The sequence below is a fragment of the Silurus aristotelis genome (assembly GCF_946808225.1).
Source record: "Silurus aristotelis genome assembly, chromosome: 5".
Classification (NCBI taxonomy): Eukaryota; Metazoa; Chordata; class Actinopteri; order Siluriformes; family Siluridae; genus Silurus; species Silurus aristotelis.
Window position 1 is genome coordinate 27957174 of NC_139578.1, and position 72089 is coordinate 28029262.

The 72089-nt window shown below is 37.2% G+C and overlaps 2 protein-coding genes across 3 annotated transcripts in view; both read right to left on the reverse strand.

Moving 5' to 3' along the window:
• Positions 1-20646: 20646 nt before the first annotated feature.
• Positions 20647-42434, reverse strand: LOC310726885 (BTB/POZ domain-containing protein KCTD1). The gene is made up of 6 exons (XM_083542939.1): positions 42116-42434; positions 41405-41924; positions 30955-31133; positions 27472-27616; positions 25729-26034; positions 20647-21618 (listed from the first exon to the last, which is right to left on the reverse strand). The coding sequence occupies exons 2-6, from the start codon at positions 41411-41413 to the stop codon at positions 21460-21462; spliced, it is 798 nt and encodes a 265-aa protein (XP_083399065.1). The 5' UTR covers positions 41414-41924; positions 42116-42434; the 3' UTR covers positions 20647-21459.
• A 28305-nt stretch (positions 42435-70739) lies between these two features.
• LOC310726871 (aquaporin-4-like) overlaps positions 70740-72089 on the reverse strand; it is a 6783-nt gene continuing 5433 nt past the window's right edge. For both annotated transcript variants that reach the window (XM_083542914.1, XM_083542915.1), the window contains one exon: positions 70740-71436. In XM_083542914.1, the coding sequence (XP_083399040.1) occupies positions 71164-71436 (273 nt within the window). In that variant the 3' untranslated portion in view covers positions 70740-71163. The remainder of the gene's footprint in view (positions 71437-72089) is intronic.

Consider the following 72089-nt stretch of genomic DNA (forward strand, 5'->3'; position numbering starts at 1 on the left):
ACAAATCCAATCTCAATTGCACACACACACACACACACACACACACACATACACTGTTTGTGAGAGAGGCCTGCAGGACCTGTTACTTGCTGCTTTACTGAAGTGGAATTAAAACAATATGAATTAAATTTTTTCCTTTACAGCAATCCAGCATAGAAACGTGCGGTGGTCTGGGAAATCCCATCAGAGGATGTTTCTGTGGCTGAATACTAAAAATATTGTTTTTAGGAAATCTCCTAAAGATTTCCTAAAAGACCCCCTTCACTTTTTTTCAATTTTCTACTACAATTGTTTAAACTGATCCCCCCCCTACCCCTCATTAATCTACACTCAGTCCGTCATAACGACAAAGTGAAAACAGAATTCTAGTACGTTATTTCAAACAGAAATTTGGCTCAGGTACCTCCTATTTCTATCTACTATATTTAAGATGTTTCTACACCTTGATTGGAGTCCACCTGTGGAAAAGTGTATTGCTTGGCCATGTTTTGGAATTGCACCTGATAATCTCATAAATAATAGTGTACTGTGAATCACAAGTGATCGTGTGGTTGTCTCTTTTGTTTTCTCTCAAGGTCCGGACCCACTTTTAACAGCACATCCAAATGATTATATGAGCAGATCTTCATCTTCTTTCGGCTTCTCCCATTAGGGGTCGCCACTGCGGATCATCCGTCTCCATACCTCCCTGTCCTGTACATCTGCCTCTTTCAAACCATCCATAAACCTTCTCCCTGGTCTTCCTCTTTTTCTCCTTCCTGGTGGCTCCATCCTCAGCATTCTCCTACGGATAGACCCCATGTCCCTCCTCTGCACATGTCCAAACCATCTCAATCTCACCTCCCTCACCTTGTCTCCAAAACGTCCTACATGCGCTGTCCCTCTAATAAACTCGTTTCTAATCCTGTCCATCCTCATCACTCCCAACGAAAACCTCAACATCTTCAGCTCTGCTACCTCCAGCTCCACCTCCTGTTACAGTACGGTACTGTAAATTGCTCTGATTTGCTAAATAAAATGAGATTCAAGTCAAGTCAATTCAAGAAGCTTTTATTGTCATTTCAACCATATATACTGTAGCTGACGCAGTACACAAATGAGACAGCGTTTCTCCAGAACCCCTTGTGCTACACAAAACAACAAAGGAGCTACATCACAACATAGAGCTACATAACAGCACACAGAGCTAAGGACTGAAGTAAGTTGTTCCTCGCCACATAAAGTGCATCGTTTTATCATCAGTGCATCACCAGTTAGCACCATTAGTCATGTATATATATATATATATATATATATATATATACATTTTGAAAAAAAATACCAATCTGCTTAGTCTTAGTATTTTTTTAATCCCCCAATTTTTTGAGTTTTAAAGGCAAGTGTTTACATTCACTATAGTGGTGGTTCACGTTCTGTCTCAGCTACTAAAAAAAAAAAAACCCAGTAGGTTACCTTCAGGTGTTTTGAACAGTAAGAACAGTGCACCCAGAAAATATTGTCCATTGTCCTTTCAACACACATAATACATGTTTTGACAAAACTCTATTTTTTCCCCACTATGCATCACTTCCTATATTGATCCCTCACTCATTCTCAAAGGCCAGCATTTTGCTTCCTGCTCAGGTTTAGTCATTACTTATCCATTTGCACACATGTTAATGACCTACTCCCAAATGACCAGCCGAGACTTATTTGCTTAGGGGAAAAATGTGGGTTGCCATGGATATCAGTGACTAATCCGCCTTAGGGCTCTTTTTTTTTTCTATAGGTCTGACCTGATTTACTTAAGCACACAGAGATATATAGTGTGTGAGAGAAAGAGAGAGAGGAAGAAAGCACGTGCATTTAATGGTGAACATTTTATCGAGGGGCATTAAACTGATCTCCGAACCTCCACCTCTTTTCTTTGTTTATCAAGAATTTTCCAGAAACAAAGCAACCACTCAAAAATCTATTTAAAATGGCCGCCGTTTATTATCAGACTCGCTTTTCATCATGGCTCCGTCCATAAAAACCCTTTCCATCATGAATTATCAACATGGGTAAACATTTCTGAATGATTTATTCATGACGAAGGCCACGTTTTTCCTGGCTCGGCCCCCTCTCTCTGTTATAAATAGTCTCTAAATGGTTTATTTTTAGTTGCCTTGAGGTACGGTAACGGAGTGATCTACTCGCCGCGGTTGATTATGTGAAGCAGCCATTAATCTCGCGTACACGGCTGTTTGCTTAAGGTGTCTGGCGCCCGAGGTGCTTTGAAATATGAAATTAAAATCGATAAATCTTAATGAACACATCAAACATGACTCGTGGCTAACATTCATAATGGCCCAGAGATCCTTCTTGATTCTGATTGGTGGCTGCACGTGAAAAGGATTCGGACATCTGGATTCAATCGCCATCTCTGGAATTATAAAGGCTTATATATATTTTTTTGGACTTGGCGCATTTGTGAACAGTGACTGTGTGTGTGTGTGTGTGTGTGTGTGTGTGTGTGTGTGTGTGTGTGTGTGTGTGTGTGTGTGTGTGTGTGTGTGTGTGTGTGTTAACCACAGGAGAAAAGACAGCGGGCAGCAGAGCCTGACCTGCGAGCGCCTTCACATCAGTTCTGTCAGGACACATTGTAGCTCACGTGCCCTGATGGAGGAAATTCCTGAGGCGTGTAAGACAACCTAGTGACAGCACAAAACACACACACACACACACACACACACACACACACACACACACACACACACACACACACACACACACACACAAACACACATGTGCACATGAACACACACATCAAACACAGCAGCAACATGATAAGACACTCCCACACAAACATCTCACAGTCAAAGACATCCCAAGGCAAAAAGAAAGAAAGAAAGAAAAAAAGAAAGAAAGAAAGAAAGAAAGAAAGAAAGAAAGAAAGAAAGAAAGAAAGAAAGAAAGAAAGAAAACCAGAAAAAAATTAAGACAGAAAAAAGGAAGCAAAAATGAAAGAGCGAAAGAGCGAAAGAAAGAAAAAACGAACGAACGAACGAACGAACGAACGAACGAACGAACGAACGAACGAAATATAGAACGAACAAAAGAAAGAAGAAAAAGGATACAACAGGATTCACGTGGCAGCCATCTTTCATAAGCCATCATAAGTCATTTCTACAGAAAGGGGGCAGAGCCAGTTGATGAAAAAGCGCACCCAGCAGAGCGGCGCCAAATGTCCGCAACATATCCACATGTTACAAACATGGCACACATGGTCGTGTGAAAAAAAAAGATTTAGAGCACACACACACACACACACACACACACACACACACACACACACACACACACACACACACACACACAAAAGATGACTGCAGGGGCTCACCAGGAAGTGCTCACTCCTCCCCCCAGGCTGCTGCATAATTGGAACATTAAGTGTTTATATGTCCATGTTCGCTTCATGTCAGAAATGATCTTATAATGCATTAGTGATGCAACGTGTCAGTCTATAAGAAATATTGTGCATAAAAATAAAAACTAAAAATACCATGAAACATTATTAGTACAGTTTATTTCTGATTTAAATGTAAGAACAAACAGACAGACAGACAGACAGACAGATAGATAGATAGATAGATAGATAGATAGATAGATAGATAGATAGATAGATAGATAGATAGATAGATAGATAGATAGATAGATAGATAGATAGATAGATAGATCCCTATAGAATCCGCATGATCCCTGAGAATGAAAAGCTTTTTTCTGTGTGGTCTGGTTCCAAATGATACAGGGTCCAGTACCAGTCTGTGGCCCTGTGATTGGGGACCCTCTACTATAGACAATACCACAGTACCACAGTTCAACTCTAGACATTGTTCAAAAGTTTTATTTCTAAGAATTTGTTAGTGTTTGTCCCCAAATCACTCTTGTATATAAAAGCCATTCCTTAGGCATCCCATCTGAAACTTCAAGCCTGCTGATTCTAACAAGTCATTTTTTAACTAGAAATGGAGTTATGTTATTGATATTAGGTTGCTGCCACTGCTGGGCCCTTGAGCAAGGCCCTTAACCCTCCCTTCTGCTCAGTTGTAAGTCGCTTTGGATAAGGGAATCTGCCAAATGTAAATGTAAGAGAGCTTGATGATTCCCGCAATGAGACAGAAAACCCTGCAAAGGTATCAATGTTTGTTTGTCTGTGAACATATGAATATATGATCAATATTTTATTTAAGTATTTGTTCTATTTCCTGCATAAAATTATGAAAAAAACCCCGGTGAACAGGCATTTCTATAAATCTATTTAGATCTATTTATTTAGATCTATGTTTTCATTATGAAACAGTAAAAAAGGTCCAATTCTACAAAAAAGACGTGCTTGGAACTACTTTCGCTGTGCATTGGCTAAAAAAATGACTTAATGTCTGCCAACCAATCAGAATCAAGTAATTAACAGCGCTGTGGCTTAAAAATAAATGAATAAATTGACACGCAGCTGGAACTACTTTTAGAGCTGCTCAACACCCTCTGACCAATCAGAATCAAGAATTCAACATCCCTTTCCCAAAATCCAATTCCTCATTTAGTCCTCATCGGAAGGTTATAATAAGCTCCACTCTTCTGGGAAGATGTTCCACTAGATTTTGGGAAGATTCTTGTTCATTCAGCCAGAAGGTTGGTATTAAAGTCAGGTACTGATGTACGTGGTCAACTCTTAAATGTTGATCAACACAGTCTCTTTGGTGCTAGAGGAACATGTGTGTGTGTGAGAGAGAGAGAGAGAGAGAGAGAGAGAGAGAGAGAGAGAGAGAGAGAGAGAGAGAGAGAGAGAGAGAGAGGGAGAGAGAGAGAGAGAGAGAGAGAGAAAGAGAGCAGCTTAGAACACCTTCAGGTTTCAACCAAAATACCACTACCTCTTTTTTCCTTGTCCAGATCTCGTGTTCAGCACAGCTGTCCCCTCGCAGTCTCGCCCTGAACCTCCAGGAGGCCTTGCCACTGTTTGCTCACCTCCAGCCATTGCAGGAAAAAGAAGAAAGGAGGGGAAAAGGAAGGAGCGTGCACTGAGAAGACAGGAAAAATAAAACTTCAGGCACATAACGCTAGGCCATCTGGGTAATCTTGTTCAAAAGGCTCCAGGTGATTGCTGCAAAAAGGGGGGGTGAAAAAAAAAAAAAGGAAAAAAAAAAAGAAAAAAAAAAAAAAAAAGGTCTTATTACCATAATTAGCAGCCTTGAGGAGCTGAAATTGAATAAACCAAGAATTAGAAAAGAATTACATTAAACCAATCCCGAATATTTAACACGAGCGCCGTTTGATTTGCTAATCGCTCATACCAACAAGGGAAAGACGACTTTCTGGTGTTCGTGTGCATTTTCGTGCCTAAATAAAGTACTTAAAAACGGTCTGGAAACAATGAATCCACATAAGGAATGCATATGCATGGAGACATGCCCCTGCCATCTTAATGCCACTCCAAATTAAACTGCACCCTTCTTGACCTGTTATTCGTGCCTTCACACAAATGTGCAGTAACCTGAAAAAGTTCTAATGCGCTTTGCTCATTTCCAGCCATTGCAGTCCCTCAGCTCGGCTTTGAAGACGTTTATTTCACCATTTCCGATTGAAGAGAGAAAAGAAAGGTGCTTTATACTTGTCACATGTACTTTACAGCACAATGAAATTCTTTCTTTGCATTTCCCAGTGATGGGAAGCTGAGGTCACATCCCTTTTCCATACATTTGACATTTATATCAACGTGATTCTTCTAATGCATTGTTGTTTCTATAACAACTAGTAATACTTGTAGGTCCTGTAAGTCCTTCTGACACCAAGGTCCGCTTGGTCTGCTTGAACATTTCCAGTGTTTAGACCGTACGCCGCACACTGCAATCGAGCCAATCGAGCCTCCATCACCTTGTCTCTAAAACGTCCTACATGTGCTGTCCCTCTAATAAACTCACTTCTAATCCTGTCCATCCTCATCACTCCCAAAGAAAATCTCAACATCTTCAGCTCTGCTACCTCCAACTCCACCTCCCATCTTTTACTCAATGCCACTGTCTCTAATCCATACAACATCGCAGGTCTCACCACAGACCTATAAACTTTCCCTTTTACTCCCACAGATACTTTTCTATCACAAATCACTCTGACCTCGTCCATCAACCTGTCCATCACCACTGCAAACAGGAAAGGGCTCAGGGCCGATCCTTGATGCAGTCCAACCTTCACCTTGAACCAGTCTGTCGTTCTCAAAGCAAATAATGCGTCTGTGGTGCTCTTCCTCGACATAAAACCATACTGTTGCTCACAGATGGTCACCTCTTCTCTCAGCCTGGCTTCCACTACTCTTTCCCATAACTTCATGGTGTGACTGATCAACTTAATTCCCCTGTAGTTACTGCAGGTCTGCACATCTCCCTTTTTCTTAAAGATTGGTACCAGCACACTGCTTCTCCATTCCTCAGGCATCCTCTCACTTTTCAAACTCCTGTTGAACAATCTGGTTAAAAACTGCCATCTCTCCTAAACATCTCCATGCTTCTATCGGTATGTCATCTGGTCCTACCAACTTTCCATTCTTCATCCTCTTAATCGCTGCTCTTACGTCCTCCTTACTAATCCTATCTACATCCTGCTTCACCAACTCCACATCATCCAACCTTCTCTCTCTCTCTCATTTTCCTTGTTCATCAGCTGTTTAAAATACTCCCTCTATCTTCTTAACACACTCTCCTCACTAGTCAACACATTTCCATTTCCATCCTTTATTGCTCTAACTTGCAGCATATCCTTCCGAGCTCAGTCCCTCTGCCTGGCCAAACGGTACAAATCCTTATCTCCTTCCTTAGTGTCCAACTTCTCATACAGCTCCTCATACGCCTTTTCCTTGGCTTTCGCCACATCCCTCTTCACCTGCTGCCGCATCTCCTTTTACTCCTGCCTACTTTTCTCATCACTTTGTCGATCCCAATTCTGTTCTGCCAACCTGTTTCTCCTTATGCTTTCCTGCACTTCTTTATTCCACCACCACGTCTCTTTGTCTTCCTTCATATTTTCCACATATACATTACAGCACAGTGAAATTCGTTCTTCACATATTCCAGTTTGCTCGGAAGCTGGGTTCAGAGTGCAGGGTCGGCCATGGTACAGCGCTCCTGGAGCACCGAGGGTTAAGGGCCTTGCTCAAGGGTACAAGAGTGGTAGCTTGGTGATACCGGGGCTTGAACCCCTGACTTTCTAATCAACTGAGCTACTACTCCCCCTTTATAACATTTCAAATAAATATCACATGTAATATTATGTGTAATATGTTCTTAGTTTACTAGCACCTTTGTTTGTACTTTTAAATATATTTAAATATGGAATATTTAATTTATTATTTAATTTATATTTCAATTATACTTATTTTTGTGGTAATTTGAAGCAATCTCTGGCAAAATAGTTCCCAGGATTAATAAGGTTCTATTTTATGTTATGTTATGTTATGTTATCCCCTAGATGTCCGAACAGCGGAGTCCCTGGCTATCTTTAAGTGACGATTGAAGACCTACCTCTGCCTGAACCTCTTAAATTAGCACTTTCCAAGTTTGCTTTGTAAAAACGAGTTGTAGTCTGATTTATATTAAGTTTTAATCTATTGTACCAGTGTAGATTTATTCATTGCTGGTGAGTCAAAGCACTTTTGTATGTTGCTCTGGACAAGGGCATCTGCTAAACACAGCAAATGTAAATGTAAATGTTATGCTATCTTACTTTTTTTAATTTTAATTGTAAATAAATGTGATTCTGATTCTCGTTTCTAAAGGTTGTTTTAAAACATTCTGGTAACTTATCAGAATGTCCCAGTATCACCACGCTGCCACTCTTGGGGCCCTTGAGTAAGGCCCCTAACCCTTTGTGCTCCATTATGACAGAGGACTCATTTTATATATATTTTATGAAATATTTAATATATTTTTATTATTTTATTATTATTTATAGTTCTATTATCATTTCAATGTTTTCTATTTTTATCTTAAATTTTTTTATTTTCACAAAGTACACCTGGTTATTCGCTATGAGTTTTTCCACCCCTATACAATATTACCATTATTTGCAATACTGTTGTTAACGTATAAATCAGCCCGTTATTCAAATACAGTGGTACCTTAACCTATGAGTTTAATTCGTTCCGTGGCCGAGCTTTTTTTTTCCCCATTGAAAATACTTAAAATGGCATTAATCCGTTCCAACCCTCAAAATGCTCCGGCGCTGGCAGAGGTGTAGAGTAGAGGCGATAGGCGGAGGAGACGGGAAAACTAGTTTTTTACTTCTGTACACTTCGTATCCCTAAACTTTACATTTTTTACTTTTTCTTCTTTGCTTATCTTAATTTTTGTCACAGTCTTCGCTTTCTGGCTTCGCTTCGCCATCTAGCAGCGGCGTCTCGAGCTCGTACCTCAACTTTTTGCTCACGTAACAAAGCAAAGTGACCGCTCGTTCCTCGGAAAACTCGTACATGAATTCACCTGTAAGTCATGGTACCACTGTACGAACTTCTGGTTTTATTCGTTTTTTAGTTATTTGATGAATACGATTATCTCTGCATGCTAACCTATTGCTTAATTGGGCTTCATGTTGCTGTGATTTTGTTTTCCGCGAAAAAAAATAAGAAATGTCTGAAAAAACCCCAAAGAAAACTCCATGATGGTGATATTGAATAACAAATCTAGACTGTGATTATGGATCATATTTAACTTCCATTTATTCCCATTTCGAAGGCGCTTCAGCTTTCTGGGTGATTCGGTAATAATCCAGATTGATGTAATGCACTTATTGCTTCATGGCTGTCAGAGATTATTTATGAAATTCTCCTCATCTTGTCATCGTCGGCACGCCGCTGCATTCCCGCGGGGCGTTCTGTCGGTCAACGCCACTCGCCTGTAATTGGGTTGCTTGCTTACGGTTTCGCGTTCAATCATAATGAATAACCTTCTCTTTTCTCTTTCAGTCTCGCTTCCTGTGTTCTTTTTTTTGCAGTTAGATTTTTCTTTAGTCAGCTGAATGACTGGGTGAGAAGAAAGAAAAGAAAGAGAAAGAGAGAGGCCTTGCTGCGGTTCGATGAGAGTTTTGAAATTAGAACTCAGAATTCGCCATGGCCCCGAGCGTGTGAATATCTTAACATAAGTGATGGGTGGCCCGAGGTGTGAACGCAAGCTGAGCTGAGCACGGCCCGTGGCAACTCCGAGCTGACAGATCATGTATTTATAGGTGTGTTGAAAGACCTTCATTGTGTCCCACATAGCCGCAGACCATGTCTGTCCTCTGTGTTGGAAGAAGCCTTGGGGCCCGGAGCTGCGATGTGATGGATGGATTGTCCCTCCAACGTCCAAGCGAAAGAATCATCCAAGCACATCTGTAATAACACACACATCTTTGGCTGATATCGGACAGGAGTAGGGCTGCTGCTATCGAATTATATTAATAATCGAGTATTCAAATGAGCAATACTAAATAAGAGAGAAAATAAGACGTGTCTCAAAAAAGATACAAGAAAAAAAAAGAATAATTTGGTTTTCTTTATAAAAAGATTACAAATTTTATTGCTGAAACTGCAATACAAGAATTTCAGTGAAAACTAAACCCATTTAGTGGTTTTCTTGTCTCCAGAAAAGCTGCTTGAAATTTTTCACGTACTGAATCCGCTAAGTGCTCTGCACGCCCACTGCGGAGGGACTTTTTAAATGCGTTGTATATAAATAAAAATAAAAGAATCCGTTTCAAATAAATTTAAAAGCGGTAACCGCACTCTACGGTGTTTTCTTCGTGTTTTGGTTTGAATGATTCCAAACTTTGGTAACTTTCTGGTGTTTTCTTTGAATCCTCTCCTCGCCCTTTGCTGATTTCTCGCCGTCCCTCCATTTTTCATTATGCAGCATCTCCTGTGTGACCTGTCCAGAGCGCTCTAGAGTTTAGCAGGCGGTGCATCAGTAATAGTGGTCCGTGGGGAACACGGTGCTCCGTGTTTAGTTAAATGAACCTGAACTAAATTAATTTTTGTAACCCAATTACTCAAGGAATCGTAACAGGGGTAGACTAGACCATCCAGCCCACTTCCACTTTTAGACCAGGTACAGTATGTGTGTGATGCATGTAAGACTGCATATGGTTGTGTTTTGGATTTCTTGCAAGACTTTGCCAAGGTAAGGACGTAAGAAAAAAAAACGCAGCACATCCGAGTGAGGTACGGTTTTGCGCTACTCTGATGTCCTCCCTGCGATGAGACTTGCTCTTCCTGGTATGAGGATGTGCCAGGCTTTGGAATCTGTAATAAATAACTATTTTAAAATTCTCTATAACATACCGACTCTGAAGCGCCTGCGGCCGCCTCGAAGTGCAGCTCCGACTGTCTCCGCAATCTCATGTTCCTCTCTAACCTCAAGAGCGGAATATAAATGATTCTGTGGAGGGAAAAAATGCCAAAGAGCCCCCAGCCAACGCACTCCAGCCGCAAAAAAAAAAACAACAAAAAAAACGCTCAGTGAGATGGCAACGTAACCCGAGGCAACGCTGATACATAAACAATGCAAAACCCCTGCAAAGTCAGCCATTTCTCCATTTCTCCATCTCTACCCCCAACCCTGCATTTGGAACACAGCCATGCATGTTAGAGTTGCGGGTCACCTCGGGGGTGGCTTCGCCCCCGGGTCCTGTCATGCCACAACCAAATGGTGTGGAGTATTTCCTGGGTTTCAGAGCTTTTACAAGCTGATTGGCACAAACCTTCACACGTTGTTTGTGCTCCTGGGTAACTACTGGCCCCAAGATTGCAGCAAGCTGCTTGTGTAGACACAGATCCTTGTCTAGTTTGCTGGGGGACCAAAGTGTGCCTTAGAACACACAAATATAAGATGACATTTCTAGGATTTTAAGAAATAGAGCCCCAACATTTCAACCCTTAGTACAGTCAAATAACGAAACGTTCATGATTGTTACGCAACGGTAATATACGCATTTGTTTGGTGCTACAAATTTAGGTTTTTACTTCCAGATTTAAAGCGGAACCCGATGTGTCTATAGATATGGTGTGGCCTTGAAGGCTCATTTTACAAGATAGAGATTTATTCTACCCCTGAGACAGACACCCCGTGGCACTTTCTATCTTGTGCGACAATTTGAAGTAATTCAGCAATTTTGGACTTGTATTTGTGGGTCTCATTTCAAATCTTTTTGGACTTTTTTTGGCCTTTCTGTGTTATTTTGAAGTGCAAGTGCTTTGGGGCTTGTTTTAATATTAGGGCAAATTTTAGGTCTTTTTGGGCAAGTTTTAAATTGTTCGGTTTTTTTTGCTAGTGTAAAGCAATTTACTTTGCAGGGCTACTGTTTAGTCTTTCAGGGGTTATAATAATGAATACGTTTCAATTTTTGTTTGTTATTTTAGACTACGGTCTAGTGGTTAAGATGCAGCGCTCCCACCGCTGCGACCCGGGTTCGATTCCCGGTCAGGGAACCATCCCCAGCCACTCTTAGTGCCGGTCCCAAGCCCGGATAAATTGGGGAGGGTTGCGTTAGGAAGGGCATCCAGCGTAAAACATGTGCCAAATCAATCGTGCGGAGGATCCGCTGTGGCGACCTCTAATGGGAGAAGCCGAAAAGAAAGTTTTTATTTTAGACTACTTTCGAAATTTCTCGTTTCAAATAACCCAAGTTTTAGGTCTTTTTGGGTCGCATTTTAAGTCTTTTTTGGCCTTTCTATGTTATTTTCAAGTACAAGTGCTTTGGGGCTTTAATTCTTGGGTAAAATTTAGGTTCAAGTTATACTGTGCTAGTTTAAAGCTATATTTACTCAGCAGGGAGGGTTTTTGGACTTTTTGGACAAATTTCTAATTGTTTTTTGTGATGGTTTAAAGCAATTTTTGGGGTTGAATAATCTCTTTGTGAATGAGTTTTAAGTCTTTTGTGGGATAGTTTATTTTAAAATACTTTCAAGTATTTGAGTGAGAAATCTGAACTGTTTTAAGTAATTTTTTTATTCATTTGGTTTGGGCAACTTTTGAGTTTTTTTTAGGTCTAATTTTAAGTACTTTAGGACATTTATGGCTGTATTTTAAAGTGCTTTAAAGAAGCTTGTTTTCATTCTTAGGTAAAATGTAGGTCTTTGGGCAAATTTCAAATTATCCTGTGCTAGTTTAATGCAATGCAGGGCTAGTTTCTAGACATTTTGAATGAAATGAAGTTTCAAGCTTTTTGGGGGTAAAAATTAACTCTTTGTTAATGACGTTCAAGTATTGTGTGGGTTAGTCTTTTTGACCTTTCTGTTTTTAATTTTTTTGTGGGGTTAAAATGATCTCTTTGTGAATGAGTTGTTGTTGTTTTTTTTTTTTTCTTTTCTTTTCTTTTGTTTTTTTTTTGGGGGGGGGGGTATTTTTGGATTAATTTGAAATAGTTTGGGCTAGTTTTGGATTTATGTATTTTATCAAATATTTTTAAGTTGTTTTGTGCTCGTTTGATGTCTGATTAGACTACTTTCAATTCTTTTGGGCTCATTTAAAATCCATTTGGGCGAATGGTAAATAATTTTTTTGCTAGTTTAAGTCTTTTCAGAATAATTTCAAGTAATTCTTGTGTCAGTTTCAAGTATTTTGGGTTGGTTTACTGTATTTTTGCACTTGTTCGTCTAGAATAACTGGTTTGAGAGAAACAAGCGATTGTTAGGAATGTATTTTTACAGTTTTTTAGATTAGTTAGTGCACCCTCAGTACATATCTGTGTGCGTTTTTGTTTTTATAATTGATTCACTCATTCCTATTCAGTGACTGGTATAAAAGCTGGTCTATGACAGGAGTTGAGGAAGACTTGGGAGGCAGGAGGACCTTTCACTGATCTCCTGGTTACACTTATTCAGTCTGTGCCTTTTAATGAACATTCCTTACAAAAGAACAAAAAATGGACACCCACGTTTACATGTGTATCAGTCATGTGTGTGTGCGTGTTCCTTTTATCCGCCTCCTCTTCTTCCACATCAGATACTCGACCATGCTGTGATGCCACAACAGGTTCATCCAGGTCAGGGTCATGATGTGTTCTGCACACTCTCATTTAGTAGAGGCAGGTTAGCATAACAAATGTATGCATCAACATTAACAAGCTTTTGGGGAATCTGGAAATTCTAAAATCCACCTGATTATCCAATAAAATTCCAATGTCTTGATTTATCTGCAGAAATGTTTTGAACCGTCAAGTTGTACAGCAGTGTACTGTTGAATCCTCATAGTATTAATTCATGTAGATTTCAGATTGCTGGTGGTCCAGACGTTAATCAGAGACATTAATGTTTCATCAAAATGGCCCTGAAATCATGGTGCAATCATGGGGTCATTAGGAAATGCTGTACAATAAAGTATTTGTCGCTCTCAAGTCACGACCCTTGAGCATTATTAATAACCGAATCCAGAATTTCGAAGGACACCTTGTCTTTTAGTGTCCCTCCGAGAAGTTTAAGAAATAGACACACAACTGCCACTCCAGCAGGATTGATTCTGACTTTGCACACATCTAAAGGAAAAACAGCAGGATCTTAATGCATCAGCTGGGACTTTCCAGTGCTGTCCAGCACTATATTCATCTTCGCGGCAATTAATGTTTGAGACATGATCTGTTAATCTAATTTGCAGAGTTAAAAATGAGTTATTGTCCCGATAACAGCCAGATTTGGTTAAACAGTTCAACAAATCATAGTCTCACTCTGCAGTGCTTGGGGGCATTTGATGAGCCAGTGATGTATTTATCAAACAAATGAACGGGATGCCCTTGCCTCTGATGCGCCCACTAATGAGCGGATACGTTGCGTTTTCATAAGTAAGGAATAAAACAATGCTAAGTATTCATGATAGAACATTGTATAGTGTTTTATTTCCCTTAAATCAAAGGCCAGCACAATCTGGAGTGTTTATATTCACATTTATGGCAATTGGATGATGCCCTAATAAAGATTACAGTACATTTATACAGCTGAGCAGTTGCACACTGATGGTCTTGATCAAGGGGCTCAGCAGAGTCAGCAGAGTCACCACCACTCCTTCCCATTCAACACTACCACAGGGTGGTCTACTACACTACCCCATTATTATGCTTTCACCACTGGCATTCTGTAGCTGCCTACAAAGCAGAGGTGGGAAGTACAAATACTTTGTTTTTACTACCAGAAAGTAGATTTTTCTGGTATCAGTTCTTTTATTCACTATTTATTTTTCAGACAAATCCAATTTTTACTTTCAATCATTAAATTTTTTACACACTTTCTACTTCTCACATTTTCAAAACAGACTCGTTACTTTAGTTTTAATGTATTTGGTGATATGATCAATATTTTTTCTTCTTATTCTCACACCGTTTTCTGCCCATCAACCTTTTCTTGTCATTGCACAGCTTTTTTAATCTACCACTGGTGTATCGTTTCCTGGCGCTTACACACCACAGATGTAGACTAGTTTACAAAGATAACAACGAGCAAGGAAAAATGAACAAGAAGTCTGGGGGTAACGTGGATGAGACAGAGGGAGTCAGGGATGTAAACATGACTGAGAACAGAGACATTCCTGATCACCTGATCATCATCATCTTTTCTCTGCTTGTGTTCTATATGTTGAATGTTCAACCTGGATACATTCATTAGGTAACAAAATTTAAATGTATTTTAAATTAATATATTAATATGATGACTTCCTGTGGGCTCACCACCTGCAGGAGGGACCGTAAGGGACGGTGCTGTGAGGATTGGGCAGCAGTCGAAGGCGGGGGCCTGCTTAGACTGCTGCCCCCGCGACCCGAATTACGGATAAGCGGGAGAAAATGAATGAATGAATATGATGTGAGGTCCAGTTACCAATGTGACACTAAAACAGGTAGTAGCAATGGTGACTTTTTTACTTAAGTACATGTCAGAGCCCAAACTTCTTTACTTTAACTTGAGTGAAAAAGTATAATCAGTAGTTCAACTTTTACCAGGCTTTAAAAAAATGAGTATTTGTAGGATGTCTGTACTTTTGCCATCTCTGCTAAAAAGGCAGAAACAGATCATCACCCATCTACCTTATAGCACTTATTTCATACAAAAGACTTTATTGTGGTTGAAAATTCGAAGTAAAAAACTGGAGACTCTTTCCATAAATGTAACAATTCTGCAGTTTTGTTATTTGGTTATTATTGGTTATTATGTTGCCATCACTAACGTGACTAATGTCATCACTAAACAACACCTGGCCAATCAGAATGAAGAATTCACTAGCGATTTAAAAAAGTATATTTTTTTCCCAGAATATGTAATAAATTTTTTCCAATAGTCCATAATCTTTATTTTATAGCTTTTGTCTCAAGACCACTGCTTCAAGGAGCAGGGCACCCAAATGTAAGTTTAGGTTAGAATTTTAGATCAGATTTCAGCCGTCACGTTATGTGTTGCAGGGGTCAAAACGATCTGCACATGCAGGCTCTATTAGCGTAAAATCCATGTTGCTTTAAGATGTTGCTTTAACCAATCAGATTTCGATTTGGCCACTCTTAGGTAGTCTAGCAGGTATCCAATCTCATCAGCATTTTAACGTCCTTTGATCGGATAATCAGAGAGCGCACTAGTCAGAGCTCGCAAGCCACATCTGTAGCAAACTGCACTATCTTAAATCTATTTATGTGGATTTAATAACAGTTTTTTTCATTCCACAAAGGCTGACAGAGGAAAAGAAATGGATTTGGTCGCAATTATACTGACAAGGACGTTTACAAGATGAATTTTGCGAGAAAAGTTGGATATTGTTAAGGAAAGGTCAGGCAAAACAGTTCAAACCAGTTGTGAAGCTTTTTCATTAACCATTTATACTTTTGCATTTTCTTTCCTGTAGAATTTGCACAAAAACACACAATTCGGCTTTACTTCAAATCTCCAGGAAAACCGTAATGATAGGAATAAGTGCAGGGAAAACCCCAGGTCATTTTATGAAATTAATATCGATGCTTCTGATAGAGTTGACGTATGCAGGTGGTGCACCTGCGGCTGCTGTGAAAGGAGACGTGTTAAATTGTGTTTATTATGTTTCTTGCTTTAGTAATGACATTCATTCTCACTGTATAAGATTCCTGTATGTGATGCAGTGCTCTGTTATACTGTGTATCTTGATGGATTCTATAGCTGTGTGTCCTAATAATGGTATTAAGAGGTGGACTGATTCAGGTGAAGGCCTTGGTGTGAAATGCATGGCCTGATACTGTATAACTTCACTTTCTACTTCCTTAATGTGAGGCTGTGTCTAACAGCGAGTTCCTGAGGTACAATCGTCAGAAAAGAGAAATTAAGTCGGTGGATTTTCAAATATTATATAGTTTTTGAGGATGTGTAAATAAGAATGATCGGAAAAGTCATGGTGTGATAATTGGAACAGATATTAGATGAAAATTAGGAAAGTTGTTTGCTAATTATCTGTTGGCACAGGCCACCTCCTGGGGATTTCACATTTTACGAAATGACAGTGCTTAGCTTAGAAATGTCCAATTAGCCATGTTCTGCCTGTTCTCTCTTTCTCACACACACACACACACACACACACACACACACACACACACACACACACACACACACATTTTTATTCACAGAAATGTTAACGCTATGGTACAAGAACTTGGTATTAATAAACATTTTGTCAGCTACATACAGTATGTATCTCCAACACAAGCACAATGTGTAATACCAACACATTGTATAGCACATTTGGGGACCTTATATACTAGGTTATAGTTTGCTGACTGGGGAGTGTTTATTTATTTGATTTAGTTCTACTTACAATGAAATAAAAAATTTCATTTTTTATTTCATTTCATTTACAAAAGTCATTTTTTTAAACCTGTATTAGTTTGCATGCATGTGACATGTGCGGCTTATGACCAATGCAAATGTTTATATTTATGTTTGATATTGTTTATATTAATTTTCCCTAATTCATTTTCATAAATTCCAATAAATTCTTGGTAAGTTTCCAACATGGAATACTTTCAGAATTCCTCAGCTGAAGTTCCCATGGAAAATTTCAACCCAATTCAATATCAATGTGTATCACCAAGAGAGTGTGTATCAGGGAGGGGGTAGCTCAGTGGTTAAGGCAATGGGTTACTGATTGGAAGGTTGGGTGTTTAAGCCCCAATGTATATAACACCAACATGATACACAATACTGAAACTGAACATCCCAGTGGTCCTGCTTTTTTGAATGTAGTCCAAATCCCCCATCCCAACAGAAAAAAAAAAACATGCATGAAGTGTGTCCCAGCTCATCTGCAGCAGCTCCTGTTCGCTTCTCATTGAAGTCAAGTGTGGAGCTGAAACAGAGACAAATTGGAGCTAACATCAAGTAGGTGTGAGACAGAGGCGATTCTGCCAGACGTCAAGCCTCCAGGCACTGTTTTGCTTTGGATCGCCATCCTGCAGTTAGACATCTGAAAGCATCTGACAGGGCTTGTGTGTATCAGTCCTCCTCATTCATCACTGTTTTCAGAAACATCATGTTCTTCGATCAGTCTGCTATTATATATGAGCAGAAAAAAAAACCCTTACCAACCAAAAATCAGCAAAAGCAGAAAAGTTTGCTTAGTGTACAACCAAATAATATTTGCATTAATACTTTATTAGAGTATAGATTTTACATTTTATTTCTTTAACATGACTATGTTGGTTTTTTATACTTTTTTTTAAACACCTGACGGTTCGAGTACAGTAGCTTTAATATGGCAAAAGATTTACAGAAAATATGCTGCTACAGCCATTTAGTAGTTATTTGCTTTTTGAATTGAATCTCTTTAAAAACTTATGCTAGTTCTTTAGCGAGTGTGAAAAATAGCTTACTTGTTAACCAGGAAGAAGGATCAAGGACATAATTTAGAAACCATACTTTGTAAATTTGTTCCTAAGACAAATTCTCAGCTTTTTCTTCGAGATAAAATACAGTTCAGATATACTGAATGCATGCAACTTTGTAGATCGAGAATTGACCACAAAATAAATTTAATTCGTTACTGTACTTAAGTAAGTTGTTTTGTGTGTCTGTACTTACCTGAAGTATTTTTTATTTGGGGAGACTTTTGCTTTAACTTCACTACATTTGAAAGTCAAATTTCATACTTTTAACTCAACTACATTTGCAAAATCAACATGCAGCAATCCACCAATCAGTGTAGAGCGGCGCTCTGTTGTGAACTTGTTTTGATTAGCGCTTGGTGGAATCTACTGATCACCAACATACATTTCAGCATTGGTTCAACAGCAAGCAGAACATTTAGAGGGGAATAAAGGATTAAAGAAACTCCACACTCGAACTCGCCACAACAACCGTGGACTTATTTGCACAGGGTTTTTTTTTTTAAATAAGGTTTTGGGCTCATGATAATTCTAATAGATATCAATCAGTGTTTGACTCATTAATATCATTCTATTAAAAGATTGGTGTGCTGAGAGTAACAGAGTCTTTTCACATAAATTGTGTTGATTAAGCAAAGAGTCTTGTGATAAAAATGATAATAGGAACATTATAGCATAATAAATCCTTAAGTACATTTACTAATACTGTATATTGCTAATACTTTAAATTTGAAGGTAAAAACTATTGTACATTTACTCAAGTGAAAGTTTAAAGGGAGCTCTTTTACTTTACTTTGTTAAAATGTAAGATGTCATCCAAACCGTAGTTTACATCGGGAAAAACTGAAACCGTGCGCCGTCATACTGACAACATGACTTAACTTTATGAAGATCTTGTTTGTGATCAATGACAAAAGGACTTAATATAGCAATTAGATGTTTACTGACAAAAATACTTAGTTATGAGATAAGGATTTCGAGAAAAGTACAGGCTTTCGCCAAAAAATCCAATGTGTTTACTAACTTTCTTTCGGCTTCTCCCATTAGGGGTCACCACAGCGGATCATCCGTATTCATGATCGCGCAACCCTCCCTATTAATCCGGGCTTGGGACCGGCACTAAGAGTGGCTTGTGCAACCCTAATGGCTGGGCTGGGTTCCCTGACCGGGGATCGAACCCGGGCTAACTAGTTTGTACTAATTGTTTGGAGAAATGCACTCACTGGTTTGCAAATATTAAGAATGATTTGAGAAATGCTCCAAAGCACCTGAGAAAAACTGTAAGCCACAATGGCTTTTGTGTAATTTCTACTAAGATATACATTTCGTATTAGCAATAGCTTGTTTGTTAACTAGCTAGCCAGATTTAGCTAACTGAAGTCCAGGTTGTATGTTTTCCAAATCTATAGAGTTCACATGTCCTGCTTCTACTGACATTTTTTGTTATATCTGACCTTGACATTCTGGGTGAGATCTGCTACAGTCAACAATCATATTGACGTGATCCCCCTGACTTCGAAAGGATGAGAAATTTCACTTGAGCTAATAAACTACTGAAATGGCTGCTTAGATGAAGACAGGTTTTCTCCTGAGGGAAATGTCGAAAAGGGGAGGTCAATTAGACTGTATTACTATTTTGCAGCATTCTAAGGGATTTACAAAGCCCTTTTTTTGGAACACTTTACTATTTTTTAACACAGTCTTGTAAATAATAGATGGCTTGTTGTTTATGTGAAATGAACCAGAATAATCCCTTACCCCATGTGTCTTCCGTCGTTTTGGGACACGCTCGTCCCACCTCTCTCTACAGACCAGCTCCAGAAATAAAAGTTCTGCTAATGGACCAGCACGACTCCATCGGCTGAGCCTGAAGCTTGTGCAGAAATGGCTGCTGTGAGAAGTCAGTGCTCGGGGCAAGGGCACTTTGAAATAGAGCTTAATACCTCACTGGCTCACCAGGACATGCTGGTAGAGGTGATGGAAGGGAAAAATGTCTGAAGGTCAATGAACAGTTTGGAGCTGTTTGTATTTAATGTTTTATCAAGAAGCAATGCATTTTGTTCAAATGATCTTTTTATACTGACTCATATTTCGTTTTATTAGCCCATTATCCTGGTTCAGGGTCACTTTTTATATTTGATCTGGAGCCTGTATTTGGGTGAATACGTCCTGGATAGGACACCAGTATGATGTTGCAAGTCACCTAGGGACAATTTAATATAGGCGCTTCACCTGAGGAAGCTTTTCTGGGGTTGTAGTATGAAATTAAAGAACCCAGAGGAAACTTTTAGATGATTTGGCATATGGCCACATTTAGACAACTGAGGGTTAAGGGAATTGCTCAATGGTCCAGCTCGGGATTTGAAATCATGACCTTCCAAAAGCAGTCTAATGTCTTAACTACTTATCCACCAAAGAGAATGTAAGAAAACCATAGTCTGCACAGCTATATGAGGTCCGCTTCAAACACGAGGCTGGTTTGCAGAAATAAATCGGTTATTAAAGATAAATGAATGGTGAGAAATTGACAATATACAAAGCTTATATAAAATGTATGTTGCTGTTATGAATAATAAACTGTACAGTCTTTAAACACTTAAGATTACAACTACAGATTATTTCTCTATTTTACAGGGATATTATACCTATAGTACTTAACTAGGAGGGTAAAACCATTAAATAAATCTATTTAACTCATTTAAATGTTTTATATAAACAATACTACGACTTCTCCATTTTCCCAGTTTTGACATTTAACTATATATAATACAATAAGTGCCAGACCGATGCTTTATTACAATTTTGGATAATTTATTTGAACTTCCTTGCCACATTCTCAGTGATTTGGTAAGTGGGATGTGGCGTGGCCCAAATGACTTGCTCGGTTTTTGACAGCTTTCAGAAGGAACCTGTATTTAATGTCATTACAAATTCAGTCAAAAAGAGGTTTGAGGACAAAGAGAAAAAAAACATGATTACAAATGAAAAATCATAGATAAACATCATATCTGATCATAAATTAAAAGAAAATAATTAGCGCTGGATCGCTGTTAAAATTGTGTTTTCTTTCGATAGATATTATGTTAATCTTATAATCATATTGAATAAAAGTAAATATATCACACGATCTTCAGATAAGGATCTGGACGTTTCGATGAACGAAAGTACACAATCTTTGCTTGTATGTTATATAATATGAAACAACAACTGCAAAAAAAAAGAATAATAATAATAATAATAATAATAATTAAAAAACACATCCTGATGTGTTGAGATTTGTAATAAACCCTAACGACATGATTGAGAAACAAACATCCATGGGTCAATTATGTGAAATAGCAAAATAGATGCATATTTATATATATATACTGTATATAGTACTGCAAACAGAACGTGATGTCTTAATGTTTGCTTTGAAATTGAATGGATGGAAAGGGACAACGTTTTCAATTTCCTCATTTGGACAGTCCCGATCTTCCTGAAGGTCAGCAAGGTCAACCATCTTCAAAAAAAAAAAAAAAAAAAAAAAAGGTTTCCTTAGGTTCCCTTAAAAAAAAACTCATTCCAAGTGGAAAGTCTGTGAGGCAGTTTTTAGGGTGTGGTCTAGTCCAGCTGTTCTTGTTTTATCCTGTTCGTCTGGAGTCCTCGCTGAGATCTCCGGAGCTCTCGCCGCAGCACGTACTCGCTGAACTGAGACGAGTCGACGCCGCCACCGCATGAGCCTACGATCTCGAAGCCGCGCTGCTGTAGTCGTTCCAGGACCTGCGATGGAACGCAAAAACACGCGCAATGAGACACACACGCTGATACAAATCAACATGATAACAATTCAATATACTGGACTTTTGTAATAGTATCAGGCATCCAGAACATACACAATATGGACAAATGTTTGGGACACTTGATGACAAGATGTGCCTTTTTTTTTTACATCCTGTTCCACATTTAATCCCCATTTGCTGCTATAATAACCTCCAGTCTTCCGGGACAATGTCTCACCAGATTTTAGAGATTTGGGGTGCAGTCAGGATTTACATTCATCCCAAAGGTGTTTAGAAGGGTTGGAGCTCTATAGCAGGAGATCTTCCACTCCAACCCATGTAAACTACATCAACCATGAAGCTGGCTTTGTGCACAGGGACATCGTCATTTTAGAACAGGTTTGGATCTCCTAGTTCAAGTGAAGGGAAAATGTAATTCTACTGCATCTAAAGACGTCTTATACAATTGTACTCCTCCAAAACAGTTTTTGGGAAGAACCACATATGGCTGAAAAAAAATCAGATGTTCCAATACTTTTGCATTATAGTGTAACTATACACTTTGTACTCAAACTATTTTCTTTTTTTCAATAATTCATCTGTTAGGAAAAAACAAATCCCATATGGTGTGTGTATACAGTTTATAATTAGTTTTCGAAAATTGTATACAGTTCATTTTTAGGATAGACTATTTTCTTTAACGCCAGCTTTCACCCAAAAGAGCTCAAATGACATTCGGTTTGTTGAGGGTTGCATCTCGGATTTACCGAGTTAAGGTGCAAATGTGGATACGTAAAAAACACGCCATCATGTAAAACATATTGTAAAACATTACAGAAAGAATAAGCGGAAAAATTGTAATCAGATGATGACGCAAATCACATGTGTTCGAAAAGGATTTGGCGAGTGAAAATGATATATTTGGTTATGGCTATGGAAAGAAATGCTTTTGGATTCATTGTTTGGGTAAAATTCTGAAGCTCCGTTACAGCAATTGAACAAACACAAACACTCAAATTATTTGATTGATACTTCTTTTTTTTTATGTACAATTGTGCTTTGCAGATTTTATCATCGAATACATCGACACTGGTTCACTAGGTTGCAGAATTTGGACAACATGTTGGGATTGTATATGAGTCTTTGGAGGTTGTATCAATACCCTTCTCATTTATTTGAACCAGGAGACCCAAACCTGTTCCAGCATGATGATGTCCCTGTACACAAATCCGGCTCCATGAAGATCTGCTTTACATGGGTTGGAGTGGAAGATCTCCTGCTATAGAACTCCAACCCTACTGAACACCTTTGGGATAAATTGGAATGCACCCCAGGCTTACTTAACAGTGAAACCGGGACACACAAGTGCTAGTTTAAATGTTTCAGGAAGAGGTAGGTCTTCACCTGTCGTTTTCAAGATAGCTACTCATGGATTATTCATGGTTTGTACATCTCTGTTCAGAAAATTAATACAATACAATGCAAGTATTGTAGAGTGGTGGCTCCAGCGGTTAAGGCGCTGGGTTACCGATCGGAAGGTCGGGGGTTCGAGCCCCGGTATCGCCAAGCTGCCACTCTTGGGCCCTTGAGCAAGGCCCTTAACCCTCTTTGCTCCAGTGGAACCCTTACAAGAAAAATAAATCAAGGACCGTGACGTCAAAGCGACGTGGGGCCGCCTTCCCGTGGGCTCACCACCTGCAGAAAGGACCGTAAGGGACCGGTGCTGAGAGGATTGGGTGGCAGTCGAAGGCGGGGGCCTTGACAGCCCGATCCCTGGACACAGAGAAGTGTCTGGGGAATCTGCTTAGACTGCTGCCCCCGCGACCCGAATTACAGATAAGCGGGAGAAGATGAAATTAAATGGAAAAAAAAACAATGCAAGTACATGTTCTTGCTTGGAAATTAGCCCTACTTCTTTTTCTGAAATACAAAATCCTAGCTGCACATCTTTTACTTCAAAGGAAACTCGCACTGCACGTGCAGGTTGAAGACATCTAGGGCTTGTCAATGCTTTCGTCATTATTGCACTCTTGAATTCAGAATGATAGAGAATGAGAAACAGAGCATGTGGGCTGTTACATGTGACACTGTCTTGTCCCACCTCATGGAGATTGTGGACCTTTAAAGAAGTAGATGCAAAGCCCGCAAAACCATCTAGAGATGTACCAGGGCCATTTGGATTCCACCTTATGTACAGTTTGGACATTGAACCTCTTTGAGTGTTTAAAGGCTCTGCCACGGAGAAGTTGGTGTTGGATCTATGATGATCTCAAATGTTGAGCTATTTCACGAGTTGCTCGGTAGCTCCTGGTTCCACAACGTCAACTGACTGTATAAGACTGTAGAAAAAACATTACTCATAATCACACATTCCAGTGCTCATGTTAGTTCTCACTCTCCAGTGTTTTGTATTCTTTAAAGACTATAATTCACACTCTTATATCACCCAAATGAGGATGGGTTCCTCCTACTAAAACCGATAGAGTATGTGCTTTTGAATGTTTGTATGTTTGTGTCTTTATATGTTATCTATGTCCTTGTGGATCCACAATCATCAAATTCCATCAAAAGACCTAGGGGAGTAGAGCCTGCGCAGCATGGAAGCAAAAAATCTCAGAGCCTGAACCTCCAACCCCCCAAATTTCCAGTCGCTTCAGGCTGCCTGCAAACCCCCTGCCAACACTACAAAGGTCTCGCATCTTTGCATCACCCTCCAGATACACACACACACACACACACACACACACACACACACACACACACACACACACACACACACACACACACCTCCTGGCTCCATTAAGCCCAGATACAGCATCCACTGCGGGCTCACTTTAATAACCAAACAGGATTATGGGCAGTGCCTAAGGACTACCCAGTAGCATTAGTGTGTGTGTGTGTGTGTGTGTGTGTGTGTGTGTGTGTGTGTGTGTGTGTGCCAGCGTGTGTGTGCCAGTGTGTATGCATGCCATTATGTGCAGCTAATGTAAGTTTCAAAATTTTACTCTCTTGTATACAAATGAAGCTATTATTGTTGCTTTTCCCAGAATAATTAGCATTGTGTGGTAACAGTAAATCCAATAGCACTACATTTTGAGCTCTGCGAGCAGAATGCTACTGTAAAACACAAAAGAAATGGCACAAAAAAAACTCCACATTTAAAATTTTTTTTTTTTGCTAACATTAATTTAAGGCCAGTGGAGTCACACAAACCAAACGTCTCTAAAAAGCTTCGTTTTACAAGAAAATGCAGTTCAACTTTAAAGATTTCATAGACAATCCTAGATTTCCAACATTCACAAGTATAATTAAGGCCATGTCTGCACTAATATGTGCAATAATATGTTTAAAAAACACATATCTTTCTCTCCGTTTGGGCCTTCCTTCCACGCTGAGACGGCGTTTTCAGTAAACAGAAACGTACCTGTTTGAAAACACTCTCCAAAGTGAATACATTGGAAAACCTGACGTATCAAAGGGCCACAATGTAAATAAACCCTAGGCAGAAATGATGCAGGTTAAAGAGTCTTACTGTTTTTCTCATGAGCAGTACAGGGACGTAAAGGTTTTCAGACGTTTCAGTGTGGATGAGCAAATTTGTGTAGATGTATCTAGTGTAGATGTATCTAGTTTGTCCAGATTAGTGTAGACGTAGCCTTAATAATGAAATACATAAAAGTGCTTTAGCTAACTAGCTTTAAAGTAATACAGGTAGAAAGATCTAAACGTAGCAAGATAATAACAAAAAAGCTTAAACTTCTAGCTAATGTTAGCAAGCTACTCTATAAATGTAGCAACAATTCCTTGGAGAAGGCTAGTCTCACAAATTGCCGAGTTATAATGTTTTCTGGTTGCTTTCTTTTTCACTACATTCATAATCTTCTAACCCTGTGTTTAGAAGAAAGGCAGTGAAAGTAAAAGTTTCAGTCAGCCATCTTGCTAAAGCTTTTATTACAAGCAAAGTTCAGGAAGATACCATGATCGACAAATGACCCATAGACAAGCTATGTAAAAAAAATGTTCAACTGACTGGCAGACAGAAAGTCCCATCTTCCTGTTAAAAAGTAATCATTATTGAAAGTTTAGTTAGTGGTCTAGGCCATGCCCATACCTGAACAGAGTTGAGATGGCAGTAGCCGTTTAGAGGGAATCGGATGACGTGTGTGGAGTCATGGTTCCAGCCGGCGTTCACAGAGTTGCACATGACGTCACCGATCTCTGGGAAAATGTCTTCGATGAGGGCCTTGTCTCCGCTCAGCGTGATGCGCTCCCCCAGGTCGGGCGCCACACGCACCACCACGCACTCGCACGGACACGAGATCCGGTTGAGCTCCCGCTCGTGACGCCAGCGCTCCAGTTCCACCAGCATCGGCTGCAGCTGGAAGTACCGCGCCTCCTCGTACAACAGGCTGAAGTCCTGCAGGGACAGTACGACAAGAATTCAGTATATTTTGGGTAGCAAATGCAATCAGCTAATGTCAGCCCAGTGTATGTCTTAAGGACATTCAATGCAGCAATTCAGAAGAAGACATTTTGCTGATGTATCCATGAAGTTTGGATCAAAATCCATGAAGTTTGATGGCCAAATTATTGACCATTTCTATGGTAACTAAACACATCAAAACACACCCTCATGAGATTCCTTTTTGGTTTACATTTACGGTGTTTGGTGGACGTGCTTATCCACAGCGACTTACATTGATCTTGTTGATACAACAGTCACTTTAAAGCTAAGGGCCTTGCTCAGGGGCCCAGAAGTGGCAGAAGGGTAAGGCTTGGTTTTGAACTCATGGCCTTTGGATCCAAAGTCCAATGCCACAATAAAGACCTTATCCACTAAGTTACCAGTTTGCCCATCTAAATCCTATTTCTCCCTTCATTCATTGTTATGATATAAAACATGTAAAACAAATAAATTTCTGGTAATAATTACGGTATAGCAATTGGTCCTGCACTCTCTTTTTCCTCTTTTGACAAAAAAAAGAATACAAACGTCTGTCCCGAAATTGTTTAATTATAGAATTACCTCAGATCATTACAAAGCTCTTGCACTGGAGACCCCTTCCATATAAACTTCACCGTATCTGTTCTACACACTTACATTCTTGAACATGGTTTCTAACATGTTTTTCATAAGTCTTATAAGTCCCTGTGAATTATAAATGTTACCATAGAAACTATAGCACGTTGGAACAAGCGCCATGATCGTAGGTTTCCAGCTGGACTACCAACCAATCAGCATGAAGACTTTAACAGCACTGGGGTGCAATCAGCGACAGTGAGTCACTCACAGGAAATGCTTAATACGTGTAAAAACAAGACACAAAAACCACTAATGGGGTAATTGTGGGGGCGATTAAAACAACAACAACCGAATAGCCACAAACGCTCCAAGAATCTCTGAGTAAATGTACCCTTTCTGTGAACCAAAGCCACTCTGGAGTCTTTGCTTATTTTAGCTGACATAGTTTCCCCATGGACAGACCATCAGATAATGGGATTATTTGTTTTCTCCCAAGGCAAATTTGTAATTAAGGGCCAAATGACACACAGGAGCAGGCCACTGGAATGCAAATGCAGTTCGTGGCGAGAACAAAAGGCTGTAATGTGCACATCTGAATAACAGAACGCTTAGTGCTTGCTATACGTGCCGCCGTGCATATGTATCGTAAATCATGAAGGCTTGTTCTCGCCGTCTGGGTGCTGCGCTCGATAGATCTTAACGTTTCAGATCAGCTACTGTCATAATGGCTGCATCCATCAGCAGAAGCAAAACTTTATATAATGTATACGATGGGGACACATGATTGACCCCCCGGATCTCATTCTCTCATTCTTTATCTCTCTTGCTTACTTTGAAGTCGTCAGGGATGAGGAGCTTGGACGTCCTGAGGAAGTTGAGGATGTAGCGGAACATGTGACCATCCCTGTCAATGAAGTAGTGTTGCTTCAGGCTGTCCAGAACAATGGGCTCCGTGCCATCGAAAAGACGGCCAATTCTGCTCCGAGAAAGAGAGAGAGAGAGAGAGAGAGAGAGAGAGGGAGAGAGAGAGATAGTTAAGAAGAAATTGCTAAATAATAAACTTAAACAATAATTTTAAAATACCTTTGTTTTTTTTCTAAAGCTAAGATGGCAGTAAGTAAAAACATCCACATTCAAGTAGATTTTAGTATTTTACTGTCTATCTATCTATCTATCTATCTATCTATCTATCTATCTATCTATCTATCTATCTATCTATCTATCTATCTATCTATCTATCTATCTATCTATCTATCTATCTATCTATCTATCAATCTATCTATCTGTCTGTCAATGATAAATCAATCAATCAATCAATCATCTATCTATCTATCTATCTATCTATCTATCTATCTATCTATCTATCTATCTATCTATCTATCTATCTATCTATCTATCTATCTATCTATCTGTCTGTCAATGATAAATCAATCAATCAATCAATCATCTATCTATCTATCTATCTATCTATCTATCTATCTATCTATCTATCTATCTATCTATCTATCTATCTATCTATCTATCTATCTATCCATCCATCCATCCATCCATCCATCCATCCATCCATCCATCCATCCATCCATCCATCCATTTATTGTATCTACCCCCAGTATGACAAAAACACTGACCATGATTAAACTGTCACTTATACCAATACACAAATGCATAGTTTTCTTTCACATTCACATCCCGTTGTCTCCCTGGTTGGGTATCATGTTCTGAGTTCTCCACTGCTGCAGGCGGTGCTTTAAAAATTGCCTGCCTACAGGAAGAAGTCTGATAACTTAAAAGTGTTTAAAACATTAATTAACTCTGACAATTCAGTAGTTGTTGCAAAGCAAGAGCAAACGAAAATGAGTAAAAAGAAGAATGGTTTATTTTGTTTTAAATTTACAAAAATAAAATAATACAATGGTCAAAGATAGTAAACCCTTTTTGATACTGGGACTGACTGGGATTGGCCATGCCTTGTTTCTGTTGACCAATCACAGGCTTGGTTTGTTGTACTGCACACTTATCATTTATTAATATATTTACTGTTGTGTCTTAACTACAGTATTGTTTTGTGTTGCATCATGGTACTGAAGAAACACATTTTGTTCCAATGTATTGTATCTAACAAAAGTGAGTATTGCACAGATGGTGCTTCTCCACCTTCCGCTTGAGGATGCCCTACAGGTGCTCAATAGGGTTCAGGTTTGGAGAAATTCTTGGCCACTCCATGTCCTTCACCTTCAGCTTCCTCGCTAAGGCAGTTGTTATCTTGGTGGTGGGTTTGGGGTCGTTATTATGTTGGAAAACTCTCGTTCGGTCCAGTTTCTAAAGGGAGCAGCATCATGTTTTGCTTCCTCTCAATGACCCTGGTCACTGTACAGGTAACTAAAGTTTCAGGGTGTTACTGATCTTCTTATATTCTAGGAGTCTTTACCATGAGGTACCATATTGAACATCCAGTGGTCAGTATGAGAGAATTGTACTCAAAGCGCCAAATTTGAACTGCTTTAATACAAGAAACACACATTTGTATGGTTCTGTCAAGCAGACAAAAACATGAACATGATGAATACGACATGTTACATGATGTACAGCTGTTATCACTGAGGGTGTACTCACTTTTGTTGCCAGTTATTTAGACAATAATGGCTGTATTGTTGAGTTATTTTCAGAGGACAGTAAATCTGTACTGATATACAAACTGCACATTGACAACCCAAATATATCCAAGTTTCATTTCTATTGTATTGTTCCTTGAGAAGATAAACTAAAATGGTTTCTGAAATATGAGGGGTGCACTCACTTTTGGAAGATACTGTATACAAGCTATATAGCAGAGGTGGAAAGTACTCACATTACTGTAATTGGGTGGTCTTTTTGTGTACTTCTACTTTTTTAAGTAGTTTTTAAAACCTTTAATTGTAGTTTAATGTGTTTTTTATTTGTGTATTTTTTTTTTATTGCACCGTAAGTTGTAAAGGTGATCCTTCAATTGAAAGGAACTAGTTTAAAACGTATATCTAATTGTCCTTTTTGAACTACACTAGAATTGCCCACCCCACCCCCTCCCCCCAATAAAAAAAAATGCAACTTGTTCAATTTTACTCTGAAAAAAAAAAATGCAGCTCGATGTAGTTTTAAACGAAAAAAAAAACTCAATCTGATTGAAATTCTAGACCCTCGTTGTAAAAGGGTACAAGGGCCATCTGGTTGTGGAAGTGGTCCCTGGCCTCAGCGCTGGGCTTGTGGTCTGGCCTTAGTGCTCTGGCTCCCAGCCTCCACATGGATCTTGTATCCTGCGGCCTGCTACGGCGGCACACAACCTCCTTTTTGTTTGTGTAAAAATGTGAGCTAAAACATTTCCATCAAAATTATTATTATTTTTTTTTATTCATGGTGATTTTGGATGCAAGTTAGCCAGTTACTACAGTCCATGATTTGAAGCAGTAAAAATATTTGTCCTATTGTAAAAATGCTTTTTAAATATAATTGCTAAACTGTTTTTTTTTTTTAAGTCAACTTCAGATAAGAAGCGAGAGTTCAGGGTTCAGGTGGCATATGCAAGTCTCTAATAAATCTGCTCCGACATGGTGTTCTAGCAAGATGATATCATGCTGACGCACAGTTAATGCGAGCAACAGGGGACCATCATCATATCCATTTCATATAAAAAATATTCACCTATTTATTTTCATTCACTACTTTCCTTTTATACTGGTTAATTTATGTTTATTGGATACTTGTCCAAGATTCGAATGTGTAGCATTACTGTTAGTGATGGGAAAATCGGATCGTTTCAGTGACTTTGAATCTCGTTTATTAAAACGAACGAACCTTTTTTGTTTTAATCGTTTAGTTTATTTTGTGTCTTTGATCAGAAATAATATAAAATGTTACATTTTCTACACGTCTGTATACACGTACTTTGTAGTTCACTATTTACCATTAATGTACAATAACCAGTGAAGCCCTACTCCATGTTATAGGTGTCATGAGTCATAGTGTATTCTGACCGAATCCTGGGTGTGAGTTGGGAACACATTGATTGGTATGACCAGTGTCACCCCAGGAATTCATTTGGACACTCATTCACACCTAGTGGGAAATTTAGCATAACGTTTCCGGTATCACCAATGTTTTTGGAAGAAGGAAGAAACCGGAGAATAAACCCACACAGATACTAGAAGAACTTGCAAAACTCTGAATAGACAGTATACCAAGCTCAAACATCTGTGAGAAACACAAATGCTTAACACCACTGCAAAGGTCTGAATGTCAAAAGTATGATAATTTTCTTATAAAAGTCTCTCAAGCCCTCACCTGGATTCGGGGTACTTGGTGAGGGTGGCGAGGCTGCTGGTGTACATGTGGCCGCCCACATCGATGTGCACAGGCGCGTTGGACTTGGTGAGCTGCGCTGGAGTCGGGATGCCCTGATTGCTGAGAGGTGACGCTGGAGACCTGGTGATCATCGGCCTGGACATGTTGGAGCGGTTATCCTTTAGAATGACAAAAGAGCATCGGAAAACAACTTAGTGAAAGTCACTAAAAGGTCACATTCATGATCAAAACTTATTTTTCTAGAAAGTGATTGTCTTGAATGGGCATTTTTGGATGGATTTGTTTCAGCACTGAACTGGAAAGAACAACATTATAATTAAGTAAGAAAAATGGACACAACTTTCCAATTCCCAGATTTATATGGCAATTCTCTAAAATCGGCCAAAATGTTTCCTATATATACAGTATATAAACCAGCCATTAGGGAGGCACAAACCGGTGCACTCTTAGTGCTGGTCCCAAGCCTAGATAAATGGGGAGGTTTGCATTAGGAAGGGCATCCAGCATAAAACATGTGCCAAATTAAATATGCAGATCACGAATCAGAATTCCATACTGGATCGGTCAAGGCCCGGGCTACCAACGACACAGGTATTGTTACCCAACAGGGTACTGTTGGAAATTGGGGTACTGTTGGCCTAAAGGGGAAGAAGGAGAGGGGGATAGACATTTACAAAGACAGCAGGAAAAGGAGAAGTGTAGTAGAGTTAGGGTTCATACTTCATGTGGGTACAGGAAAGGGAGTAAGGCATTAAGTTATGGGAAAGAGTAATGGACACCAGGCTGAGAGGAAAGGAAGACCATCTGTGAGCAACAGTATGGTTGCATGGCGAGGAATTGAGATGGTTTGGACATGTGCAGAGGAGGGATATGGGGTATATCAGTAGGAGAATGCTGAGGATGGAGCCACCAGGAAGGAGGAAAAGAGGAAGACCAAGGAGGAGGTTTATGGATGTGGTGAGTGAAGACATGCAGGTAGTTGGTTTGAAAGAGGCAGATGTAGAGGACAGGGGGGTATGGAGACGGATAGATTTTTATAAATAGATTTTATGATAGATTTTGTGGATTTTTTCCTAGAACTGCACTTCCACTTTTTACTGCAGCAGGCCTCATTTTCACTCAAAGAAGAGCTCGAATAAATTCCAAAGTCTTTGAGAACCAGCTTTTGTTGAAGAAAAAAATATTGACCCTCTCTGAGACTGAGAGTGTCATCAAATCACAGTCAGCTCTGAATATTTGGTTTTACTTCATCTACAATTATTTGCTATCATTTTATTTGTTTTAGAAGACAGATTCAATTAACAAATAGTAACATTCGTCTTTTTCTTCTTTCGGCTTCTCCCATTAGGGGTCGCTTCAGCGGATCATCCGTCTCCATACCCCCCTGTCCTCTACATCTGCCTCTTTCAAACCAAACAAATAGAAAGATTGCTTTTGTCTTTTTATTTTAAGCGACTTTTTTAATCTTTGTTTCATTCTGGGGGGTTGAAGAGGTTGTTGTGTGGATGGTTATTGCAGTGTTCAGATGTACAATTTGATTTGTATTTTAGGGAATAAATCCACACAAATCAACTGTTTTTGGCTTATGAGTCATAGAACTCAAGATGTGTTGAAAGCACGAACTCTAAGGCTTTTACTCGTCAAATTGGATTGGTGATCTTGTAATGGAGTAAGTTTTGGAGTAAAAGCCAATCTACTTTTACTAAAGTATGATTTTCAGGTACCTCTGAATTGATACTGTATAATTAATCTGTGATTTGCTATATGTGACCTTTGGCCCTTTTAACGTAACAGAGCTCTATTTACGTACGTGCATAATCCATAAATTTCTCCGCACTTCTTCCAGACAGATCTGTAACCCTAATTAGAGCAGATGTTGAGAAAGATCTCAGTGTATGAGGTGTCCCTGACCCACAAAGTGCTCAGCTACATTACTCAAGCTTTATTACTTTTTTCAGGTCTTGAACGACCTCTTTTCGCCAATGAAGTGGAAAATTATTGTGCAGCCGCTGTTGTTGTAATAAGTACAAAAAGAAAGACTTTGAAAAGGAAAAAAACTAAATCTGGGCTTTTTTTTTTTAAACCATCCATATTGCCATGGTGTGGTTAGTGGTGTAGTTTTCACACCTTCGTTCCTCCCTCTTTACCAATTAAGCCTGCCTCAGAGTCAAGGCCTTTAGCAAGCATTTGCATTGCATTTGTGCTGCTGCTGATAAGCGAGAGTTCTATCAGAAGCCATGCTTCACTTACGAAATGCAGTGTATGTGTGTGTGTGTGTGTGTGTGTGAGAAAGAAAGAGAGAGAGAGAGAGAGAGAGAGAGAGTGAAAGAGAGAGAGAGAGAGAGAGAGAGAGAGAGAGAGAGAGAGAGAGATCAGGAGAGTTTGCCAGCGAAGCCTCAGGGGGACACACTGCTGCTCTTCAAAACACAGACCTGAGTTAAGCTGCAGGAACGAGCAATGGGATCAAACTCCCATCCACAAAGTGTTTCTTCACTATTTCACTTACATCCTGCACTCCTACTGTGTGTGAGGAAGAAAGAAAGAGAAAGAGAGAGAGAAATATGAGAGAAGTAGAGAGGTAGAAAGTGTGCTAGGGAACCCGGTCACTTCCAGTTAGGGAGTGTGGAACTGTCTCTGGGCTTGAGAGCAAACGTTCTCACACATTAGCACTGCGGAGACTTACTTCATACACTATTAAAGTGTACTTGCACTTATCTTTATCCTGGTCAAGGAAGTTGTAAGACTCTGGGAAGTGTAAGCCAGGGGTACACCTTGGCTGGAAGGTACCGGTCTATCACAAGGTGTGATGTACACACACATTTACACTCATCCACACTAAAGAGGCAATTCAGACGGAGGAAAAGATTTACTTTTAGACTATTGTGAGAATGTTTGATATGTATGATATTATGTTATTGTCATTTCTGGAGAATAAAGTTACACAATCAAGACTAGAATAGTTTGTTAATAGTACCGTAATTTCCGGACTATTAAACGCACCCATATATAAGCCGCACTGAATTTGACAAAGATTTTTATATTGAACATAAATAAGCCGCACCTGTCTATAAGCCACAGGTGTCTACATTGAAACTCATGAACATTACACAGGCTCTAATGAAAGACAGTGTCTCTTACACGACTTGTATTTAAACAGTAGCCTACCAAGAAAGTCATTGTTCACTGTCTTCCTCCTTCCTTTCACAACAATTTATCTCGGGAGTTTTTCTTTTGGCATCGTCGTGCGTTTAAAAATCACCATCGGTGAAGCTTTTCTCCCGATGCCGTGCAGCTCAGAACACAGGTGAAGTGCCTTTTTTTTATGCAGGTTTGACGCAGGTCAAATGTCAGAGGAACATCATCCATATTTATGATGTGGTGTGGCGCGATTCAGTGGGAGCGCATCTGATTTAATATAAAGAGTTTCATTGGTTCACCTGAACCCGTTTGGCAATTTCATTGGTCTAATGTTAAGGGGCTCAGTTTTTTGGCTTGAAGTTTGTGAAACTGGGAAAAACCCAGGAAAAAATCCATAAATTAGCCGCTTCGTTGTTTAAGCCGCGGGGTTCAAAGCGTGGGAAAAAGTGGCGGCTTATAGTCAGGGAAATACGGTATATAGCATATAGTAGCTATAAATGGAATAGGGAAAATACTGTTGCTAGCATAAGATAATGCAATGGCGTATACAATAACAACCATCATTACTAGAAAATACAATGCTTTTTAAACATCCCATTTCACATTTACTCCTCATTTTCTATAACAATAAACTTCACTCTTCTGGGAAGATATTTTGGTGGAGATTTGTGCTCATTCAGACAAAAGGGTGTTTGCAAAGGTCAGGTACTCGCATAAGGTGAGGAGGCCTGGGGTGCAGTCCATTCATCATAAAGGTGTTCAATAGGATTGAGGTCAGAACTCTATAGTGGGAGTAGTTCCACTCCAACACATGTAAAGCATATCTTAATGGAGCTGTCTTTGTGTACATGTGGAGCACGTTTGGGTCTCCTAGTTCAAGGTCAAATGTAATGCTACAACATCCAAAGACCACCTATACAATTGTATTCCTTAATCACATATGGCTAAATAAGTCAAGTGTCCTAATATTTGTGTCCTTATATTGAATAAGATTTAATAAAAAAATAAAAAATTAAGGAGTCAATATTTGATTACATCACTTAATATACTTGCAAATCACCTAGCTAGCCCATTCACTCACCGCTCATACAATCATCAAAAGTTGTATACACCTGTTCCTTTGTCAATAATAATCAAATTTTTCATTAATTAGCTGCAAAAATAGTCAATTAGAATTTTAATTATTTAAATGAATCAGCTTTTGAATACAGCCATTACTGTCAAAATAACTGTCAACATACGTAAGTAAACCCTAACAGCTGCACCTCGTGTAACCGTGCAAAGCCACACGTCCTATTCATCATGTTCATGTTGTCTGCTTGACAGGACCATACAAATTTGTGTATCTTGTATTAGAGCAGTTAAAATGTGGCACTTTGAGTCCAATTCTCTCATACTTACCACTGGAGGTTCAACATGGCACCTCATGGTAAAGACTCTCTGAGGGTCTGAGAATTAGAATTGTTCCTCTCCATAAAGATGCTGAGACTATAGGAAGATCAGTATCACCCTGAAACTGAGTTACAGTACAGCGGTCAGGGTCATACAGAGGTTTTCCAAGACGTGTTCCACTCAGAACAGACCTCGCAAGGGTCCATCAAAGACTTTGAGTCCTCGTGCTGTGCGTCAGGTGCAGAAGCTGCTTCAGAAAACAGACGCATGAGTGCTGCAGTGTTGTTTTAGAGGTTGCAGAAGCGGAAGGTTCATGCTCTTGGACAGGTCGTCTTCAGGACGGCCTGTCCAAGAGCATTAATTACTGGAAGCTGTGGTCTGATGAGACTAAGAAAAACTTGCTCAGATGGTGGCATGTGTGGTCATGCCCTGTTGAGGAATACCAAGGAAATTTTCTCTTACAGTCAAGCATGCTGGTGGTAGCATCATGGCCTGGTGCTGCGTGAGTGCTGCTGGTACTGGAGAGCTGCGGTTCTTTGAGGGAAACATGAATTCCAACATGTACTGTGGCATTCTGAAGCAGAACATGATGCCCTCTCCTCAGAAACTGGGCCGAACGGCAGTTTTCCATTATAATAAACACACACAACAAACACACCACCAAGATGACAACTGCATTTCCAAAGATAAATGTGATGGGAGTGGCCAAGTATGTCTCCAGACCTGATAATAAGCACCTGTGGGGCATCTTCAAGCGGAAGACGGAGAAGCGCCATGTGTCTAACATCCAGCTTCTCCGTGATGTCATTATAGAGGAGTGGAAGAGGATCCCACTTTCAGGAGATACTGTATATATATATATATATATATATATATATATATATATATATATATATATATATATATATATATGATGTCGAAAAATCAACCCTGCATGAAGAATAACCAGCAGTCCTGTAAGTGATGAGTAGAAAATAGAGTAAAAATAGAGCGCCTTGTGCATTAGCAAAATTTTTATCTCCAGAACCTGATTAAAGTACACATGTCTTTACTGAACTGATTTTTTCATCAGAAATAAAATTCTCAAAACTTCTTGGTCGACCTCCACATCATGTATTCACGTGCACATCATTAAAGCGTTTCTCATTGCTTTGATCTAATTGCGAATGCTTTGATACGTTCAAATAATTGATTGTGTAAAATCGTTTGCTGTTTCCTGCATCATCAGTTGTTTATGATCATGTTGAGCAAAATATATTATACTGGTTTCACCTGAATAGTTTTAATCCCCCAAAACATTTGGGCTTCAACTCATTGCACAAGTTATTAAATGCAGAATAGTGAGAATAGTCAGAATCTCTCATCTAAAATTTATTTTCAACGTTTTATTTGTAAATGTGACTCGAATTGATGAATTGTGCGGATGAATCTAATGCAGGCGAGTAAACGGCATCGGATCAACCGATAATCAACCGGTTCTCTAAAACACAGGTCGAAGGTGAATCTCGTGAATGATATCGCTCAGCCCTTCAGTGGTCTCACAAAAAAGTGAATCATGACATCACTTATCCATATTTAACCTGTGCTGAGTGCATTTCAGCTGTAAAAGTTTTACTGTTGACATCATTGTGCCCTCACTGACTTGACCTAAACGTGCGTATGGCATGAACGAGTGGACTTAACGACTAAATCGCGGCACAAAAGTGTGATGGAGTTGCTTCAGATGCAGTAGGTGGCTGCATGAAACAAACAAAATAAAAAAATTAAAAATACAAGATTGCAGATCCTTCTGGGTTCTAGTGATGTTGCTATAAAAGAAATCTCATCTAACAAACTTCGCTCAGGCTGATAAAGCATTCAAAGAGCTCCAACAGAGATCCACCCAAGGGGAAATAACAAGAAAAAGTCGATGAAAGTGTTTCGAAATGTAACCGAGCTGTGATTTCTTCTCCTCTAAATCAGAATGATAGAGTTTTAATTATTTATTAAGTCAAGAGCATAACACTCAAAATAATCAGAAATATTGACATGATCTTGATTCCCTTCTGATTTGCCCACAGCACTGTTGAATTCATGATCCTGGTTGGTCAGAAGGCTTTGGTTCACTTATTCAGGCTTTGATTCAACCTTATCCAGAGCGACTTACTATTATCTCCTTCATACAACCGAGTAGTTGATGGTTAAGGGCCATGCTCAAGGGCCCAGCAGTGGCAGCTTAGTGTTGGGATATGAACTCTCAACCTTCTGATCAGAAGGCCAACATCTAAACTACTAAGCCACTCCTGTCTATACATATACAGTGGAACCTTGACACTCGCGTCCTCGATAGTTCGCGACTTTTCATTTGGACTGAGAGTTAACTCGCGAAAAGTCGGAAAGTTTGTTCTAATAAATTAAATAAAAATGTTTGAAAAACTATTTTATTATTGTAGGATTCATTTAAAGTAGTAAATAAAACATTTATGACAACATTTGACAACATTTATGTACAATTCCCCTTGAAAAAGGAACCATCAAAGCAGAGAGTCAAAACCTCGCCATTTTTTGTCACTCGCGAGGGGTCATAAAACGTAACACCCCCAGGTTTAGACAGGAGAAGTTTGAGAAGGTGGTAGCTTAGTGGTTATAGCATTAGATTTTGGATTTCACTGCTGGGCCCATGAGCAAGGCCCTTAATCCTATAGCTGCTCAGTTGTACAAATTAGATAAATGTAGGTTGTTCTGGAAAAGGGCATCTTACAAATGCTACAAATGTAAATTTATTTCCAATAACCCCTGGAAAGTTGGAAAGAAAAAACAAAACCTTAGTTTATCATCCCAGTGATGAACCAAAGAACCAAATGGTGTTCTAGATCTACCCAAAACCTGCTACTTCCCTCTTAATAGTTAACACTTCTCTGTATTAAAGCAGGAACAAGTTCAAATGTGAAGCTCCAGAGTTGGGCGAGAGATGTGGAGATCGAGCTACGGTTTTAACGCTCAAGGATGGTGAGATTCACGTTTTAGCTGAGGTGGAAGTAATAAAGTACAAATACTTTGTTATTGTACATAAGTAGTTTTCTGGTATCCAGTTTTTCAGTCCAGTTACCTGCGTGACACTAAAACAGGTAGTAGTAATGACTACTTTTTACTTAAAAATATTCTTAAAAATATTCTCTTCTCAAACTTCTTTACTTCAACTTTTACCAGAGTCTTTGAAAAACATAAGTATTTGTACGTCTACTTGAGTAAAGGTGAACTTTTAGCACCTCTGCGTTTTTGTGTAAAGCAAATCAGACCTACAGGACATCGAATGGTCCTCAGCGTATCTGCAGTGAATCTGCTCCAAGCACCGAAATATAATGGTTTCTAAAAACTGTATGTCTGTAGGTTATGACTGAATCAGTGGCCCGAGGGAGGAACGAGGAATTAAATGTGCGAGTAATATTACAGAATTTAATAACATTAAAAGCCCGTGAGGCAGCGATCAGAAACAGTAAACAGGGCTCGCTTTACAAAATGCTAATGTATCCCTGACCTTAAAGAATAATCAAATAAAGAGAAAGTGAGCCTAGAAGGTCAAATGATTCCCCTCGTCTCCACGCTGAAAACCCGTTCTACTCCAAACCTTAGTGAAATTCAGAGTCGTCTGAAGAAGAAAAATTATAGATGCCTCATTAGAGTTTCCTGAGGCACTCTTTTTTTTTTTACTTAATAGATCCCCAGTGGGACCAGTACTGACATTTAGTGTTGGTTGGAAAGAAATGAGATACTGGTTCTACTGGGAAAATTAGAGCTCTTTTGAAATATTAGTTTCAATCAGATATCTGGAGGCACTTTTAATGGTCCTGGCACTGAAACAATCTGGGAAACTCATTCAAGATCTTCCAGGAACCTTTCAGTTTTTTTGAGATCTTTGGAACACTTAAAAAGGGGGTTAGTGCCCTCTTTTAACAATGTTTATGTTTCAGTGAGAATCCTAGAACTTTAAATGTTAAAATCACCAGTAAAATAATCTAGAGAAGCTCTAAAGATCTGCTAGAAATATTCCTGAGATACAAATGAAACTATAAACCAAAAAATATCCTGAAAAAATTCAGAAAGATCTTCCTGGAACATCACTAAATTACAAACGAACAAAACCGAAATCAATCAAAAAATTATTTTGTTTCCTCTGTGTGCTTTTAAGAACTAGTTCTGCCTCATTAAGGTTTTTGGGGCACATTTTAAGGGTTACACCAGTGTGACAATCTGAAAAAACCCAGTAAACATCACATCTTCCAATAGAAAATCCAGTAGAACCAGTGTGTGGGTTGGAAACAAGAAAACCCAGGTTACTCGAATTATGTTGAAATGGTTCCTACAAGCACATTTACGGGTTCTGCCAAGGAGACGGTCAGGAAAACCAATTCAAGATCTTCCAGGAACCTTTCATTTTTTTAATCTTTGGAAAACTTATAAAAAAAATCTTCCAGTATCTTTAAATAAATGTGACTAACAAATGTAACATTTTTCCCAGAACCCCAGACAGAGAGAGACTTGCCAGGGTTCCGCTGGGGTTAGTGCCCTATTTTAACAATGTATATGTCCCAGTAAGAATCCTAGAACTTTGAATGGTTTCACCAGTAAAATAATCTAGAGAAGCTCTAGAGATCTGCTAGGAATATTCCTGAGATACAAATGAAACCATAAACCAAAGATATCCTGAGAAATCCTGAAAAATACAAATGAACAAAATCGGATTCGATCAAAAAATTATTTTCTTTCCTCTGTGTCCTTTTAAGAACTAGTTCTGCCTCATTAAGGTTTTTGGGGCACATTTTAAGGGTTGCACCAGTGAGACAATCTGAAAAACCCATTAAACATCACATTTTCCAATAGAAAATCCAGTAGAACCAGTGTGTGGGTTGGAAACAAGAAAATCCAGGTTCCACTCGAATTATGTTAAAAAGGTTCCTGCAAGCACATTTACGGGTTCTGCCAAGGAGACGGTCAGGAAAACTGACTCAAGATCTTCCAGGACCATTGGATTTTAGAGTGTACAGGAACACTGAGAATGTTTATAATGTAAAATCTGTACATGGATACACAAAATTACCATTAAGAAGAATCCAGTAGATCCAGGATTAACATGACCAGAAAGACTGGTTGTAAAGGAAATCGGAGACATTATGTTTTACAGGAACACATGTATTTCAATAAAGTTCCCTTGAGGGCACACTGAGAAGTAAGAGAATCTGAGCACAAAAAACCCCAGGAAATGTCTGAATGAAGTAGAAAAAGTTCTCCTCAATATTCAAGGCTCCTCACTATTCAAGACACACACACACACACACACACACACACACACACACACACACACACACACACACACACACACACACACAAAAGCTGCGATTGACTTGAAGGACTGAAGGAGCAGGGGCGCAGAGGAAGCGCGCTCGTTCCCCGGGGGGCTCAAGAGCTCCACAATGGCGCCTTTTACGCGACGAGTCTGGAGAAAACCGAAACCTGGAGAACCTGGCACATGGTCCAGAATGACTCCAAACGCAGAGAAAGTGCAACCTACGCCACCTATGGTTATTACAGGAACCTGCGTTGTTAGGTTTGGGCGCTACTTAGTACAGGAGTTAAAGTGGGTTTGGGACGCAAAACAAAATAAGCGCAATGGAAACGTCGGTGGTTATATACATATATGTGTGTGTGTGTGTGTGTGTGTGTGTGTGTCTGTGTCTGTGTGTGTGTAAAAATATCCGGTTCAGAGAAGCAGGAAGTAGTTCAATGTTTCGTAATCTTTTTTTTTTTCTTTTTTGTCACGTTAGAAGTGCCGTGCGCGGTTCATGCGTAAAAGCGGCCGCGCCTTTACGCGTCCAAGCTAAAGCAAAAAAAATAAAAAGAGGAGAAAAATTCGCCCTCTTACCTGGAACATCTGGAAAAAAAGTTTTGCTTTTTTTGCACCCGGGTCTGTGTTTCTCTCCCCCGTGTTTGCTTAATGTCGGCCCTGCGCGCTGGTGCCTCCACTGCCCGCGCCGTGCCGCGCCGCGCCGCCGAGAAATGCAGCAGCGTGCCGGAGAACCGCGGAGCCCTAATACAGAGGGAGAGTCGCTCCGGGGCTCCAAAACCCCTCCAGGCAAAAAAGAAAGAAAGAAAGAAGAAAAAAAGTCCAGGATACAATTAGCTCATGTCTGTAAGCCCGGTCTGAAAAAATACAAGAGGATAAAAACCGCTCCTGGCGAGCGCTCAGAGCAGCAGCAGGCTGGACTCAGAACAAACCCTTTTCCCCTCCTTTTATATATTTGTATATTTGAACGCTAAATGGCTTAAAGACACTGCTGTTTTTTCCCCCTGCGTGCCTGTCTGCCTACGACTTGCCCGTGTTTTCCCTCCTCCTCCTCCTCTTCTTCATCTTCTTTCCTTCTCCTCCTCCTCCTCCTCCTCCTCTCCCGCAGCAAAGCCGATTTTAATCGCCATGATTAGTTCGGATGCCGCGTAGCCGCAGGCGATGAACAGCAAAATGGATGGAGAGATTCAGGGCCAAAAAAGAAAAAAAAAAGAAAAATGTAGCACAGGATTATAACTATAGCTTTTAATATAAAGAACAAAAATATCTATATACATAAAGCTCGGGTACAAACCTAAACATTGCTTGAGAAGGTTGAGATGCGCTTTTATTCCCCAAAGAGAGAGAGAGAGAGAGAGAGAGAGAGAGAGAGAGAGAGAGAGAGAGAGAGAGAGAGACTTCGACTTAATCTCTATAAATAAATTACTCATTTAATGTTGCATTCTTTTTTTTTTTTCTTGGACATAAATACGGAATGACAGGATGGAGTGAACTTCATTATCTCACCCCAGTCCATCAGATTTGTTTCACTGCATATCCTCCCTCAATCTATTCAAAACCCCGTAACACCCCCCTCCCCCCTCCCCCCTCACCACCACCACCACCACCACACTCAGCTCCACTACCCTACTCCAGCTTTCTTTTATTTCTCTCTTTCTCTTTTGCCCCCTGCTGGTCAATATTAAGAGTGTAAAAATATACAATTCTGGACCAGTCTAGACCAAAGTCTAAAATCAGTGAGGAAGTTCATACAAACCACTCTAGTATAGTATAGTATAGTATTTTAAAGTATAGCACAGTAAAGTATAGTATGGTAAAGTTTAGTACGGTAAAGTATAGTATGGTAAAGTATAGTATAGTACAGATTAGTATAGTATAGTAAAGTATAGTATTATATGGTATAGTAGCATTGTATAGTATAGTAAAGTGTAGTATAGTAAAGTATAGTATAGTGTAGTATAATACAGTATGGTAAAGTATAGTATAGTAGAGAATAGTAAAGTATAGTATAGTAAAGTACAGTATAGTAAAGTATAATATTATATAGTATAGCATAGTATAGTATAGTATAGTAAAGTATAGTATTATATGGTATAGTAGCATTGTATAGTATAGTAAAGAGTAGTATAGTAAAGTTTAGTATAGTGTAGTATAATACAGTATGGTAAAGTATAGTATGGTAAAGTATAGTATAGTAGAGAATAGTAAAGTATTGTATAGTAAAGTACAGTATAGTAAAGTATAATATAATATAGTATAGCATAGTATAGTATAGTATAGTATAATACAGTATGGTAAAGTATAGTATAGTGTAGTATAATACAGTATGGTAAAGTATAGTATAGTGTAGTATAATACAGTATGGTAAAGTATAGTATAGTAAAGTACAGTATAGTAAAGTATAATATAATATAGTATAGTATAGCATAGCATAGTATAGTATAGTAAAGTATAGTATAGTGTAGTATAATACAGTATGGTAAAGTATAGTATAGTATAGTATAGTATAGTATAGTATAGTATAGTATAGTATAGTATAATACAGTATGGTAAAGTATAGTATAGTAAAGTATAATATAGTATAGCATAGTATTGTATAGTATAGTGTAGTATAGTGTAGTATAATACAGTATAGTATAGTATAGTATAGTATAGCACAGTAAAGTATAATATGGTAAAGTATAGTATAGTACATAATAGCAAAGTATAGTATAGTATAGTAAAGTACAGTATAGTAATGTATAATATAGTATAGCATAGTATTGTATAGTATAGTAAAGTGTAGTATAGTAAAGTATAGTATAGTATAATACAGTATGGTAAAGTATAGTATAGTATAGTATAGTATAGTATAGTATAGTATAGTATAATACAGTATGGTAAAGTATAATATAGTATAGCATAGTATTGTATAGTATAGTGTAGTATAGTGTAGTATAATACAGTATAGTATAGTATAGTATAGTATAGCACAGTAAAGTATAATATGGTAAAGTATAGTATAGTACATAATAGCAAAGTATAGTATAGTATAGTAAAGTACAGTATAGTAATGTATAATATAGTATAGCATAGTATTGTATAGTATAGTGTAGTATAGTGTAGTATAATACAGTATAGTATAGTATAGTATAGTATAGCACAGTAAAGTATAATATGGTAAAGTATAGTATAGTACATAATAGCAAAGTATAGTATAGTATAGTAAAGTACAGTATAGTAATGTATAATATAGTATAGCATAGTATTGTATAGTATAGTGTAGTATAGTGTAGTATAATACAGTATAGTATAGTATAGTATAGTATAGTATAGTATAGTATAGTATAGTATAGCACAGTAAAGTATAATATGGTAAAGTATAGTATAGTACATAATAGCAAAGTATAGTATAGTATAGTAAAGTACAGTATAGTAATGTATAATATAGTATAGCATAGTATTGTATAGTATAGTGTAGTATAGTGTAGTATAATACAGTATAGTATAGTATAGTATAGCACAGTAAAGTATAATATGGTAAAGTATAGTATAGTACATAATAGCAAAGTATAGTATAGTATAGTAAAGTACAGTATAGTAATGTATAATATAGTATAGCATAGTATTGTATAGTATAGTGTAGTATAGTGTAGTATAATACAGTATAGTATAGTATAGTATAGTATAGCACAGTAAAGTATAATATGGTAAAGTATAGTATAGTACATAATAGCAAAGTATAGTATAGTATAGTAAAGTACAGTATAGTAATGTATAATATAGTATAGCATAGTATTGTATAGTATAGTGTAGTATAGTGTAGTATAATACAGTATAGTATAGTATAGTATAGTATAGTATAGTATAGTATAGTATAGTATAGTATAGTATAGCACAGTAAAGTATAATATGGTAAAGTATAGTATAGTACATAATAGCAAAGTATAGTATAGTATAGTAAAGTACAGTATAGTAATGTATAATATAGTATAGCATAGTATTGTATAGTATAGTGTAGTATAGTGTAGTATAATACAGTATAGTATAGTATAGTATAGCACAGTAAAGTATAATATGGTAAAGTATAGTATAGTACATAATAGCAAAGTATAGTATAGTATAGTAAAGTACAGTATAGTAATGTATAATATAGTATAGCATAGTATTGTATAGTATAGTGTAGTATAGTGTAGTATAATACAGTATAGTATAGTATAGTATAGTATAGCACAGTAAAGTATAATATGGTAAAGTATAGTATAGTACATAATAGCAAAGTATAGTATAGTATAGTAAAGTACAGTATAGTAATGTATAATATAGTATAGCATAGTATTGTATAGTATAGTGTAGTATAGTGTAGTATAATATAGTATAGTATAGTATAGTATAGTATAGTATAGTATAGTATAGTATAGTATAGTATAGCACAGTAAAGTATAATATGGTAAAGTATAGTATAGTACATAATAGCAAAGTATAGTATAGTATAGTAAAGTACAGTATAGTAATGTATAATATAGTATAGCATAGTATTGTATAGTATAGTGTAGTATAGTGTAGTATAATACAGTATAGTATAGTATAGTATAGTATAGCACAGTAAAGTATAATATGGTAAAGTATAGTATAGTACATAATAGCAAAGTATAGTATAGTATAGTAAAGTACAGTATAGTAATGTATAATATAGTATAGCATAGTATTGTATAGTATAGTGTAGTATAGTGTAGTATAATACAGTATAGTATAGTATAGTATAGCACAGTAAAGTATAATATGGTAAAGTATAGTATAGTACATAATAGCAAAGTATAGTATAGTATAGTAAAGTACAGTATAGTAATGTATAATATAGTATAGCATAGTATTGTATAGTATAGTGTAGTATAGTGTAGTATAATACAGTATAGTATAGTATAGTATAGTATAGCACAGTAAAGTATAATATGGTAAAGTATAGTATAGTACATAATAGCAAAGTATAGTATAGTATAGTAAAGTACAGTATAGTAATGTATAATATAGTATAGCATAGTATTGTATAGTATAGTGTAGTATAGTGTAGTATAATACAGTATAGTATAGTATAGTATAGTATAGCACAGTAAAGTATAATATGGTAAAGTATAGTATAGTACATAATAGCAAAGTATAGTATAGTATAGTATAGTAAAGTACAGTATAGTAATGTATAATATAGTATAGTATAGCATAGTATTGTATAGTATAGTAAAGTGTAGTATAGTAAAGTATAGTATAGTATAATACAGTATGGTAAAGTATAGTATAGTACAGTATTGTACAGTATAGTACAGTATAGTACAGTGTAGTATAGTATATACTATATAATAATATACATATGTGTCATACGGAGAATATTCTTGGGTACACAGCTTCATTTAAATATCAAAATTATCTTCTTAAAATGTTAAAGATTTAATGGTGTGAAACATTTCCCCAAAATATGAAAATATGTATAATACTTTGATGTATGTTCAACATTCCACACAAATGACTTCCTTGTAATATTATAATATAATGTAATATTGTAATATTATATACTACCTGTAATATTAAAGATAGTATATAATGTCATATATATACAGTATCTCACAAAAGTTAGTACACCCCTCACATTTCAGCAAATGCCTTAATCCTTCTGAGGATGGAGTTTAAAAGAGCTGCACAGATTGTTGCTGGGATCCTCTTCCACTCCTCCATAATGACATCACGGAGCTGCTGGATGTTAGACGCATGACGCTTCTCCACCTTCCGCTTGAGGACGCCCCACATCAACCCAAACAGGGTTTAGGTCTGGAGACATAATTGGCCATTTGTTGCAGTGTATGGCGTGTATGGTCTAAACACTGACAAGCAGACATTTCACTTCTGCAACCTCTAAAGCGATGCTGCAGCACTCATGCGTCTGTTTTTTGACGCACAGCACGAGGACTCGACTTCTTTGGTTAACCCTTGTGAGTGGTACCCTTCTTGGAAAACCTCTGTAAGACCCTGACCACTGCACTGTAATTCTCAAATCTTTAGAGAGTCTTTGCTATGAGGTGCCATAATGAACATCCAGCACCACATTTTGATGAATAGGATATGGGACTTTGCATGGATACATGACCTACAGCTGTTGTCACTGAGGGTGTACTCACTTTTGTTGCCAGTTATTTAGACAATAATAGCTGTATGTTGAGTTATTTTCAGAGGACAGTAAATCTGTACTGCTATACAACCTGTACATTGACTACTCTAAAATATATCCAAGTTTCATTTTTATAGTATTGTCCCATAAAAAGAAATACTAAATGTTTGCTAAAATGTGAGGGGTCTACTCACTTTTGTGAGATACTTTAGATGAGTCCATGAAATACCGTATATATATCAAAATATTAAAATATCTCTCATATTGCCTTCAAAGCTTAAAAATGTACTCTCTGTCCAGTCTCCTTGATTTACATCGATTTGAAACGCAGCGCATGACAACAAAATCACGACAACATGAAATGTTTTGAGAGATACCGAGCACATCAGTGTGTTTAATCCTCAGAGGTGAAGTGAAGACACTGATATACCTCTCGTTACAGTGGTCAAGCATTTGGAGATATTAGTCAGCAAGTAAGCAGTCTGTTCTTGAAGTCGATGTGCTGGAAGCAGGAAAAATGAGCATGTTTGAGGACATTGGCAAGGACCAAATTAAAATGGCAAGATGACTGGGTGAGCTCTTCTCCAAATCACCAGGTCTTGTGAAGTGTTTCTGGTATGCACTGGTTATCGCCAAGCAAAAATGTGAACCAGCAACAGGATCGTGAGCACGCAAGACTCATTGATGAATGTGAGGAGCAATGGCTGGTTAGAAGCACTATAATGTGGCACAAATTTTGAATAAGTAAATGCTGGCATCACAGCTTGTTGTGGATTGGGCTGTGTAGCTTCAGAGTGGTCAGTCTCAGTGTTGACCCATGCTGGATTTAATCCATGGAGGCCCCACTTCAACAACCAGATTGGGCTGGGAAGGGTTGCCAGATCCCAAAGCACACCATAAATTCACACTCTTGTTCAGTCCATGCCTCTTTTTTGGCCACAATAAAAAGAAATCTACATGCTATCAGGTGGGTAGTTTTAATGTTTTGGATGATACAGGGAGAAGACTTTTAAGTTTTCAGGTCAGGAATGCAGCTGTTTTTGTTCGTTTTACTCAGGATCAAGACAATCATAATCTTGGGAGTGCGAGCGAGTTTAATAATGTGCTACCGGCTGTGTGTACGTTCAGAAACACTGCAGTGTGTGTATCATGAATGTCCTGCAGGGACACGCGGTGTAATTTTTCCATTTCTCATCGGCCTGCAAACAGGTGCATAGGCTTTATTACAGTCTACAATTAGCCTATTTATTTTCATCCCATTTTTATGAATATGACATGCACTCGGTCATCTGGATGAACTGCTTTGCAGATTAGCAGAGGGGTCGCAAATAATTATTAATATTTTGGTGTGATTTTTATGATTTCAATATTTTTTATTAATAATAATAATAATAATAATAATAATAATAATAATAATAATAATAATATAGCATAGAGAATAAAGTTTTACATCTAATTGATGTTAAAACCTTTGGAATATATTCTATAAAATAAAGATTTTTATATAAAAGTCAAAAATTAATACTGCCCATTTTGTACATTTTATTGCACAGAGGATCAAACTGTTTCATATAAAGGGTCAGAAATCTAATTTGGCTCAGGGCCGTGGGACGAAAAACAAATGCATTGTGCCAAACATTATTGTAAAATTAAACTTGCTATTCTTCCCATCATTCATGATTCCATAATATTTTCAGTTAAATAAATAGAAAACGTGACTGTATTCTACTAAACTAACCGTTTTATTTAGTTCTAGTTAAGGGAAATATTGTACAATGAAAAACAATTCTCTATCCTCTTTATTGTACAATAAATTGGATTCAATGCCTCATACAGATATTCAGTGACCTCTAATGAGAGACATAAAGCTGGTCTTCAATTTTTTAAAAGTTTTTCCAAATGGCATTTTTTCCCTCTTCTAATCCATGGCATGGCCAACTTTGGCCCCCAGGCTTTAGTTTGGGTCTCTCTCTTTTATAGTATACACTAAACAGAACTTAGTTTGCACCACAGCCCTTTAAAGTTGTGGATTCGGATTGGTTGATTTTCATCGAATTGCTTTGCAACACCTGGAAGTTTTCCCACACAAAGAAGTCTTTAGGACAGAAGACCCTCTGCTTCTCCAGGTCCATAAAAAAAAAAAAAAATAAATAAAAGAAAATCCACAATAAGTGACAAATACTCCTAGTAATGCAGTCTGTTGGAAGTAAGAAATCAGACACAGCTTGAGATCTTCAAGCATGAAATCTTGATGACTTAATAGTTACCATTTATTTGAAAACGTGCAGTTCTTTGGCGCTAAACACTAAACCAAATTCTTGGCAGCTTGAAAGCCTCCGAGCCAACATTTTAAACCCCGACCCCCTCCTTACTCTGATTGCGCTACCAAAAAAGAACGGGTGCGTGTGTTCAGATCTGGAGCAGCGCTGGAAAGTTTTACAAGAGACGTGCAATGACTTTGTGTATTTTGAAGTCTAAGACAACGGAGAGCTTGTTTTCCTTGGATTGGCACTGCACAGCTGCAGAACTCTCCGTCTGATTAATGTTATGGTGGACGCATGAGTCCGATGGCTTGCAGATGTGGCTTGCCCTGAGCAGCAACGCTGCACTTTTTAAAGGTACATGAAATCATGCAGATGCTGGTGGAACTTTGCATCATGGGAAGGAATGCCGTCTTTTTTAGTTTTTTGTTTTTTTTCAACCCAAGCCTGTGGTGTTATTCCAGGGTTCTAATGCATGCCATACTGATTGCTTTAAAAAGAAACAGTTCACTTGCTCATGTTCATGTGAGGTTTGTCTTCATAAAGTTAATAATCTGGTTTCTTTTAGAAATGCACCTTAACCACTTGGTCAGTGGTAAATCCAAAGTCTAATCCTGGAACACTGGGTGCGAGAAAGAAAAACACTTGGAATGGGACACCAGTTCATCACCGAGCACCTTGCGTGCACACACACACACACACACACACACACACACACACACACACACACACACACACACACACACACACACTAAAACACACTAAGGAGTATTTTTTCATTGTCTATTCATGTATTAGTATTGATTTCCCAGAATTTCTATCCATTGATTTTTATACAATCCAACTTTATAACCTCTTTATCTCTTTATGTAAAGCTGCTCTGGGACAATGTCCATTGTTAAATGCGTTCTACAAATAAAAATAAACTACATTGAATTGAATCCTTAGCACACATTCTAGAAATCTCTATACTGGCTCTGTTCCAGAATCATGAATATTAAATCTTCCAGAAGAAGAATATTAGACCGTGCATGTAAGACGGAACCTCAACATTTCTCAATGGTGTTCAATTTGGTTGCGAATTTTGTCTGTTCATTAGCTTTTAAGGAGTCCTTGTGACCTGTAGATGGGGCGGAGTTATCTTGGAATAGACCACATGGTCCATGATGGAAGAAATGCTTCACTAGAGAAGAACTTTCTTTATTTTTGCACTTGTGGTTGTAGGATAATTGATTAATTAAATAATTATAAATAATTAATGTATTAAGTCAATACTTAAACATTATGCTTATATAATGAATAGACTGCACACTGAATTTTAGAGCTGGAAAAAAAAAAAGAAAGAACACAACACCTAGGGATAAATTGTTCTGGACCTGGTCACAGTAAAAGAGTGAATTGTTCTGGGCCAGCATGGCCATGAGAACAGAGTCATTATTTGAGGGGAACATGCAGAAGAGAAACCATAGGGCAGCTCAATAAAATCCTGGCCTGACCAGTAAGATCCTGTAAAGTAAGGGCCTGTAATCAATGCCACTGGAACAGGGTACAATACTGTCATTATGAATATCTGGAAATAGGTTGGTATAATAAAGTATGTCCGTTTGGGTATCAGGAAAAGTGGAGCCAAACCATACAAGCAAAAAAATAAATGGTACATGGTGACTGACTTGTATTATTCCTGTAATTTCATACCATTTGAAATGAATTACTGAGTCATTACAGTGAATCAAGCAGGCAATGCACTGTATATACAAAGACTGTGCTAGAGTTTTGGAATGTAAGCTTGGATCCACCAAGATCTTGGAAGTTCAAGGGGTTAAACCACTGCTACCATGATATAATCTCTGAAAATGGGCCAAACCAGCATCTCCTACCACACCCTTTGAAAAGCCCTTCTGGCGAAAATTATTGGATCACTCTAAGCTTTCCATAATTGACCTCAGCTTATGTGAAGGAGACAAATTATGCTGTTATTAGGGTGAATTATGGAAGATGCTCCATCATGTTATTATAAATTCCCAGACTATAGAGGAAAAATTTAAGCAGGTTCACAGCAGTTACACATGAGAACATTGTAAAGTTATAGCTAAATTCAGCTGGGTTTTTCTTTTTATTATTCACGGAAAACTAACCCTGACTTTGGTATGTAACAAAAAAGAACCAAAAACTGATATAGTTTGTAAAGTTCCTCCAATTTTTCTTTTTCACAACGGAAACATATTCATTTGACCTATGACCTATTAATGCTTTTGTCCATATTGTTCTACATTCAAATCTTTGCCATTGCTTGTAATCCAGTTTGCTATGCAATGAAAGAATTACACCCAGCTTGGGTCTTTTTGTAATATAACATTGTTTATTTTAAATGAATACTTGAATGTTTTCCAACCTAATTGCTGTCTAGCAAATCTGTAGCATGTGTGCTCTTGCTGTGGACAAGAATTTCATTGTACTATTTAAAAAAAAAAAAAGCAAAAAAACAAACAAAATCACTGAATAAATTATTTCTTTTATATATATCATGGCACTGTTGAATGCTTGGATTGGATTGGTCAGAAGACATGTGTTAATTTCATTGTTACAAACTCTAGTAATCATTTGGAGTTCTACAGATATAGACAAACTTCTTGGTGGCCCCATTTATGAACCCTCAATCCCCCATACAATTTTCTCTGAAATATCCATCGTTGTTATTCACTATTTAAAAAAAAAAAAACTTCTCTTTTGATTTTTGATTTAGTAGAACATTTAAAAAACATCAAACAAACGAAAAGGTCATGGGCCAGCGGCTTAAATACCTGACCAGTACAAAAGAGAGACTTATCTGAGGAGATCAGAAAGAAAATAATAAACAGGTATTTTTAAAGATAAAGTCATAAAACTCTCCAATCTTTTGATGTTCCTTTGACTTCAGATATTATTAGGAAACACAGCAGAGCCTGATCGCACCATGAGTCGCTCTTGTGAACAGCAGTGAGCTTTAGGGAAGAGGACCCAGGAGGACGTCACTGTTAGAAGAAAAACATAAAAAAAAAAAATCCAGAGTGGAAGTTGCTGAAATGCATATTGACGAACCAGAAGGCTTTTGGGAGAATGATGAGACAAAAGTCAAGTTTATTTCTATAGCGCTTTTCACAACAGACATTGTCTCAAAACAGCTTTACAGAATTTAACAGTTAAGGTGAATGATGTGTGTTTATCCCTGATGAGCAGCCATGGTGACTGTGGCAAGGAAAAACTCCCTTAGATCTTATGAGGAAGAAACCTTGAGAGGAACCAGACTCAAAAGGGGAACCCATCCTCGTTTGGGTGATATCAAGAGTGTGATTATAGACTTTAAAACAATACAGAACAGTGGAGAGTGAGTCTACAGTCTTTTACAGCCATTTGTGGTTATAAAACTAGGAGCTACTAAGCAACTCATAAAATAGCTGAACATTTGCGATCATCACAGATCCAACACCAGCAAAACTGGAGCTTTCTGGCAAAACACATTCACAAATGCAACAAATCAATTGATTTTACAGAAAAGAATCTGATCAGTGGAGGGCCATCAGGGCCAGCAAGGCCTTCTCTGGCCTAGACGCTTATCAGAATCACTGACTTAAGGTGTAATATAATTGTCCATGAATATGCATTAAATAAGTCCATTATTAATGAATAGTCCATTCTCTTTATTTCATAGTGTTTCTCTCACTTGCGTTGCTTCCTGGAGTGTTTGTTTAAGTGAGAGTTTCTAGAGTTTTCAGATTTCAGCTGTCACATCATGTTGCTCTGGTCAAAGGTATCTGCCGTAAACATTTCACTATCAGAAATGTGGACTCTTGTAGCATAAAATCCATGTTGCTCCAGTCAGATTGCAATATGCTGAATCCAGGGCCATCTAGTAGGTGTATAATTAAATTTTCACATCCTTTGATTGGACGGTCAGAGAGCACACAAGTCAGAGCTCGCAACCCGCATTTGTAGCAAACTGCGCAAGCTTAAATATGTATTCGAGTGAATTTAATAAATAGCTTTTCATAAAAAATGACTGACAGAGAAAAAATTTATTTGGTTGCAGATACTGGTACTGATACAAGGACATTTCTAAGATGGATTTTTCAAGAAAAGCTGGACATTGTTTGGAAAGGTGGACCAAACAGGTCAAAACAATTGTTGAGCTTTTTTAAGAACTATTTATACATTTGCACTTTCTTTCCTGTAGAATTTGAAAAACAGACAGTTTGCCTTCATTTGAAATCCACAGAAATACCGTAATACACTGAAAACCCAGGGTTAATTTTCTGAGGTAAATATCGATGCTTCTGATAGAGATGATGTATGCGTGAGGTGCAGCTGCGGCTACAGTGAAAGGAGACGTGTTGAATTGTGTTCATTGGGTTTCTTGCTTTAGTGATGACATTCATTCTTATTCTATGAGATTCTTGTTTCTCTATAATATTGATGTTTCTATAGTCGTGGTGTCATTATGATGGTATTACAGTTTTTCTCATTGAAGCATTTCTTGAATCATCAATTCTCAAAACAATTTGTACAAACAGCACAACACATTGGATTTTTTTCAAAATTCTCAGTTCACTCATTGCCATCAGAATGACAAGTCTTTTTGTCATTGATCACAAACACGATTGTTACAATGTTTAGTCATGCTGACTGTATGAAGGGGCAGTTTCACTACTTCCTAATGTATATGGTGAATCTTGTAAAACTTCAGTTGGTGAGCGTGTACCTGCAGAGAAAAAGACAGAACTACGAATTTTTTTTGTTTTTCTCAGTTGCTTTGGAGCGTATCTCAGATCAGAAATAAAATTCTCAAAACTACTTGTTCAACCTCCACCTCATTTAGTCCTTTGTGCTCATCATAAAAACATTTCATGTTGCTTTGATCAAATCTCGAATGCTTTTCTACATTCATTTAATGGATTGTGTACGAGTGTCTGCTGTTTCCTACATTATCAGATGTTTATGTTCATGTTAATCAAAGTATATTATACTGGTTTCAGCTGAATAGTTTTAACCCCCAAAACATCTCAGCATCAGTTCATTGAATAAGTGTTTAAAAACTTATGACTTGAGGTTGAGACTATTCAGGTGAAACCAGTAGAATATATTTTGATCAACATGACAACAACTGATAATGTAGGAAACAGCAGATGATTGAACACAATCGATTAAATGAATGTACACAAGCATTCGCAATTTATTCAAAGCAACAAGAAAAACATTGTCTCAACAGCTCTACACAAATAATGTAGTGATGAAGAATAAATAAGATATTTATAAGTGTAAGTTTGTCCCTGATAAGTGAGCTGGTGGCAACTGTGGCAAGGAAAAACTCCCTGAGATGACATAAGGAAGCAACCTTGAGAGGAACCAGACACAAGAGGAAACCAGTCATCATCTGGGTTGCACCGAATGTCCATTTATTACAGATAAACGATGTTGGGGTTGCAGTGATGGCAAACTGTAGTCCTGAGACTGTTTTTCTGTAGAAAAATTGCACAATTCTCACTGACAGCTGAAGAAATCGCTTGTTTGCAGTGATTTCCTCTAAAGGTTGTGCAACACAATATTAGCTTAAGGGTCCCATCATTTTTGTCCATTTCCTTTTAATTTGTTTATTATTTAAAATATTTTGTTGAATCAAAAATCAAACGTCTGATTTTTATTAAATATGGAATAAACAATGATGACGCCAAATACTTTTCGTCTGTATCAAGTTATTTGGGAAATAAATTGTGGGTTCTTGTTTTTTTGATGGAATAAATTTAGCTTTGTCTTGTATGCAAATTAAGGTTTTTAAAAATGTAATTAGGTATTAATTTAATTATGTATTGTTCACTCTGTAATTTTAGAAAATGCTACATTGGAACAGTACCTGGTAGGGGGTTTTACATCCGTAAGGACCTGCAAGAGAACAAGCTTTAATATTGATTGTATGTGAAGGCACATGGATTTTGAGATTATGTATTATATATAAATATATCATGGACTTTTATATATCATAGAAATTTGGTGGAAGGATACAAGGAAGCATCATCAGTCTGTCCAGGATATTTGGTGAGAAATGGCATCAATACAAGGGCTGCTCATTTCCCTATACTTGCACTTGAACTTTAAATAGCATTGAAATGCTTCAATACTAACAACTCATACCGTATGTTCCCATGCTAATAAATGAATAAATAACAAAATGACAGTTATCTGGAAGTATTTCAGGATTCATTATCAGAGCAATCAGAGCAAAGCAGACCTTGAACTGTGCTTCGTCAAAAATTATAAAAGTTAGTACAGCATGTTCCTACAACATGAACTGATAATACTTCTGAAACATAAAACACAGGACCAGGACATAAAGTTGTACACAACAGCAATCAATCCTGGAGCCCACCATGGCTATGTGAGAAAACAATATATAGAGAGAACCTTCTGAACTGTTCTTGAGGAGAAAGTTGTTGGACGTTAAGAATGAAGAATGTTGACGCAATAAAAACAACTTTTTTTCTGTTGTATTTAAAAAAAAAAAACGTTAAAAGTAGCATATGTATCTAGCTATCGCACTTTGTTACTTTGTTTAAGAACAAGCTAGCTACTTCTTCTTCTTCTTCCCGTTAGGGGTTGCCACAGCAGATCAACCGTCTCCAATTAAAACCATTAAAAACACAACTAGCTAAATGCTCGCTAAATAGTATGTTTTATGGCATAAATTTTGCCGTTATTATCGGTATCATTGTTGCTATGATGCCTTCCCAAAGAAATTAAAAGTATCTATGCAACCCAAGTTTAACTTTCATGGAAATGTCAATAGAATTTCAACACTATCTCTCATAAGCAAAGTGAACTGAACTAGGGATATTCAAATGTCATTACTATCCAATACGCCCTCGATACCCGCCAGCGCAAGACGTGGTGACACTACAATCAAAAACGAAGAAGGAGAATTTCGGGGAAAGCTATGAGAAGCTCAGAGGCTCTAATAAAATGTAATCCTATTATGTGCTTTCCCCTAGAGGGCGGTGATAACAAACGTTTTCCTAATAACACAACGAGGCAATTCCCAAACGGAGGAGATTCTCTTCTGGTTGCCTCCTGTGACCACTTATTAGCTTCTCCAGGGGTCGGGGGGGCAATCAAATATCACACCAACCATAACCGAGAGCTCCTCAAGTTCCAATTCATGTATTAGAGAACCACAATTCAACCAAAATAACCAAACTAACCGAAATTGACTGTCACTACAAACTTAGCTACGGGAAATTCGGTTACATATTGAAGTGATTGTTTCGTCATTGACTCTGACCTCAGCTTTGGGTCTTTTTGCTAGCAACAGAGCAATGGTTAAGCAAAACAAATGTCTTTCATCACACTTCAGTTGCGCTAATTTGCATTGCTTGCCTTGCCATATGTCTCGGGGCTCCTGGGGGGAAGGCGGAAGTCAGATTTGGAGAAAGCGGTAGGTGGCGGTAAGTCTCAGGAGGAGGCCAATCACATAGTCTCCACCCCCATCCTGCCACAGAGCCCTGGGTGGACTCAGGTGCACTGTGCACATGCTAATAACGCCTAAACTTGTTTGCTGATAGATTTAGTTCCAGAGTATGAAAAAGAAAACAACAAGCAACAAACTTAAAGAGTAACAAATCAATTTTTCTGTTCTAGTCAGCAGGAAGCACTGTTCTAGGCTCTTATATCATTGACATACTGCACCAGGTAAAAACTATATGTCTAAAACAGAAATACTGAACCACAGTGTACTTCCTGAAACAATTAGCAAGTTATTATTTTAATTGTAAAAATATGGCATCCAAACTGGCTCAGCATCATAAATTCCTTCTCTCTATTCATAGCATAATTTGAAACTGTTACAGTATGTTTCCGTGTTCATCTTGTATTTTTTGTGTTTTATTTTAAATCATGTCTAAACCCCTGTTATGTCTAATATAGTAAAAACCTATGTACTATAATATAAAAAAAAATATTATACCTTTCACGACCTTTCATGTTCTAAAGTTCCATGTATAGTTCTTCCCTTTTACTTTATTGACCCTTACTTGTGTTTTATGGTGTAGGAATATTGGTGATGTCTACTGGAACACATTCATTTTATTCACGGTTACTAGTCAGGAAGTGCACATATAACATCTATTTAAAAAATTTTGATTAATTTCACTTGCAGTGCTTAAACAAAAAGGGTTCTAATCTGTGCACGTTGGTCACGTGATCACATTATAATGTGGAGATTGTGAAAGTCGGGCATTTTAGCCCTTTTGGAGCTCTACAAAGGCTTCAATGCAACTGCAGATTGTATTATTATTTCATTGTCACTATACACATAATCTGACCATGACAATAAAGTTGAACTGAGCATAATCCAACCTATTTATGTTTCATTTAATTTTAAAAATATTGAGCCTATTTTTAAAGATATTATTAATTATTTTTAGTGACTAATTATCTAGTTATATTTTTTAAGCACACAAATGTACTGTACATTGATTTCTTTATTAATGATTCAGGAATAAAAAGTAGCCTTCAGTTTTATTACAAATTTTTCTTCATTCAAATTAAATAATAAATTAAATTCCATTGAGAATTGTTTACATTTATTTCATGCCTCTGAAAATGAATGGTTAAGTAGATAGAAAACACACCCACACTCAACTGCATATTTATTCTCAGAGAAAATTGGACATTTGGGTAATTTCCTTAAGGAAATAGCTTTTGTACCTGTAATATGTACATTTCAGTACAGAGCTGCATGTAGTCTAGCTTTAAACGTCGGTTTCAAAGCTCTATTAGGATCCATTTATGAACCATAAGGAATTTTATATCTTTCTTTTTTTCACTAACAATTCACCATTGATATTATCTATATATTATATAGTGACATTTGAGGAAATAAATAGAGTAAGTAGCCATCAGAGATTTTTCTTAATCAAATCAAAGCCAAGTACTTTCTTTCTTTCTCCCTCTGGGTGCAGGTTATTATCATACATTATCGTTTGTATAGACACTCCACAAATTATTATTTTTTTAATTATTCACCAGTGTCAGAGTTAAAAACATAACTTACTAAAATTGATTTTAAATGCAACTATAAACAGAAAACTGTTGTAATGTTTAAATAAATATATTAATACAAATAATCTGGTCAAATTGCAAAAAAGATTTTACCACATGCCACATCATACCATCATGTCATGTCACTGTTGTACTGATGGTATGATGTGACGTCCTCTAAGAGCATTCTCTGAAGAGTTTTACTTCATATTTGGAGTATTAGAGTATTCAATTAGGTCACCATCTCAACACACTTTAATCCAACTCATTCAGGTTCTTGCCTCTAATGAATACATTTATTTTTGCAGTGTTCTCATATAAAATATTTACCAACGCAGCAGGATGACAGGATCTCAGTGTCATTCTCTTCACATTCACTTACTAAGGGAGTGAAATAATACTAAGGGGTTTCACAATAATAAATGTATAAATGTGTGTGTCTGTGTGTGTGTGTGTGTGTGTGTGTGTGTGTGTGTGTATGTATATATGTGTGAAATCAAATCAAATCAAACCAAATGTTATTTTATTTGTCACATACACATACATACAGAGTTCGACATGCTGTGAAATGCTTTATACGACTGTCCGGCATGAGGAAATAGGATGGGGAGAAAAAAAAAAAAAAGAAGAATGCAGATAAATAAAGAGTATAAACTATGTAAAATATATAAAGATATATATATATATATACACACACTCTTTTCTTTTATATATATATATATATATATATATATATATATATATATATATACCTATATATATATATATATATATATATATATATATATATATATATATATATATATATATTCTTTTATATATTTATATATATATTTTATATTTTACATAGTAAACAGTAATCCCATAAGGTGGTTGATGTGATTGTCCTTAAAATGGCCGTGTGCCGTGTGGTGTGGTATAAAGTGACTGTGTGCGGTGTGGTGTGGTATAAAGTGACCATGTGCGGTGTGGTGTGGTATAAAGTGACAGTGTGCGGTATGGTGTGGTATAAAGTGACCGTGTGCGGTGTGGTGTGGAGCGGAAGCGTTTCCCTGAACGCAACTAAGAAAAGAGTCCATTGTTGGGATGGCTGAGGTTCTTCACAATCTTCCTGGCTCTGGTCCGGCACCGTGTGCAGTAGATGTCCTGCAGGTCAGGGAGCTTGGTGTGGATGGTACGTTCAGCTGAACGCACCACCCTCTGGAGGGCTCGCCTGTCCTGAATAGTGCTGCACCTTAGAAGGTAGTTTAAAGTCTCTTAAGCGTCTCAGATGGTACAGACGCTCCCGGGCCTTCTTCACCAGGGTGTTGGTGTGACAGGACAGGACCAAGACAGGTCCTGTGTGATGTGAACACCTAGGTACCGGAAACTGTCCACTCTCTCCACTGGGGTCCTGTTGATGTTTAGCGGTTGATATGACTGCTCCTGCTTCGTGCTGAAGTCCACTCTCAACTCCTTAGTCTTGCTGACGTTCAGGAGAAGGTTGTTTTCATGGCACCATCTCTCCAGGTTTTTCACCTCCTGTAGGTAGGCCGACTCGTCATTGTTGGAGATCAGGCCCAGCACAACAGTGTCGTCAGCAAACTTGATGACGGTGGTGGAGTTGGAAGTGGCCACACAGTCTTATGTGAACAGTGAGTACAGCAGGGGGCTCAGAACACAACCCTGGGGAGCTCCAGTGCTGAGGGTGAGCGTGGATGAGGTGTGTTTTCCCACCCGTACGGCTTGTGGTCTGTCTGTCAGGAAGTTAGAGATCCATTGGCACAGCGGCCAGTGCCTCCAACTTAGAGGTGAGTGTGGAGGGAATTATTGTGTTAAATGCTGAACTGTTGTCCACAAACAGCATCTTTGTATAATTCCCTTTTCTGTAGTTCAGGTGGCTCATCGTAGTGTGTGTAAGCAGGAATACAATATTATGGAGCTTATATGTACATCGTAAGTTAAAGCAGGACTGTGTGTGTGTGTGTGTGTGTATGTGTGTTTGTGTGTGTGTGTGTGTGTGTGTGTGTGTGTGTGTGTGTGTGTGTGTGTATGTGTGTGTGTGTGTGTGTGTGTGTGTGTGTGTGTGTGTGTGTGTGTGTGTGTGTAAGCAGGAATACAATATTATGGAGCTAATATGTACATTGTAAGTTAAGTCAGGGCTGTGTGTGTGTGTGTGTGTGTGTGTGTGTGTGTGTGTGTGTGTGTGTGTGTGTGTGTGTGTGTGAGAGAGTGTGTGTAAGCAGAAATACAACATCATAGAGCTTATATGTACATTGTAAGGTAAGTCAGGACTGTGTGTGTGTGTGTGTGTGTGTGTGTGTATGTGTTTGTGTGTGGGTGTATGCAACCTTTCATTAGCACTCATATTTGTTTGTGTATATCAATCTTTCAGGATTGTCTCATGGCACTGCCTGCACGATGTTGTGCATGTGTGTGTGTGTGTGTGTGTGTGTGTTGTGAGAGTGTGAGAATGTCGCGTTCCTTCCTGTTCCTGTAGCATGAGGCGAGCCCAGAGTGGGCAACTCAAGGCGCTTTGGAGAATCAAACAATTTCACGCTGCTACTGGAGGAGGAAATGAACTGAGCCCAGAGCAATAATAAAATTATACAAATGTTATTACAGCCTCGCCCGCTACTGTCCTACTTTAATTCAAATGCGAGGACTCGAGGCGGCTCTGGTGGCACCGACCTTCCTGAATAAATCAACATTAGCTTACGTCTAAATTATTAAGGAAGTCAGAGACTTTCTTGTTTATAGAATGAATTATTAAACCGCTGTTTAACGACACTATTTCTCCACTGTTCCCTCAAATATTAATTGCTAATGATTTTCACGCTTTGCGTTTCATGTCTTCGCTGTATTTCTTTTCGCAAGCTGTCACAAACTCCTCAGACTTCCAAACACAACCGTGCCTTTTTGGTCTGTCTTTCAACTTAAACATACAGAAAATAAAGCTGAAAATGATGCTGTTCACTTCTTATTTTTGGACTATTTTTGTTTTCATACTTCAGCAGGTGAAGTCAAATGACATCAAATGCCATATCATTCAAAAAGCTGAAATCTTTATAGCCTAAAAAGGGATCTAACAATTTATTCTCAGGCCCTGTGTTAGTAATGACACGCAGCAGCAGCGATACAAATGAAGCGGCTTTGCAAATGTGAGGGTGAAATAATGAAACATCAAGAGGCTCGTGATGGGACGATAAATGCGCGCAGAATGAAAGACATGAATCATGGGCTGAAAATGAAGAAAAAAGTTATTGAAGGAAGACAAATGTCTTACTGGGTCATACGCTTTTCGAAGAATCCTAGAACATGTATCTTTTCAAATTCTAAAGAAGCACAGTTCTAATTTCATTCTTATAAAATTCCATTCTTTTGAACTTTATTTGAAATTCTATTCTTTTTTTATTTACTGTTTATTTATAAGGCATTGTTGTAATCTGTTCTTCTCTACTCTTCTGTATTCCAATTGACAAAGATGGCAAAAGTACACACATCCTTCACTACAGTAGATGTACAGATACTCATGTTTTAAAAGATTTTGGTAAAAGTTGAAGCACTGATTATACTTTTTTACTCAAGTCAAAGTAAAGAAGTTTGGGTTCTGACATGTACTTAAGTAAAAAGTAGACATTACTACTTCCTGTTTCAGTGTAACACTGGTAACTGGTCCTCATGTCTTATACTAATTTAAAATAATTAAAAATTGAGTTATTTAATGAATGTATCCAGGCTGAACATCCATCATATAGAACACAAGCAGAGAAAAGATGATGATGATCAGGTGATCAGGAATGTCTCTGTCCTCAGTCATGTTTACATCACTGACTCCCTCTGTCTTATCTATGTTACCCCCAGACTTCTTGTTACCTTCTGCCTTTCTTGTTGTGTTAGGTTGAAAAAGGATGATGTGCTGAAAACATGGTACAATGAGAAGAAAAAATATTGACCATCATTTCACCAAATAGACCAAAACTAAAGTAACAAATCTGGTTTGAAAATGTAAGAAGTAGAAAGTACAGACATTTGTGTAAAAATGTAATGTGAAAGAAAAAATTTGTCCGAGAGATAAATAGTGAAATAAAGTATTGATATCAGAAAAATCTTTGTATCATTTAAATGTTGGTACTTCATTACTTCCACCTCTGCCAATGGAGTACTACTTAATTTTATTCTGTTTTATTCTAAATAGGCAATATTGTACAGAATTCAGTACAAATTATTTTTTTCCATTGTAGTCTGTGTAATGAAGCATTGTTCTGCTCAAATCTATTATATTCTAATTAAACAATTATTGTTTTCTGTTCTATTTTAATTAAACATTATTCTATTTTATTCTTTTCTTTTCTATTAAGACATAATGTTGGCCCTTAAGTCCATTTCATTATAATAAAGTAATAGTCCCTTATACTTAATTATATTCTACTCAATTCAAACGAATCAGCTTTCTATTCTATTCTATTCTATTCTATTCTATTCTATTCTATTCTATTCTATTCTATTGTAATGAAGTAACAGTCCATTATATTTTTCATATAATTCCATTCTACTCTATTATAAATAATTAGCAATATTTATATTATTTTAAAACATCACTGTCTTCTATTCTATTCTATTCTATTCTATTCTATTCTATTCTATTCTATTCTATTGTAATGAAGTAACAGTCCATTATATTTTTCATATAATTCCATTCTACTCTATTATAAATAATTAGCAATATTTATATTATTTTAAAACATCACTGTCTTCTATTCTATTCTATTCTATTCTATTCTATTCTATTCTATTCTATTGTAATGAAGTAACAGTCCATTATATTTTTCATATAATTCCATTCTACTCTATTATAAATAATTAGCAATATTTATATTATTTTAAAACATCACTGTCTTCTATTCTATTCTATTCTATTCTATTCTATTCTATTCTATTCTATTGTAATGAAGTAACAGTCCATTATATTTTCCATATAATTCCATTCTACTCTATTATAAATAATTAGCAATATTTATATTCTTTTAAAACATCACTGTCTTCTATTCTATTCTATTCTATTCTATTCTATTCTATTCTATTCTATTCTAATGAAGTAACAGTCCATTATATTTTTCATATAATTCCATTCTACTCTATTATAAATAATTAGCAATATTTCTATTCTTTTAAAAGATCACTGTCTTCTATTCTATTCTGTTCTATTCTATTCTATTCTATTCTATTCTATTCTATTCTATTCTATTCTATTGTAATAAAGTAACAGTCCATTATATTTTTCATATAATTCCATTCTACTCTATTATAAATAATTAGCAATATTTCTATTCTTTTAAAAGATCACTGTCTTCTATTCTATTCTATTCTATTCTATTCTATTCTATTCTATTCTATTCTATTCTAATGAAGTAACAGTCCATTATATTTTTCATATAATTCCATTCTACTCTATTATAAATAATTAGCAATATTTCTATTCTTTTAAAACATCACTGTCTTCTATTCTATTCTATTCTATTCTATTCTATTCTATTCTATTCTATTCTATTGTAATGAAGTAACAGTCCATTATATTTTTCATATAATTCCATTCTACTCTATTATAAATAATTAGCAATATTTCTATTCTTTTAAAACATCACTGTCTTCTATTCTATTCTATTCTATTCTATTCTATTCTATTCTATTCTATTCTATTTTATTCTAATAAAATATTAGCATTTTTCTACATTATTCTCTTTTTATGAACTATTATTCTACTCTAGAATTTTCTAATGAAGGAGTATTTTATTGTAGTATCATATTATGCATTTTATTATTATTTAATTATACTCTACTTTGTTATTATCCTTAATTGTTAATTAAGGATCATTCTATTCTATCCCGAATTATTTTCTTTTCTTCTTTACCACTCCAGTCTACACTGTTAGATACTTACCATTCTAATCAGAAGATTATTCATTTGTATTCTGTTAAACTTTATTCTATTTTAATTATTTTTTTATGTATTCTATATAATTCTATCCGATGTGAGCTTTATAATGATCTCTTCTATTGAAATAAATTAAGTTTTCCTCTTTTCTATTCATTAAATTGTTTTATTTATTTGTAGACCACTTTCAACATTTGACATTGATAAATAGGTTATTATTATTAGTTATTATAAGTTTATCCCTGAGTGAGCCAGTGGCCAAATATGGCAAGGAAAAACTCCATGAGATATCATGAGGATGAAACCTTGAGAGGAATCAGACTCAAAAGGGGAACCTATACTCATCTGTGTAGTACCAAATGTCCATTCATTGCAGTTCCATTATTGCTGTGGTGTACTGTTCAGTGATGGACAAATAAATACATTCATTTTGTATTTACATTAATTCATTCATAACTTGGGACCTTAGCCATTGTTGTATACTGTTGATATTAATTACTTGCGTATTCTTTTTAAATTGCAGTCTAAATCAGTCCATGAGTTGCTTGAGATAGAGAGAAGTAGAGTAAAGAGCTGACAGGGGGAGAAAAATTAAGATTATCATTTATTAAGGTAGTTTAGGTGAGTTTATAAAGAGGCTCTTCTTAAAACCTATTCTAACAAGCAAACTCTCTCATACTGAAAACTTTGAAGTGCTTCAAACCGAGTCCCATTTTTCCTATAGAGCAGTTTCTTTTGTGCTTGGCTTGACTCGCTCGGTGACATGCTTTTGCTCTGCTACTCTCCGTGATCGTCACTGGAACATCGGTGACACGTTTGAAGTTGAGTCTGCGATCATTCTCAATTCTCTTTGAGTGTGTGCTTGTCAGACATCCTACATGCTGTGCAGATTCAAACACACACAGTGAACAAAACAGTACAGTAAAAAAAGTTTCTGCAACTCAATAATGCTGATCTGCAGAGAATCATCTCTCTCTGTGTATGTCAAGGTACACATGTTCCTGGGAAACTAGTGATCTTGACCACTTCTGCTCTCTGGACCTGCCTGATCTGTTTTGATGCCCTACATCTGGATGGAGTTCTCATCAACTGGAAACCACTCAATGCTATGGAGGATGGTTCCACATAAACAGCCTAAAGATACATCAGATTACTGTGGATGGTTCTACTCAAGAACTATGAAGATAGATCTGGACTAAAATTAATATAAACAGTTCTCCTACAGTGACATAGGACTATAATTGCCATGAACAGTTTGGCACTCTATGAGTCAAAAATTAGTCAACGTTGATAAACGCAATGTTGAAACTGTAATGAATTCATATTTGGTGTGACCCTGATGAGGATGATTCCCTATTGTGTCTTCATCATATCATTTCAGAGAGTTTGCTTGATCATTAGAGATAAACACAGGGTTAGGCATGAATTTGTGAATTTAAAATGCATATTTGTAATCTATTTCTTTCTGTACAGCTGTTTCGGGACAACAACATCGTTAAAACCGCTGTACAAATTAAACGCAATTCAATTGAACAGTGCAAAACCCTGTTCCTTGATAGGCAGTTTCATATTTCTAGCCAACTTTATTATATTTCATGCAACTCGATCCATGTATAAACTCTAAAAATAAGAATTCTTAGCTTTTGATACCAGATCTATTTCTAACACTTTCTGAAAAACAACCGTTAAGAGCTTCAGAGTCATTCAGGACATGAGGTACTACTGAATTTTTGGTATTCCAATTTGTATCACACTGCGAATCATTCACTTCCTATATTTGAAAAGTAAAAAAAATATATAATAATTTTTTAACATTTTCATCCCTCACTAAATAGTATTTTGCTGTAGTATTTAGGTTTAAGCTAACCAACAGCTACCAATTAGCATCCAGCTAGTCATATGATCAGAGGTATTAGTGTACTAGCTAACATTTGAATGATGAGGAATGAATAGCATATATAGAAAATGCCCTTATCCAGGGCAACTTACAATTATCTTACAAATATTTTACAACCCTCCAATACACCTGAGCAGTTGATGAATAAGAGCCTCGCTCAAAGGCTAAACAGTGGCAGCGTAGCGGTTTAAGATTTAAATACATGACCTTATTAGCAAAAATCCAACACTGAGTTTTCACTTCAATGCTTGATTCCAATTTGGTGAATTTTTCTCGTGTATTGGGAAGGTGGTTAAGACATTGGACTTTGGATCCGATAGTTCATGAGTTTAAATCCCAGTCACACCAAGCAGCCACTTCTGGGCCCCTGAGCAAAGCTTGTAAGGAATTCCATACATTGAAGTCACTCAGGATAAAGGCATATGTAAATGTACTTTTGCATTCATTCAATGTTCATACTATTATACCATATGCATTTCTTCAAAATCTCTTCTAAATCAGTAATCCCTCCCTTACTTGAGAATTTTCCCACCTTTGGCTAAGAACTTCTGGTTCATAAGTTTACACCGTTCATGGTTATTCGAATCCTAACCCCTGTGCTTACACAAGCTTCTTGAAAACTTGAGCTCCTTAGTTCAGCTGTTCATTTATTTTCCCAGTTGTGCTAATGGCGGACTGCATGATTAGTGACTCGTGCTGAATTGTGCGGCACAGCGAGAAGTCTCCTCCGTCCTTGTTTGATAAATGTACCATAAGGTTAACCCCCCCCCCTCTCCCCTCTCCTTGTCTGCCCCATCTCCCCCGACTCTCCCCACATGTGTTGTATACACAATGAGGCATATTGACACCTTCTCAGATTGATGTCCTTATTTACAAGCCTAATAAAGATGATTGACTTGAGGTGGAGTAAAAACTTGGTTGCAGGGGGACGAGCGAGGTGAGAGGGTAGTGGGCTCCAATGAAAAAGTGGTAGCTTAGCAGTCAAGGCTTTGGACTTTGGATCCAAAGGTCATGTGTTCAAATCCCAGTGATACCAAGCTGCCACTTTTGGGCCTCTGAGCAAGGCCCTTAACCCCATAGTTGCTCAGTTGTATGAATAAATAAATAATAAATATAAGTTGGATCTGCCAAATGCCATAAATATAAATGCGATGACTTTCCAGGACACTCTGACCCTAATGTAAAGGCAGAATAAAGTATAATATTTGAGAGGATGTTTGTTTAAAACCCTGTAGTGTCCTCTGCTGGGCAACACTACAATCATACACACAGAAATACAAAACGACTCAGTGGTAGCAGCATGTGGTCTACACTGCCCCCTGTTGGTTTCTCTAAGCTTTGTTAGTTTTCTTTCTTTCAGCATTCATTTCAAATGAAACACTTAATTTAAGATAAGATGACAAGTTTGTTTGATGTGTCATGTGCCATCTTTTCCACAGTGGTACATTGTAGCATTAATGCAGATGATGCAAAAAAACTGAACCTTCCTGCAATTCGTTTGACAAGAAAGGATGCTGGGTAATTTTTTTTCTCACAGTAGACATTAGTGACGGGTCGTTCCAACAATTTGTCCATTTTGATGTGATTCAGAAGAACGAGTCATCTCAAAGATTTATTTGTTCGTTTTGCTACTGGACCCGCATGGACCAAGCATTGCAATATGCAGAATTGAGTAGTTCATCTCATGGTCCGTTCGTTCTTTTGTCACGTGACTTCCATAGATGCTACACAATGCAAAAGATCAGGCATATTTTGTCTGAATCTTGACATTATTGTTACAATAATTATGGGAGTCATGTGATGAAAGAACTGATGACACGGACCAGAAGAAAATGAGTAGCTCAGCTCTCATCAAAATTTGTACTTAGCTGCATTGTCATATATTCATTAGACTCAAAGTTTGTGTTTATTGGAAGAGCTGCTGATTGAAAATGTGACATTTGATACACACACACACATATATATATATATATATATATATATATATATATATATATATATATATATATATATATATATATATATATATATATATATATATAAAAGATATATTTTATATCTGATCAAAGGAGATCTGCTGATTGAAAATGTGACATTTGATACACACACACACATATATATATATATATATATATATATATATATATATATATATATATATATATATATATATATATATATATATATATATATATATAAAAGATATATTTTATATCTGATCAAAGGAATGAAATGAACTAATGACTCAAAAACTTTTTCATTTTGATGATCGAGATTCAAAGAACCAAGCCACTAATATTATCCGATCTATTACACAATGTCTCCAATTCCCTCAATGATCTTACTTGGACACTTTCAGCTCTAAAACAATCCATCCACAGTGTAGCCATAGATTTCAAACTGTACCTACCACTATCAGACTGCACGACTCATCCACTCACATGTACACAACATTCCCATATTTCTCTACTGCAGGTTTCTCTTAATCCATGTATGTAGAAGCTGCTTCGTTGTAGCCAGAGACCCCTTAAACATTTAAATAAATTCCTCAAACCTCCTCAGGACTGATTTACCCTAGGAACAGTACTACTAGTAATATTAATAATAGGTTTGACTTTTAATAATAGGTTTGGATGTGTTTATTTCTAAACATTCCCTCAGACAAAGCACATTAAGTCCAATTTGACTAAAGGCTTACTTATTCATTGTTTTTTTTTTTCTTCTAACTGTTATTTTGTTTCTTACTTCTATCTGGATACTATGTGTTCTTGTAATTCCAAAATAGATTAGGGGGTTCTACGATTACAAAAAGTCAGCGCCAATATTTCAATACTATTTTTAAGAGGTTCACCAATACACCCAGCATTTTGTATGTACGAGTTGCTCAAATTACCTATAAGCTGTATGAATTTTCTTGATTTTTTCTTTTAAACTGATCATTATTCAATCTTTATTAGTGTAATTACAAAAATGATTCTTTTGGACAAGTGAAGTTGTTAGTTAGCTAATACTAGCTAGGACCTGGTAAGTCTGTTGTTATGGTTACAGCCTGCACTCCTTTTTTTTTGTTATCAATATGAAGGCTTCCCCATTCCACATTTTTCTCCAGGCTAATGGACTTTATTTCTGATGCAATACTTCCTCTGTTTTTGCACATGAATGCTGGTTTCATTCAACTTCATGATTAGCTCTGAGCGAGTGAAGATCAGAAGATCAGACGGCCATAGATTTCAGACATTGTTCATTCCTTTTTTTCACATTACACAAAATATAGAGGGAGGTACTCCATTTTTTTTCGAGGGTTTGCCACAATTTGGGAAGAAATTACACATTGTATTACTAGAAACATAAGCCGTTTGAATACATTTGGAGAGAAATTAAAGGCAAAATGACACAATCATAGAAAGGCATTTCAGTAGCATACATACATGTATTGTATAACATTATTTATAATTATTATTATATATATAATTATTTGGTCCAGCATAAAATTGCATGGTGAAATCTAGCATAACTATAAATAAATAATTTCAGCAGCAAAGCAGTTAAATCTTAGCAGTTAAAACCTGTTCTTTACCCCCTAAAACCCTATTCCTGAAAGAAGTGTAAAGATTGTAGACTTGTGTGAACTGCCATATGATATATGAATAGCAAAGAAAATGTTATACATTTCGATTTAAAAAATTAGTACATTTTATGACAGAAGAGAAATGTAGTTTTGATATTGTCTCATTTTCTCATTAGTTTACTATATTTAACTGGAATAATTCGCTTTTCCGAAGCATGAACCATTGGGTCTGGAAGAACATACAAAGTTTCTGTTTTTGTTTTTTCAATTTCTACATCTAATTTCTATCTGTGTTGAAGGTATTTTTAAAATAGATGTAAAAGATTTATTCATATTCATATTAATATACTCTATATACAGCTTTTACATGTTAACGCTAATTAGTAAAATTAAAAGTAAAAACTAATGCCGCTAGAGAGAAACGTAACACAAATCTGGTAATGATGAAAGAACCAGCATACGGTGTTTAAAACCATTTCACTCGCTGCTGATTATTCATTTTATACTTATTCGAATTCGGAAAATCTTCCTGTTTCTGATCTAGTAGTTATTGATGATCGATTATGGCGGTTAGCTTCTAGTTATTTTTATGTTGAGAGTTTAGGTCAGTGAAATCATGGTACAATGATTATATAGATTTATTTGGTTTTAGCAAAAACGTTTTTAAGGCGATTAAATGGCAGTCTAGATCTGTATTTCAATAAACTGAAGCTTTTCAAATTGACGGTTCTTCAGACCTGCCTTACACACTCCTTAATCCCTGACATCATTATTATTTCAGTTAATGCAGTGTGCTGTAATTTTCTTAATAAGCACTGAATCAGCTTCATATACAAGATGTGACAGTAATCCATTTTTTCTAAACCAGGGTAAATGCTGGATTTGTGGGAATCTTTTTTTATGATTATTATGAAGGTTATTGGATAATGCGTGTGAGGAATAATATCAAAGAAGTGGCTGTGATGGCAGGCAGACTTAAAAATAAATCAATAAAAACGTTTAAGAGGAGACCAGTTATCATCTCAAGCGATGTAGCTGAGGTTAAGTAACAGTGCTGGTGTTTCTAGGTTTTTGGCAATGCCACTTCAGGGTTAAATCAGAATACAGATACAAATATTTGAAACATTAAAAACAAAAAGACAGATAGCAACACGTAGTAACAGTAACAGCCTCTAGAAGTAGCATGCAAAATTCCTGTTGCACTGAACTACAGTAAATACAAATATACCACTCATGAGCTCATATATACTTTGCTGGAGGGATGTGTTTCCCTGGGCCAAGGCTTAGGTCCTAATAGAAGCCAAACCTGCTAACAGTGTTAATAATGAAAATGTATTTAGCTCATACAGTATATTTGATCAGTGTTTCCAGTTTCTTTTTTAGCCAGCAAGATTTAATTTATTGTTAGCCATTTTAGCTTTAGAAAAAAGTACAAATCCTTTAGCATACTGATGATGGAGGCATTAAACATGGGTCTCCTTCACCAGCATTACTGATAGTCATACAGAGGACAACCCATCAGCCGGGACATCCTGTAGAGCCTCTTTCTTCTCCACTTTCTCTGTATCTGAAGAAGAACCAGGGTTTATTGTAAGATCATCTGGCTCTTTAGCATTCTGGCTAATGGAACACTCCACCTCTTTGTATTTTCCAGAAGAATCTTTGACGAAAATTTCTTTGCAGCTTTTCTTTAGTTCAGGGTCTGGACAGTACAAGTACTCGTACATTGCAGCCGCCAGAATGCCACCTAGAATGGGCCCGACCCAATACACCTACAAGGAAGGAAGAACAAGCCATTACACATTAACTACCTTAGTAACGAGCACAACGTTGAATTTCACACCTTTATGGGTTTACCTAACTAGCACAATTTGCTATGCACCTTTCTAAAGCATGAACCATTGGGTGAAACTGTGTGGTGTGTTTTATTTGATTCCATTGATGTGATCCAATTCTTCAATTTATTATAAATGATCTGATCTACCATTGCTCTTTACTTTTCCTTGGACCCTTTAATAAGGATACTTAGATTCACCCCAAAGAAATACAAGTAAAAGTTTTTGCACTTGAATCCTGCCACACACTCCTCACATAAAATGCCACACAGGGCTACGAATGGATTCTGTGAGCCTCAGCACATTCTGAGACAGATGCTGCCAAGTCACATCTGTCACTGAGGACATACAGTATTGAAATTGTGACACTGTTCTTATTTATAGCAGCGCACATAGTAATCTTCTCTAAGCGGCAACATAACAGTTACTGTCTAGGTACAGTTTGCATCACTAATTCCGTAGTAATTGTCCTTCAGTGGTGTCCAATCTGAATCAGTTCACCTCTTAATATCATCATCATGATGCCAAGGCTCTAGAAACCATCAATATTGTAGAGGAACGCATTATAACAGTGTAACAGACAGGAATCT

What these genes read in the sequence shown, in the direction of transcription:
- LOC310726885 (XM_083542939.1), bottom strand. An exon ending in TCATCCCTGACGACTTCAAA is followed by an intron (nt 26,035 to 27,471) that starts GTAAGCAAGAGA and finishes CTGTCCCTGCAG; the next exon opens with GACTTCAGCCTGTTGTACGA. An exon ending in GCCATCTCAACTCTGTTCAG is followed by an intron (nt 21,619 to 25,728) that starts GTATGGGCATGG and finishes GTTCCATCGCAG; the next exon opens with GTCCTGGAACGACTACAGCA.